The 72,089-nt window shown below is 46.5% G+C and overlaps 2 protein-coding genes across 2 annotated transcripts in view; both read right to left on the bottom strand.

Annotated features, from left to right (window-relative positions):
- Window positions 1–28,037: 28,037 nt before the first annotated feature.
- TBR1 (T-box brain transcription factor 1) lies at window positions 28,038–40,216 on the bottom strand. The gene is made up of 7 exons (XM_084804431.1): window positions 39,785–40,216; window positions 39,318–39,655; window positions 37,911–38,065; window positions 37,371–37,492; window positions 36,310–36,468; window positions 34,813–34,874; window positions 28,038–28,992 (listed from the first exon to the last, which is right to left on the bottom strand). Exons 1-7 carry the CDS (start codon window positions 40,214–40,216, stop codon window positions 28,038–28,040), a joined length of 2,223 nt encoding a protein of 740 aa, XP_084660557.1.
- Window positions 40,217–69,973: 29,757 nt separating this feature from the next.
- The window catches only part of PSMD14 (proteasome 26S subunit, non-ATPase 14), a 68,621-nt gene continuing 66,505 nt past the window's right edge, over window positions 69,974–72,089 (bottom strand). Inside the window, exon 12 of the mRNA XM_084811671.1 lies at window positions 69,974–71,737. Coding sequence (XP_084667797.1) covers window positions 71,639–71,737 — 99 coding nt within the window. The 3' untranslated portion in view covers window positions 69,974–71,638. The remainder of the gene's footprint in view (window positions 71,738–72,089) is intronic.

Raw genomic sequence — 72,089 nt, 5'->3', positions numbered from 1 at the left:
CTCAGAAAAGGCTGGTCCGCTATGGAATCCGCAGGTTGGATTCATAGAAATCCAAACTCATTTGAATCTGTTGCAGACTCTGACATTCCTACCTACATCACAATAAAGACAGATGGCATTAAATCCAATGTATTAATAGCACAATAACAATAGCATGAATTACTTCTGTGACAATGAGAGAACAGTGACATCCCTATTGAGGCCAACTATTGAGTTCCTGCAAGGTGTGAACCAGAAATGTTTAGTTTTGCAGTCTAGTCTCTTAGCCACTAAGCTGTATTAACTCATGTCAGCTATTATTAATAAGAATGATTAATTAATTAATTAATTAATTACAATACTTTTTGTTCAATTCCCATTTAAAGAAATTTAATTCAGGCATACAGATACAGTCCTGTGTAGGGATATCAGAGAAATCTGCAATGGAACCAAATGTGTTTGGATTTTCATGAATCTGACCCATGGATTCCACAGCGGACTGCCCCCTGCCCCCCACTGGATGGATTTTGCCAACTTGCAGACCAGTTTTCTAACTTCTCTGTATTTTGCACAGATTTCATTGTAGAAAAATACACAAAATAAAAAAAAACAGCCGAAAATGCACATTTCCCCCATAAGGTAAAGTGTGAAAATGTGCATTTTGGGGGGGATTTGTGCATTTTTGCACATGTAGAAATTGCACAACTGTGCATTTGTGCAAAAGCAAATTTGCACAAATTTAGAAACAAAAAATCCCATTCCGGCAATGGGCGGACAATGGAATGAAAGGTGCCCAACAATCCACCAAACACAGACAGAATGGATTTTACACCATTTGTACATCTCTAGTCCTGTGTGATGAGAAATTATTGAAGACTGATATTATCGCAGCACCGGAGTGGGAAACCTCCCACATAGAACAGAAGATCAGTATTTCCTCAAAGAAAGAAGCTAATGATCAGCCAAAATAAAGGGTTAATGAAGAGGCCTGAGTGGGCTGCTTGTGGCCGCTATGGCTGATCCCACTGTAAGCCCAAAGGAGAAGTTAAAAGGCTTCCTGATTAGACCAGGCAAGATAGGCAATTAGAATTGCTGAATGCTGCCAAGGCACCAAGCCAACAAAACTTACAACCCAACAAACTGAATGAAGTAGAATGAGGGGGGTGGAGTGGGGAATGGAAAGACTTTAATTAAAATAGCTGAGAGCTCAGAAGGAATGGGGAAAGTGCCAGATAACTGGGAGATAGTTAACTAAACGGAAGGGCCTGTTCTCTCATGACTGTGTGTGTGTGTGTAGAGGAAAAACAGCGTTACTTCCATTACTACTAATTGGAGTTACAGTAAACGTATGATTCCAGAAGGGGCGATTGGGGGGGGGGGATTGACCTGAGAGTTGAGCCCATTTAGAACTCAGTAATTGTATGAGGTGGCCATTTTAAGATGTAGAATGAACGAATGAACACTATTGGGAAACAAGGAACCCAAAATCCCCAGAGAAAATTGCCTTGAAAACATTTCGAACATTCATACCATTAATATTCACACTGCTGTTTCTTCAGCCATATTGCTTCATGTGAAGAATTTTTGCACGTCAACCTTCCTTGGTTTGTAGCTAGCACATACTTCTCCTTTCTTCCACTCTCTGAATATTCCAGATATCATAAACTTGACAATGAATTTTCAGGGCCACTATCAAAATGAAATTGGTTTGGTTCAGAATTGTGGCTTTTCTGAAAACACATTGGTACTTCAATTCTTCCTTGTGGAAAGAGAGACCCACAATTTGGTTTTTGATTCATGGTGTCTGGATCAATGGGAATTTGTTGTGTGAATTTTCTAAGTCTCTCACACTGACCCTCCATCTCACTAACTAATTAATGGATGACATCATGAGCCTGAAAAAAGTCATAGATGACACTGGTGAAACTTCCTGTTTTTTGTTTTCTTCATTTGTCTCTTTTAGTTTATGTCCAAAGATGAATTTACTCATGACCAATACATATACACCTCAGATGTTTCTCACTGGGGAAAACATCATGTATACCACTTGCTTAACATGGACAAGGTCCTTTTCAATCATTAAGATGCTAATCTGCACAAACAGCCTTGTCTTTGATTTAATTTTACAAGATTTTGTAATGCGAACATGGGAGTTTGATAGAAGACACTGGGGGGGGGGGTAAAGAAAAATTAAAGCAACAACAACTTGTGTGTATTTGTGCTGTTTTGTTTGTTTATTTTACAGTTTATAAAACTCGCAAAGATTAGCTCTATTGACAGAGACAAAAATGTCTTCAACTGCCCTGTGGAAAAGAAGAAGGAGCAAGGGAGACAGGAGCAGGCAAAGGGAACATCAGGGCCTGCTTCAGTTGGACTCCCCTCTGTCCCCTCAGGGCAAAATCACATCAACTAATATCAGCTGCCCATCAGATGCTTCCTCCTGCTCAAATGGAGCTGGCTGTGTTGTGCAATTTTATTTTTTGAGCATGTGGTTCTTGTTACATCTGTTGTGTTTTATAAAGATTGCCAGCCACTTTGAGGACTGTAGTTGAAAAGTGGGATATAAATCTACTAAACAAATAAATGATACATATTTTTCAAGATGATGTGCCAGTTGTTATATCCTGGAAGGAAAGATCAAGCTTGTTCAGGGGATAAGACATGGAGATCATTTATTACATGATCAGGGGAAAATGGTAAGAGACACACAAGATTATTTTTCTAATAATAATGGTACAGTTGATGATGTTAGTATTTTATGGGATTAATAATATAACATTATTTACTAATAAGAAACTAAAGGAAGAGAAAAATGTTTTGATCATAGAAAGAAGCAAATTAGAACCCCCATAGAAGCCTGAACTCTCATAAAATGTATATAAATAATTGAATGTACTATGAAAAATTAGACCAGATAGACAGGTATAGATATAGATATAAAAATCTTTATCTTACTTATATAAAAATATTTTGAAAGAGCTGAAAACCCTGATACATTTTAGGTAAAAAAACAGAAAAGGAATGTGTATTTTATTTTTATTATAGTTGGTTACATAGCTTAGGAGATGCTAGTTTATTAGACATATCTGGTGTTTTTGAATAAATTCCAAAGGGTAGAAAACAATCAAAAATTAACTGAGCACATTATATTTCAATAGATAATCAGTCAAGTCAAGAGGTTAAAGAGAGATAAGGCTCCTGGATTAGAGAGTCTTGTACTGGAATTCTATCAAATATTTGTACACATCCTAAGATCCCCTTTAGTGGAACCTTGCTGTTTCACACAGGAATGGATTCTTGACATCAAGCTGTTTTGATTTTAAGAACAGAAAAGATCCAAGTGGGGTGGAATAATGTAGACCATTTGTCCTCCTGAATATGGATGGTAAAATCTTGACTGTTATTTTGGCTTTGAGATGGGCAGGGCAATTCTATGCATGGTTACTTGGGGATAGGTCCCACCATGTTCCAAGGGATTTTCTTGTAGCCTTAAGCATATTATTTGGCAGATGTATTAATCCTGATCAAGATGGCTCTATAAAAGGACAGAAATGTGGCCCACAATGAGCAATTGACATAAATAATGCTGAGATCAATAAAATACCAACTTTGCTGCATCTTCTTCTTTGGATGCTACTAAAGGTTTTAATGGAGCTGAATGGACATATTTAATTAAAGCTATGGAGGCATATATAATTATTGCTTTGGATTCAGACATGGTTGTATATAGACTAAATCCACTGAAATATACTTTGGTCAGCTCCATGTGGACCTGCAGTCACTTTGGAGTCTACTCAGAGTACAGCCTTCAATGTATTGGCTTCCTTACTGTGGAACTCCTTGCTCGTTGATGTCAGGCAGGCCCTGACATTGCTTTGTTTTCAGTGCTTGCTGAAGACATTTTTATTTTTAAAAGCCTTCCCTGACTGATCAGCCAGGGTTTCACTGACATAATCAGATTTAAAATATTTTAATTCTGTATTTTGATTCTTTTCTTTTTCTTCTTATTGTTCACCACTTGGAAATCTTATTAGATATAAATCTTGTAAATAAAAGGAGGGAGCAATCCTATGGCCGCTAGATGGCCATAGGATATGGTGTTTTCCAGGAACCAACCTCAGAGCCCATGCTCTGAGGTCGATTCCCAGAGAAGCAACTTCCCCCCACTTCTGCGCAGCCTCAGAGGCAGCGCAGAACAGCCCCATCCTCCACGCTTGCAAGAGGAGCGCGGAGCAGCTGAAAAGGGACGGGGCTGTGGGCATTCTGGGGCAGGGAGGGTAGAAATTAGTCACAGACTCTCAGCCCAACCTACCTCACAGGGTTGTTGTTGTGAGGCTAAAATTGAAGGAGGATTATGTACGCCGCCTTGGGTTCCTTAAAGAGGAAAAAAGGTGGAATATAAATGTAATAAATAAATAAAGCCTGTATGACACATCTCTTGTGTCATACAGCAGCCTCCTTCCCTGCTCTGTGCTCCCTTGGCTAGGCAGCCGCAATCAGCTGTCTAGCCAAAAATGCAGGGCAGGAGGAGCATGGAGGGAATGATCCCCTTTGTGCTTCTCCTGCCCTGCTTTGGATAGGTGGTCACCTCTAAATTCAGAGGCGGACGCCTATCTTGATAGGATTGTGCCCTAAATAAATAAAATAAATCAATGGGATGTAAGCTAGTCATGACTAACTTAAGTCTCACTGATTTCAATGGGTCTACTCTATGTCTGACTAAGTCTGAATCTAATCTATCTATCTATCTATCTATCTATCTATCTATCTATCCATCCATCCATCAGCAGGAATATTTGCCAGCTGATAATCAACAGATCCTTTGGTGCTGATGCATGACATAAGTCAGGGATTCCTTGTGACTCCTTTATTGCTTGCTTTGGCCATAGAACCATGGGCCATTGCATTTAGATGCATTTAGGGTGCAATCCTATGGCTGCTAGTCAGCAGCTAGATGGACATAGGATAGGTCAGTTCCTGGTGGGACCCAAGCTCAGAGCCCGCGATCCGAGGTCAGTTCCCAGAGAACCGACCCCCACCCCCTCCCATGCCGCCTTGTAGGCAGCGTGGATTGGCCCCATGCTCCACACTTGTAAGAGCAGTGCAGAGCAGCAAAATCGGGGCATTCCACAGGGGGTGGGCAGGAAGGTCGGAAATGCTGGTACAACACATCCTATGTGTCATCTGGCCACCACTTCCTGCTCTCCAGGGTCCCGTGGCTATTCAGTCGAAATCAGCTGTCTAGCCACAAAAGCCGGGTGGGAGGATCCAGGAAGAGATCCGCTACTCACCACTCCTCCCACCCTGCACTGGATAGGTGGTCACCCCGGGGGTTGGATGCAACCATCAATCCATATAGGATTGCTCCCTCCAATTCTCAAATTAAGGGTATTCAGATAGGTGATAGCCAAATAAATGAGATTTCTATGTATGCGGCTGATTTTATGTTTTTCTTGGAACAAACAAGGATTCCATATTTGTCTCAGTTAACAGAAGACTATTTCTGGATACAAGGCTGGCCCCAGATATTTTCCTGCCTGAGGTGAAGGACAAGATGGCGCCCTCTCCCATTCCATGTACAAAAGCCAACTGGGCTGGCAAATGAAACTTTCTTTGACAGTGGCAATGGGACAATATCCTGTACCATACCTGAAGGCAGCAGGCTAGATTAGGGGGCACAGGGCAGGCCACGTGGCAGACAATTCTCTCCTCTAACACCTTGCTGCTGCCTCCCAGCATTTGCTGCCTGAGGGAACTGCCTCACTTTGCTTAATGGTAGAGCCAGCCCTTTCTGGATACAAAGAATTGGATCCAGCTTTTTTCCCCACACCAGCAAGAACCACCCAGAGAACAATAGTTATTGGGTGGATTAAAAATATAATTAATAAATACATTCCCTGAGTGGAGTTTAGAAGAATATTATACTATTTCAGTTACATGAGAGAGATGTAGCAACATGGGTCACCATCATTTGTGCAAGAATGGATATTTCTCCCCTTGGACTATTTTCTTCCATTTGTACCAATCCAATCCAGATGGTAGCTTTGGAAATTTCTCCAGTTGGGAATATCATAATATTTATAAATTTAGAGACATTGTGATGAATAGCAACTTTGTCACATGAGAGAATGTTGGGTTGAAAAATCACAGGGATGGATTTCATTTTAATATCCAGATAAGATATCTTGGTCTTACAAGAACTAGATCACCAAATAAATTTGAGATGCCTTTTGCTTTGCGGGGAGTTAAGTGTTAATAGACAAAGAACATTTTGTTAGCATATACTGTAATATTGAATTTTAATGTTAAAAAGAAATACTCTTTTAAAGATCTGTGAGAATGATTTAGAAATCTCAATCAGAGTTAAGACATGGGTGAAGATCTGTGGTTTTATTTTTTTTAAAAAAATCACATTGTGCTTCACCTTAAGGGGAGTGCAATATAAGCCCCTCCCATCCCATTCTGATGATGGAAGATGACCTATCAGTGGGAGAAATTAACTGGATACCACCCAAAATGATCTTAAATACTGATAGTTATTTTGCAAGTTTGAGGCCTGGTCTATTGATGATACAGCTAAATTACCTGAATGAGAATTATTAAGATACTCGCAGGCTGCTTTTGTTAAACCTTTTAGTAGCAGCTAGATTTGCACTAGCTCAGTTAGCAATTAAGGAGTCATTGATCCAGGTTTAGCAAGCAAATGAATCTAGATGAATTGGGAGGAAATTGACTCCATTAATTTCATTAATTTCATTAATTTCACATTGCAATATCCATTGTGATTATGTAAGTTTGGAAAGAAATATTTTCGTCTAATGCCCAATTGCAAATAGAACAAACACCGCACCCTAACTTATTAACATAGTTAGACTACAATGCTATCACTGCTATCAAGTTCCACAGTTGTGAATGTGATACAATTGCTGGTTTACTTCGGGATTTTTCTTAGGAGTTCAGTTCCAATGCTTGATAGACCTCATGCAGTTGTCTGCAGAAGCACATTAAAGTGTCAGGCAGTTCTATAAATGGGCACCTCCGGGGGGGAGGGTAGGCACACGGCTACCATGATTTGCACAGTAATGGCAGTTCGAAGAAGGGTTACTATTCCTGTGTGAAGCACATGTTTAGCCCTCACATGGAGAAACCAGTTCATATACTCATGTCCATGAAATCCTGGCTAGATTGCAAGTCTACATGCACTCCTGTGGGTGACCATGTGGAGGGCGCTGAGCATTTGAATTAGGCCTAAGATTGCACATGAAACAAGTTCGGTGGACTGGCTTTCCCTTAATTCCCAATGGATCAGGAAGTGTCTCATAGTAATTCTTTGCTGGATGAATCTTGCTAGTGGGGCATTCCCCATTAATCAAAATAGCCACATTATGGGATAGTAGAACCGAACATAGCAGCTCCATCGAAATATGGGCATGTTCTTTTGGCAAAAAGCAGGAACAGACAGCCAGAGACAACAGCAGGGATTCCTCCAGGATGAGAAACCTCCTCAAAGTAGATTAGGCTGATGGCTGGACGTTCCCCTCCCTGTCATAAAAGCATGTCATCCCTCCATGAAAATATTTATACAAGTGTACTACATAGTTCAGGTATGGGGAAACTGTGGTCCTCTAGATGTTTCTGTATTCCCATCATCCCTAACCATTGTCCATGATCACTGGGGCTGATGGAAGTTGGAGTCCCACAAATCTGGAGGCCAGAGGTTCCTCGTCCTTGATATTGTGGGTGGGTCTTGAATATTTATGTTTAGTATCATACTGCTTTGGGGGTAAAACTTTAAATTATTACATATACAGAAAGTGATGCTGAATCAGGAACAAATCCTGGTGGATTAACTCAAGATTCAGCACTCTTCCTCATAATAATGCTAGTGCGGTGTTCTCCATTAATCAGTATTTCCAAACTAGAAATAATGCCTTCATGGCTGACTTCATTAGGCTATGAAAGGACTAATATAATACAGAGCAACATCAGTTAAAGCCCACATTGGAAATGTGTTCTCTAACTTCATTTGCAAATCAACCAGATGGCAATCCGTGTGGAGGTGTACCCTATGCAGCTTAGCTTAGGTTGCCTTTTTCCAGAGTCGATTGACACCAGCTAGGGAAGGGTGAATATATATATATATATATATATATATATATATATATATATATATATATATATATATTTAAGTCAGATTCCTAGTTCATAACAATTATGAAAAATGCCTGCAATCTACTCTAGTGGGACTACTAAACTGAAAATGAAGGGCGTTGAGAAAGGGAGACAGACAGCTAAAGGGTCATAAATGCTGTTAAAGTACATAATGCAAGCAATCCACTTGAGGTTTGCTGTAACACATCCAATAATGAGTTTCCCATATTTAGACACAAATTCAAACTCCTTGGAAAAGGATGTGATAGAGTTATAGAACAGCATGCATGACTGTGTCTGCTGTTTTGTTTGTACCTAGGAATCCCCCCTTGATGGCCAAAAGAAACTTGATAGGAACATCTCTGAACTGCGATACATGGAAATGCTCTAAAACAGCAAACTGTTTTCATTATTAAAAAATTCTCAACACAGACAATCTATCCATCTTGAATGAAACTTGGGCTTAACTATACATTAATAACACTGGATAAATAAATCCTTCAATATCAGTCTCTCTCCCCCCCCCCGCCCCCCAATTCATGTTTCTAGATATTCTCCCCACACACGCACACACAAAAACCACCTACCAGTCGATACATAAGATAGGATACATATTGTCGAGGATAAGTTGTTAAAGTGAATTTGAAATGTGCTTCCCAAAATATCATTTACACATTTACCAGATGGTAAAATAAACATGTAAATTGTTATCAAGTATACACCGACTTTATCCTGCAATTTTTAGGCACTAGAGGGATGGTGTAAAAATTGCTGCATATTGTGTTACTTGTTCATTTAATAGTTTATTAGCATTTTAAAGTAAATATGTAGATTTTTCCCCCTTTAAAAAAGCGTTGAGTTTTTAAAAATAATTCTTAACAACTTAGCACTTTTCCCATTATACTGCAGTGCCAAGCCCCACAACATAAACATCAGGGACACAATTGGATTTGTGGATTGGATTGAGGTTATCAGGTCTGTTGGATTATGAAACATGGAGCATCCATTACATTTAGCAGGACAGGGATTTTGTAGAATAAGAACCACACATTCAGTGATAAAAGACATTTGATTGAAAGCACAACACATCAGAGTAAGGGTCAAATGGCTTGTACCAAATCAAGACAACAAAATGGACAATTTTAGCCTAAAATATTAAGGTTCCCAAGACTAAATCTAATGTTACCCCCTACACACACACATTCAGCAAATCAAAACCTCCAATCCTCAACCCTTACTATAGGGCAGCATTTCCCAGCCTCAGGTCCCCAGATTGTGTTAGCCTACAACTCCCATCATCCCCAGACAGCATGGCCGATGGTCAGGGATTATGGGAGTTGTTGTCCAACAACATCTGGGGACATGGGTTTGGTAAAGGCTTCCTGACAGGGGAAGACCAAGGCAAGGGGGTTCCTTCCTAGAATTTAAGAGGGTTGCTAATTGTCCTAGTCTCTTCCCTATCAGTGCCATGTAAAATCTGGGCCCCAGGTGGGGCAGTTTCAAACACTGATATGGCCATGACAATGGCTGCCACATTCCCAGTGGTGGGTTGGAGCTGAATCCTAGTACAAATGCCAGGTTTGGGGAAGACATGGCAGCAGTAGTGGTGGCGGCTGCTACAACAGCAGCTCTAGTGGGCTTCCCATCCTTGCATCGGATGGGTCATCTTGAGGCAAAGGCCACGGGCAGGTGAAAGCTCAAAATCAAGGAAGCAGTTAAAGACAAAGGGGCAAGGAGGGATGGCAGGGCAGGGCAAGCGAAGATGCATCATAGCCTGCAGGATCCGGGAAAGTTGGTCTCCGAGGAGACCTTTCCAGTGTGTTGTGCCTTTAGCCTTCTTGCACAAAGACTCCCACCACAGATGCCGGACTTTCTTCCTATGCATTTTCCTGCCATGCATCTTTGAGTCACTGGATGCAGGCAGAGGTGGAGCAAATTCACACAACTATTCTAGTGTGTTATATATGTAGGTCAGTCTTCCCCAGCTGGGCGCCCTCCAGATGTTTTGGACTTGAATGTCCAGCACCCTCAACCAGCATGGCCAAAGGTCAGGAATGCTGGGAACTAGCTGGCAGAGATGGCAAAACTTACTATTATAATTAAAGAAGGATCCACAACTACACTTATGTTAGATTGGAAACCTTTTATAGAATTTGTACAAGAACGAGAGAAAAATGATATCTGTGTATGCGGATTTTGAACTTTGAGATGGTTTTCTTTTTGTTGTTGTTGTTAAAATTAGGAGAGAAACGAGATAATGTCTGCGAAGTCAATGTACGATATACAGCTAAGATGAGAACTAGAGAATAATAGTAAGCATTTGTTGTGTAAGGGGAGCTGAAGGTAGATATCTTACCATCTTAAGAGATATTTTAGTGTATGCGTATTGTGTGCTTATGTTGTTGTTGTTGTTGTTTTGTTTAAATAAAATATTAAAGTAAAAAAAGGAATGCTGGGAACTGTAGTCCAATACATCTGGAAGGCACCCAGAGTTGGCGTCTATAGGCATACACCTACTGAGTGCCCACGCCGCAGCAGAGGGCCCAGCAAGAGCCTCCAGCCCTGCTCCTCCTCTTCACTGTTGCCACCTGTTTGTTCTCCCGCCTCTCACTCTGGCCCAGACAACAGTGGTGGTGTGAAGGAAAGAGGAGCAGCAGATGCTGCTGCCCACTTGCTCGTTGGCTCTCCGCCTGACAAGCCGGCAGGTGGTAGCAACGACGAGGAAAACGAGGAAGAGCAGCAGCAGGTGACAGTGCTGGTGTGAAGGGAGACTCACTGAGGGAGAGCATCCCACTGACAGTGTCGTGCCCAAAGGCCCTCCAAAACCTGAGGGCACCAGGGTGGGGAAGGCTGATGTAGGCCATTGTACTCATAGAAACACTTGCATTCGTGGTGATGGGATTGTGGGATTGCTTTGTAAATGGTGGGTCACTTCTTTGCTCAGCCTGCTTGAGTCATGATTGCAAAGCTGCAGCAAACCGAAGCGGTAGCTTAGTGTCCAGCTTCAGAGTTTGGCAAGCCAAGGCACAGTTTAATGGAACGTGTGTTCCATTATGGATGCAGGATCCAGCTATGCTCTCACTTGGTGAAAGAAGCACCAGAGAAACTTGCACATCGCTTCCGACCTGGTTGGCTGCCCACAGGAATGGGAAGCCTAACCTAGGCTCCCCTGTGGTGGCAAAGATGACTTTCGAAAGGGGCTCAGATCATGTGCTGCCACCGCCAGCCATCACCTCCTGCTGACCACATGCCTCTGGACCCAGGACAGAGAATGAGTAGTGTGGATCAGGGTGAAATAAGGTGAATGACAGCCTATGCTTGCACTAAAGCACATGGTCAACCCCAGAGTGTAATATCCCAGGCCCATTATTTTGTGATGATGTGCCCCATCTTCTTTTACATTCACTCTTGACAGAGCTCCAGTGGGGAGCTGAAGAGTGCTCGATCCTTCCTCACATAGAGCCCTCCTGAGTGATAACGTCTGCTACCTGCACTGCTCTTTCATTTTGACTACTGCAATGCTTGGAACCGGAGTTCATATGTGGATGAATTGGACAATCATTTACACACAGGGCTGCACAACCTTTTCAGCCCTGAGGGCTGCATCGGGCGTCTAGAGACTGTGCATGTGTGGACAGAGGCATGCATGCATGCATGCACATACACACCCATTCACAGTCTCATTCACACACTCAGATGCTCACTCATACTCATTCACATCCCCCCACACACATACACACACTGACACTCTTCCCTCATGCACAGGTATGTGTGTCACACATCATATCGTATGTTTACCGGTGGCATGTGGTGCCCACATCTGACCTCCAGGGCCAGCCCTTCCATGAAGCAGGGTGAAGCTGCCACTTCAGGCAGCAGAGCAGGAGGAGTCGCGAATGGCGTTGCTTCCAGAGGGGCCTGCCACTGCCTCCACTGGTTGCTCCAGAGAACCCTGCCAGCCTCCCAGCACAATCCAGAGGGCAGGTGGGCTCCCCCTAGAGCTGTGCTGGCCAGAGGAAGCAGCCAGCGTGGCTTTTCAGGGGACCTGCTAGGTCCAATGCCTGGCTCGGGGGGGGGGGGGTCCTTCTGCAGAGCCAGGCACTGTGGGAGGGAGTGTTCCAGGAGATCGCCTGTACTGGAGGAGGGGAATATGGTAGAGGCACACATATGGCCTCCCATCTCAGGCAGTGAGATGGCAGCCCTGCTTACATCAGATAGGAATTCACCAGTGTGCAAACCAGCCCCTTGATTGTCCCAACGAGTGAAGCTATCTCCTTCTATTTTCACTATTAGAGCCGTTCAGCTGCTTCCTTTCTCTGTCCCATCATTTCTTGCTGTGTCCTCTTCCATCGCCCCTTTCGCATGACATCTCTAAATTAGGATTTTATTATTCAGCCAATATACCGAGCAGATTTGTAACTTATTTTCTTTTTGAGATCGTCAGTGTGCCTTAGAAACAGATTGGGGAATGAATCTGCACTCCCTTTTTAGAAATCAGTTGAGAATGATCTTCCATAAGTGTTTTATTTTCCAGCCCGATAAATTGCTCCTCCACCCCATTATTTTTGTTCACAACTTCAAAATCCGGGTTCAGTGTGAATGATTTGGATGGGGCCATAGTTCAGTGACAGAGCACATGCTTTGCAAGGAAAAATAAAACAAAATAAAATAAGGGAGAAGTTGGTAGGATGCAGGAGCATGCCCCAAATGTGTATATTAAGGAACTATCTCAAGAATCTGATGGCAGTATTTATGCCGCAATATATTTCTGAGTCTTTATGGTGCCACAGGATTCTTGTTGTTGTTTTGACTATTCTATACAGCTACCACTTTGCAATTACAATAACATGAACATATCATACATTAGAGTGCGTAAAGTATTTTGCATACATTATCTTACCAATCCTTATTATGGCTGGAGAGGCCAATATTATGACCACCATTTGTAGGTGCAGGGGCCAAGACTAAGAGAAAATGGGCATCCTAAGGGCACCTATACAGATATAAAAAGATCGCAGTCTCCCACAACCTGAACTAGTCATGTTAAATTCAAAGCTACCATTGACTATTATATTCTATGGCCCCATCCCTGCACCTCTAGGTTAAAAGCCATATACCTCACATTCATTATGAGAGTGGCAACTAGTTCAATATAACAGCAATTCAATTCAGTACCAAAAGTGGCAATAAGGACTACATGGGGAGTATACCCCCTCGAAGTTCTGTAGTCATAGGGAATTCATTGCTGAGGTGTTCATGGCAGAATCAGGCGGCTTCATCCTCTGTGCTCACCCTCCTAATCATAGACCTGAGGGATGTGCTGCTTCCTTTGATTTCTAATTCACCCTTTCTTGTTCAGTCATTCAGTCGTGTCCGACTCTTCGTGACCCCATGGACCATAGCACGCCAGGCCTTCCTGTCCTGCGCTCTCTCCCAGAGTGTGCTCAAGTCCATATTCATTGCATCAGTGATGCTATCTAGCCATCTCATCCTCTGCCGTCCCCTTCTCCTTTTGCCTTCAGTCTTTCCCAGCATCAGGGTCTTTTCCAGAGAGTTTTCTCTTCGCATTAGGTGGCCAAAATATTTGAGCTTCAGCTTCAGGATCTGTCCTTCCAATGAGCACTCAGGGTTGATTTCCTTTAGGACTGACTGATTTGACCTCCTTGCAGTCCAGGGGACTCGTAAGACTCTTCTCCAGCACCACAGTTCGAAAGCATCAATTCTTCGTCGCTCAGCCTTCCTTATAGTCCAGCTCTCACAGCCATACGTTACTACTGGGAAAACCATAGCTTTGATTAGACGGACCCTACTGCCCCCCATAACAGTGTGAGGACCAGCTACCAGGGAAAGAGCCCCTTGCCATCTCTGGAATGCTCTTTGCAAGGAGATCTCCCTGGTGTCTTCACTGTACTCCTTCAGAGGCCAGGGTAAGGCCTTCCTTTTTCAGCAGGCATTTCATCTTTAATCTGGTGCTCTGATTATTAACTTCACTGCTGGGTCTTTAATATTTTAATGAATATTAATATTTTCATGAGTTGTATTTATTGTGTCCATTGCTATTTTATTTTTTTGGCTTTTTAAAAAAATAATGTGAGCTACCGAGGGCATTTGCCAGTTGGGCAGTATATAAAATAAATAAATAAATAAATAACCTTCAGATTCAGAGCATCATATGCCACAGGACTCACAAAATTAGAAGACACCCAAAAACCTCACAAAACAGCTATGTTTTCTTTATTAATGAGCTAAAAATGTTGATGCATTTAAATGTCGTATGATTAACACTGAATGGGACAGCTAATACCACCTTTACTGGTTAATATACAGCCTTTTTATCAGCACTGCATCCAGAATAGTCTAAATGGCAACAACCATTCAAGGCTGAAATGCAGCTCATGGTTAGTCATGCATAAATCCAAGTGAGATCAATGTTACTTACACACATGTAATTAATAGCAAATTGTTCCCTAAGAAATTAAATTAAGACATTAACATGAAGAGCACAGCACCTTCCACCAGGAGTGTTAATGAGAATGTAACGGAGAAGAGAAAACCTGAGCCAAAAGTTGGTGAACATGTGTTTGTTAATACAAGCTACAAGCTGGAATATACCAGTTCAAATCTCACCTCAGCCATTAACTCATTAGGTGGCCTTCGGCAAACCATTATTCTCTCAGCCGTCCCATCTGCAAAATGGGTATAATAATACAGATCATGGCTATCAGTATGTGTCTGCAGAGTCTTGACCCAGTAGGGAAGTATCTGTAAATCCTAGGTGTTATTTCTTGGTTGCAATACTGTGAAAGTTCAGTGTATCCAATTTTTCTATCAGACTCGAATACACCCGACTTTGTTGGTTCTGTCAACAGATTTTTAGAAGTACATACTAAGATAAGCCACCATTCTTAGTTTTATTTCTCCCCCCCCCCCGCCCCATGTGTTTTGCTAATATGTGGATTGCTTGCATCTACGATAGGTCTGAAATGAACGTTTTGGCCTATGCTAGGCATTCTTAGAATGTTGCCTCACCCTGCAGAGTATTACTTTACCCCCATAATACTGACAATTGGGAGCATCTCTCCCTTCCTCATCAGTAGGACAAAGCCTGTATCTTCTTCTCCCCCTGCCCCCTTTTCATTTCAGAACCTGAACTGTGTGGGGGGATGGTCACAGACATCCCCAATCCCACCTTCTGGTTGTGCCTGTCCTATGGAGATTCATTCTTTCTTACATTTCTAAACCGCACATTAGCCAAAGCTCTCTCAGTGATTCACAAAAATGAAAACCCTAAAATACAGCAGCTAAAGGCACAATCCTCTGTATGTTTAGGCAGAAAAAAATGTCCTACAACCCCCAGCATTCCCCAGCCAGCTGCCTGGAGGAATGCTGGGAGCTATAAGGCTTTTTTTCTGTCTGAACATGCAGAGGATGGTCCCCTTAGACTACAATCCTGTACACACTTACCTGAGAGTAAGCCCCATTAAACTCAATAGGACTTACTTCCGAGTAGACATGTGAACTGCACTGTAAACTAACAAAATGGAGGCAGTGTTTACACTTTGGCGTGCAAACTCTTGGTTCAAAACCGAGGATACTATCAGCGCAGGCCTATGCCTACCTATGAGAAGTATGCCCCACTGAGTTCCATGGGAATTACTCCCAGATTAGTGTGTATAGAATTGCAGCCTAAATGTCCCAGTAATTCACGTTTTGATGTTTTCGAGATTGCAGTTGAGATATTGAAAGACTTAAAGACTAAGAACTTAAAACGAAGTAGTTCATATATCTAAGCGTAGTCCACCAGCCGTTGGAGCAGGACAGGGACAGTAGGGCGTTAAAGTTCAGGCCCACACATGCATGAACATCTCTTTGTTGCGCAGCACTTGATCACGGGTAAGGGAATGTGTAAACGGCCTGCCGCCACTGAAAAGATTTGTGGCATGAACGTTCTATTCGTGGCCATTAATCTGCGATGACGCCTTCTCACGTGCAAGTCATCCCTTGATGCTCCAGTCGACTACCCTGCATGTGTGAACCGTCTCCCAGGCTTTGCCGGGCGGGGAAGAACTTTGTCCCTCTATATCAAATGCTCATGATCAGCGTGGCGTTATTTCGCACAGCCTGAAATGTCGACGCCTGTGTTTGCAGGCACATCAAACCACGTGCTCACGGGAAAGACCGTCCTTAAGACTTACATTTCCGCAAGCCACGAGCCTTGCAATGAAAGGGCGACTGACGACGGAAGACGCATCCATTTGCTCTTGGGCTGGTTCCTATCGCATACTTAACGCCGTCATTAAATCCGCGGGTATTTTACCGAGTTCCTATAAAAGCAGCCAGACCCTATGCCGATTTTCATAGACGCACGTCCCACGGCGTTCAATGGGACAGTCACTGCAGCACCGGTCGTATGCGAACACCTCCATGGGATTCTCTTGCTCGGGGAATGGTTAGGATGAGCGTGACACAGCTAACACCCCGATGATCGCAGCACATTTACACTTTAGTCCAAATCCGGAACGCTGCAGTTCTATCCACACTCACCTGGGAGTATATCCCATTCAACTCAATGCAGCTTTTAGGTAGCCATGGATAGGATTGCGTTGGAAGGCTATAATCCCAGCCCCACGTACTTCGGAGAAAGCCCTGTGAAATGCAGTAGGCTTTATTTCCGAGTAATCCACAGGTTTCGGGCCAGAGCACCTATCCTATGCTGAGGACTAAGTCCCATTGAGTTTAATGGGGTTTAATCCAAGGGAGAGAGTATAGGATTTTTCAGTCTGACAGTGCAATCCTATGCATATCTACTCAGAAGTAAATTCTATTGCGTTCAATGGGACTTACTGCCAGGCAAGTGCATATAGGGTTGTAACCCAAATCTCCTTTATTTCAGTGGGAATGAATTCCGAATAAGAACGCTTGGGCCTACAGCAGAAGCTGAAGTTTAAAGCCCTCCGATTGCAATAAAACGGACTTTTTAATTCCCAGGATGGAGCAGGCGCTTGACCGCGTGTTCTGTGCCCGGATTCACCTGCTGATGAACTCCCTAGATCATTTTAAACGAGCGTCGTTTTCTAAATAAAAACGAGGCCGTTTGTGTATTACGCAAGATCACAGGAATCCGCTCCAGCAGCGATTTCAATTTCCGTACTCCGAACGTTCAAGTGGAGCCCAACCTAATTCAAAGAAACCGGCCAGAGCTCTTTGAGTAACTTACTATTGAACTCTATGTACTTGATACCAATACTGCGCTAGGCGCTGACTCGAGAGGAGACGAGAAGCCCCCGAAAATTGGCGGAGAGGGGTGGGGATGTTCTAAGGTTGCGATCCCATATGTACACTTACTTGGGAGTAAGCTTTCCTCAGAGTAAAATGTATAGGATCAGGCTGCATGAAGCAGCAGCAATAACAACAACAACAACAACAACAACAACAAGAATTAGGAGGAGGAGGAATTTGGGTAAGGCGCTAAGCTAGAAGGGCATCACTTCGCCTGGCGACAAGACGCTGGTAATTTCCGATAGCTGAAGGTGAGAGGTCGGATAATCACTCGACAGGGTTGCCTGTAGTATGACCACTCACCTTACTATTGCCTTTGGTCACACAGGTTGTAAAACGTGGCTAATCCTTCAAAAACCTGCCCATCCGGTTTGACCAGAGGGCGAGGCGACAGCTAGGCAAAAAAAAAAAATGAGTGCATACAGCAGCCTTCCCCAACCTGGCGCCCTCCAGATGTTTTGGGCTGCAACTCCCAGCATTCCTGACCATTAGCTGTGATGGCTGGGGCTCACGGGAGTTGACGGCCAAAACTGCTGGTGGGCACCGGGTTGGGGAAGGCACATCAATAGACAAGGACTGCCTTCAACGTTCTCTCTCGAACCACCGCCCCAGCCCTTATGCTTTTGTGTCCAGATGCTTTGCTAGGAAGGCGCAGGAGGGAAGCGCTTCGTCTTAAGTACAAGGAAGGAGGCACGAATCAGTAAGAGGAGTTCGCCCCCAAGGACACGCTCGCTCTTCCCCAGATAGCTAGCATCTGCTCTAGAGATTCCGGGAGAAGTCACATAAAATAGAAAAGGGGGGAAAAGAGCAAGAGAACAGAATTCGGTGTGAAGCACATTATATTTGGCAAGATTGATGACTGGGTGGCAACGCGCGGGGAGGGGGCAGGACAAACGGGGCCGACTTTTGACGCTGCTAAGATGATCGCTCCCCACCCCCCAGCAGACACACCTGTGATTCCTTGTAACTAGCAGTCACTACCACTTCATCGGTGTATGTCAATGGCCTGTCAAACAGAGCATTTCTCCTCTTCACCGACACGCCAACGTTCAAACGCAGATCACCTCGCAAACATTTCCATCGGTGATTCAAAAGCCTTCCAAAAATACGCCGGGCCTCCTCCTCTACGCACAAGTGCTGGGGTGTGTAAGCCTTAGAGGTGCAAGAACGTTATTCACGTGAAACGAAAGCCGGTCCATACCTACGCGGCTGTTCGTTTTCCGCCAGGGGCCTTGTCAATTTCAGGGGGTGTGGTCCGATTGAGTTTATTTTAATCCTATAGGGGACTGAGACTACGGCGGCAGTTGAGTAAACAATCAAATGGAACCGAGGGTGACTGATTTCAGGATGAAGAACCCCTGCCCCGCCATTCTTAGACTAAAGTTATGATCCTGTAGTCTTACCCGGGAGTAGGTAGACATGGATAGGATTGCACCATCGAGGAACAAATCAAACTACAAGCAAAACTAATACAAAGCATTTCTAGTTTGGAAATTCCAGACCCAGGTTTGGCTTTATATTAACTAAACATTAGGTCAGAAGAACATTCAAGATCTGCATGGGCTAAGTCTAGGAATAAGTACATTTTTAAAGTTCTATACTAAGGTTACAATCCTGTGCACACTTATTTGGGAGCAAGTCCTATTAAAACCAGTGAGATTTACTTCGGAGCAAACATCCCCAAGACGGCCGCGAACCACTTAGGCTGCAATCCTATACCCTTTTACTCCCATTGATCGACGTGAGACTTACTTCCGAGTAAACATATACAGGATCACACTGCTAGTCAACTTCAATTAAATCCAGTAGTTACCCGGAGAGAATAGGTGTGCATCAACAGTAGAGAAAATAGGCATTGAACCAACAGCTCTTGGCTATTGTCAATATACAGTTTCGTACACTTATACAATTAAGGTCACATCTAACCGACAAGGCAAATGGAAGTCTACAAACTCTCCTAGCCCTGCAGCTGTGGGTAACTCATTTACTTACCAAGCAATTCTTTCTAGTATGAGGATGTCTTTTCCAGTCACTTCCCACAAATGGTCATGCTCTTTTTCTGAAAACCCAAACACTGCTTAACTTATTGTTGATTTTACAGGCAGAAAACCCGATCTAAGGTGCTGTTTAATCAGAGGTTGGCTAGAAGAGGACTGTCTCCAGAGGATTTATTACATAATCAATCAAGCTACTTTTTGTCTGGCACAGATACTTGACAGACCGAGAGATTGTTACTTGATGGGATGGTGGCCCGCCCCCCTGAGTTTGTATCGCTTAATTCTTGCCCAGGTCCTGCTACTAAGACAAGATCTTTGGTCTTCAAGTGTAAAGGGGTACTTTACATTGCCCATAAATCAGAACATAGGAAGAGCGAGCAGATCGACAACGTTCAGAATCATCATCAGAACACGGTGAGGACGCAGACGGCCCTGGCCACTGGAGACTTTTTTTCCCCTCCAGGCCTTGGAGATCTGGTGCTGCGCTCTGGTCGCCTGGCCAAACGCCCCTTTCTACCCGCGTGGCAACGAAACTAAATGTTATCAATCTCCCCTCCAGAGCGAGGCGTTAGAATCAACCTCCGAAGGTCTGCTGGAGCTTGATAAGGAGCTGCAAAATAAAAAGGGGGAAATGGCTTCTAAACTGTAGTGAGCGAGGGGAGAGAGAGCGATTTCTTGACCCTTTGGAGGGTGGAGCAAAGGCACACCAGCCCTCAGTCCCTTCGGGCTGTATGATGCGCGTTGGTTCTCACTCTGCGCTGTCCCAGGTGCTGATCTCTTTCCAAAGGGAGACGCAAATTTTCCCGAAGCACGTGGATACGCCGTTAGGGCCGGGGCCCGAATTCTCTCCAGAGAATCTGTCATTCGTACACGATTTGAGCGAGTGAATTCTGCTGTTGGTACTATATGGCTTCTGAGGTGCTTTCTAACTCAATAGTGCTATGATTTACAAGCCCCCATCCCACCCAACAGTGAATTAAAATGCACATACACACATTCTCCCAGAAGTGAATTAGAAAAAAACTAAATCGAGGAAAAAGGCCAGGCCATCTTCATCTTCATCATCATCAACACACACACACACACACACACACAGCATCTTCACCTGTCTGTCCTAGTTCCCTACTGGAGGCAGGCCACTTTACAGGATAGGTCTCCCCCACCCCAGCTCTTTTGGAGAAAGCAACGTTTAGTGTGAGGAAACTATTGGCTGTGCAGATCTTTCTGTGCAGAAGTGAAATGACATCTCCTTCAACCGCATCGAAGCTGCTTTTGACAAAGGCTCCCCTAGCCATTTTTGAGCAGCTGTAAAGCAGACAATGGTCTCTTTTCTGTTCTTGTTGCTTCCTAATTTGAACCCAAACTTAGAAAAAGTTGAACAGAGTCTTTTGCTCCAAAGACTTTTCAGGCGCTGCTCTTTGTGAAGAGTGTTGAGCTCCTTTCAAAGAAAGCCCAGTTAAGTGAAATTTGATCTGGACTGAAGTACATAGATAAGGAAGAGGGGTGTGTGTGTGTGTGGGGGGGGGAAGCAGTACAAGTCATTGCACCTGTCTTCAGACTGACGCTCACTTTATCTTAAAAAAAAAACAAAACCCAAGCAGCAAGGGTTGTATCTAATGATAGTCTAACTTAAGTCCTAACTATTTCACTGGGTCTACTTTATGTAGAACTAACATTGGATATAACCTTAAGTCTTCGCCAAAATTGATTTTCCTAAGCTATGTAACCATTTATTGTAACATTTATGAATTCATAAACATCACCGTTTACTCTGAACAAAAACAATATTTTAAAGATAAGACTAAAGATTGGTGAGGGGATGTGAAACATATATTGTTTCTGATCTGCCTCCCTTTAACAATGGATTTCATTTAGGTGTTACTGTCCACACAGCACATGGTGCCACATGGACAGATTTGCTACAATAGGTTAACATCTCACAACAAAAACCCAGCTCCTCTTAATAGAACACGACTGACTTGAGTGGGAATATCTGTTGCATGAATAAGTGCAGGGTTTCGTTTGGGTTTAAAACCAAACTATTCAGAGTCCCAAAGCCTCCTCCTCCTCCCTTATGCCAGAGTGTTGGTTGGGGGCAGGATATCTCCTACAAAGAGATCAATGGTCTAATCTCAGTGTGACTGAGTCTGATCTAACCCAGTGTGTCTGACTTGAATCTGGATTCCAATACCTGCTGGAGCAGGGAATGATTAAAAGTCTCTTTCTTTTATGCTTCCTTTCCCATTTGTAAAACAGGAATAAAAATCTCCTACTTCACAGGGCAGCCTGGAGGACATACACAATAAAGTCTGGTTTTGCACATTAACAGTGTGATCCTACTCAGAAGTACTATTATATTCACTACTGCGTACTCCCTGGTAAGTGTGCATAGGATTGCAGCCTACCAACCAGATGCTATGCAAGTTCCTATTACATCCAATGGGTTTTAATCTCAAGCAATGTGCATAAGGTTGCGGCCTAAGGATGTTGTGGGAACATATATTGCAAACTAACCTTCTCCAGCCTGGTGTTCTCCAGATGTGTTGGACTGCAACTCCCATCATTCCCAGACACCATGTCCAATGGCAGTCCAAAACATTTGGAGGGCACCAGGCTGGGAAAAGGCTGCTGTAAACAGGCCCTTATTCCTTAGTCACTGGACAAGGTAACTTAAATGATTCTCTCCATTTGAGTATCAATAACATATTTAAAACCACTGCTAAATATAATACGGCACAGCCATAGAGTTTCCAGGTAGTTCACAAATTTATGACAGGGCGGTAATTTCTGGACTATAGACAATACTTTTCTGAAATAACCTAAATGATTTAGAATACTTGGTCACTGACAAATAGTATAACACATAAACGACAACAAAATATCCGTTGATATGCCCATAACAGTAGGTGAAATAACATACAGCAATTCTTGACAAGCAAAATAATAGTCCGTGTAGAGCCGCCTAGTGGCCGGTTGTAGCATTACTCGAAACCTTCCGACCGCTAGAGTTTCGGATCGCTCTGTAGTCCTTTTATATTTTTTCATGGTCCTCTGTTTCCTCAAACTTAAGATCTGCTTTATGTAAGACCATGGCTACTGGGAATCTTAAGTGGCCTAAGCCTGGGAAAGAGTAGGGGTTCCATACTGAGCAGCAGTAGCTATCTCGCCACCTGGGAAGATGTTGAGGATTTTTTGCAACCTGCAATGGTGGAAGATTCATTCCGCCTATCATGGAAAGGGTTTGCAGATGCTTTCCGGGTGTCGCTCAGAAATCTACATAGAAATAAATCGGCATCACTTTGCCTTCGTTCTCAGAGCATCCACTGATCGAGATTTGAGCCGGACGGCCATGCATCTAGTATGATAGGTAGAGGAACAGAAGTCCATTCTCAAATGAATTCAGCTGTTTCCAAACAGTGGGATAGGAGGGGAAACCGTGACAGACAATTAACTAGCCACATTCACTGTCTTTACAACACGGTCTCTTACAAACACCCTTTCCACCGGTGTAATCTACATTCCACTGAAGTAAATGGCATCCGAGTTCAATGGCTCTGAACTATAAACTTACACATTCTCTCTCCCCTCCTCCCCAACCCAGGTATATGAGAATCCTAATTTTCCCCTAGAAGTAACTGACATCCAGATGCATCGGCCTATCGCCCTTTTCCTAGTGCAGGCGAGATACCTGTGCAGGGCAGGAAATCAAGCTATTTGTCCAAGTGGCAATAGAAAACTCGGAATGCAGAGGTGAGAAAAAATAAAAACAACTTTTTAGCCTTTTCAAAATACATCATGGGCGGGGGGGAGAGACAAGAAGTAGCTTACATAGGACAGAGAAGATTAAAGTCCTCCACTCCATTTGATTAGGAATCCACACCCGCCCCGTTGCTTACACTATCCTTAGCTTGCTAAAATCTCCTAAAAGGCCAAAGCGCTGCGTTCAAAGACTGTCTGAACGTTTTGCCAGTTTTTATTATGCTTGTTGTACACAGACAATACAAACGGGCGAAAAACCAAAACATTTTTCCCCCCAGTGGTTCGCAAGTTGTAGAAATAATTATTCAGGTGCACAGACATAACAGGAACAAATATTTTGTTTTGTTTTGTTTTTCTTAAAAAATCACGACAATCATTTACAGAAGAGCCAAAAAATATACACACGATCAGACCCTGAAACGCTGGAATCTACTTAATAGTTTTGCCTGATGCATATTTTACGGTTCTTTCCTCCCCACCCCCACTATTTTTTTTTAAAGGGTTGATCATATAGATTTCCTACACAAAATTCGAAGACTCGCTACTCTACATCAACGAGGGGTTGAGGGGGAGGACTCCATCGAGTATCAAATGCTCGATTTAACAGGAAAAAAAATAGAAAGGAAAGGAAATTACTCTTAACTGGCACCGCCTAATAGTCTATTCCCCAGGAAGGCTGTTTTGGGGTGCTTACTTATCCTTTATAAAGATTTTTTAAAAATCCAAACGAAATGCAATTTTAAAAATCGTACAGTTCACGAAGTCATCTTCACTGGACTACACTATGGGTACCAACAAGTCAGTCGTCTATTATCGGTTGTAGTTTGTTCATTACAAAGATTTACAGCAATAGAAATCATTTAAGTGGAGTGAGGAGGGGATGGAGGTTGCGGGCGGGGGGGGGGGGGAGATGGCGAAGAAACCGAATGGCAGCTGCACGTGAACCTGTAATGGACTGGGGGGGGGGGGGCGGACAGGTAGGGAGAGAAGATCATTAGTCGGTGCGTGTAAATATAGAGTTCTAATGGTCAATGTGCTCGTTTGCAAAGAATTCATTTACTTACGAACCGCCTCCTTAAATTGCAGGCATTTAGTTCGGATTTAACTCAACCTGCCTTTTCTTGAAGGACTGCTCTCAGTGGACGGCATTGTTGAGTGATCTATTTCCTATTTATAAAGCGTTGCCTAAATCATCCGGGCAACCTAATGAAGGTACTACATAAAGTCTTAGGGCACGATCCAGCCAAAAGTAAAGTCCTTTAAGGCTGTAATCCTGTGCACACTTACCTGGGAGTAAGTCCCGCTGAATTCAAGAGGACTTACTTCTGAGTAGAAAAGGAAAGAATTGCAGTGTAAGTCCCAGCGATTTAACTGACAGAGTTAAGCACATGGTTAACCGGAAACTACATGCTTAATTTTCCCATTGGAACCAACTGGGTTTTAAAAGTGCTTCATTTACAGCCCCTTCCAGTCCATCTCTACTCAGTAGCAGACCTACCAATTTCAATTAAGTTTAAGCCCATGGGATAAGGGGCCTTAGGGGCACAGCCTTAGGGGCGGAATCGTTCTCCTGGTCTTCCCCGCCCCCCAACATCCCCTGGTCCTAAATATGGACAGCGGGCAAAATTTTGGAAGTGAGGCACACAAGTCCCATTGCATTTGGTGATGGGAACCAGAGCGCAATCCTAAACATACTTACTATCAAGTTACGAATGCCTTGCGTTGAGACGGGACTCGCTATCCAGTTAATGATGTTAGGATTGGGGTGCCAACCCCCCGGATTTATTAAATTTGGAAACACCTAACATCATTTCAAGATTGCACTCGGTAGGTGAAAGGTTGATTAATTTAATTATTTATCCGATTGTCCCTCCTGGGCCATCTGTATACACAGCGCTTTACAAACTGCGATCTCGTGCAAAACGTCTTCTGAAACGAATGGGCCTTAGTTTCGAGTAAATGCGTGTAAGATCCGGATGCAGCTCCAGCACCACAAAATGGACAGGATGCAGTCACAGTTAAGGACTATCCAGTCAAGTCCGCTCCATGTTTACTCGGAAGAAAGTCTAGCTGAAATCAATGGGACTTACTCCCGAGTAAGTGCGCATGGGATTGTAAATGTAAAGTCCCACTGATTTCAGTAGGCGATCTCAGATAAACTGAGATTTAGCCTGCCATCCCTATTCACACACAAGGAAGTAAATCCTGTTGATCCCAGTGGGGCTTACGTCGAAGTGAACATGTCTAGGACCGAGGTGTAACCTTGACTGGATCGTCCTCAGAGTTCTTATGTATCTTCCACTATAAAGTCCTACAGATAAGGTGGAGCTGCACATACCTTCCCAGCTGAGAAGTTGCAGTGATTTAGGCACCTTTACTTGAATGGAAACGCCACTAAAACGGTAAGACAAGCAAAATCACACACTTGAAACACCTATTCATTTCATTGGAAACTAAGTACTTCCCCCTCGCTCACACTGAGATCAATAGGACGTGACAAGTATTTAACTTCGGTAGGATCCTGTCCAGAGTGATCAATTTCTAAATAAATCTGAAATTGAATTGACAAGCCATAAACCCATAAACCCCCTAAAGCGAAGATCAGTGTGACTTACAGGGTTGTAGCCTTGGTTAGTGTAACTTAAGTCCCATCCATTTTGATGGGTGTACTCTAAGTAGGATTAGGATAGGATACAACCCACCTTCCGGTTTTACGCAAATTTAATTAGAAAAGTCCTTTTACTTTCAGTGAAGCTTACTTCTACAGAAATGTATGTATTAAGATATTAACGGAATTTGTTGATCTCTTTATATAGGAACTTTAATCTGTTGACAGACCTAACTTTATTGGTTTTATTATTGTAGATTTAGTTTATCCCTTCTGTTACAGCCATGTTGGGAAAGAAGCAAATATCTTTAACAAAAGAAATACATACATAAACTTTATCTGAGTATTAAATACAGATGTGAATATGGATATTTATGTAAGGCTGAAAGGGGGTCAAAAAGTGAACGTTTTACAGCTAGATCTTACACATATCTACTTAGGAATGAGCCCCATTGATTTCAGTGAGGCTGAGTCCCAGGCAAGTGAGTACAGGACTGCAGCTTTCGATATCTGAAATATTGTTTAGCGAAGCCATCGCACTCTTCCATCTCCATCCTCTAGAAAGTTCTGAAGTCTTTTTATTTGTTATTTTAAAATTGGCGAATCCTCCTTCCATAGGGAATATTAGTCCTAAGGGAAAGGAAAATTAGAAAACTGTCCATTCGCCACCTACCTTACTTTCTTCCAAATTGGGGGGGGAGGGGGGGGAGGCAGACCGACAGAGTGTATTTAGTTTGTGAGTTGTCACCCATTGGCAATCCGATCTTAAACCACGTTTACTTGGAGGTAACACCCATTAAGGGCACAATCCTTTCCATGTTTCCAAAGAAAACTGTCCTACAACTCCCAGTATTCCCCAGCATGGCTGGGGAATGCTGGGAGTTGCAGGACTTTTTCTCTGTCGTAACATGTATAGGATTGCATCCTAAATTCCATGGCACCTCGTAAGTATGGTTAGGACTGTAGTCTTCAACAAAATGGACAGCCACTGGGGGTTGGGGAGACACTCCGGGAATCCAAAACAAGTCTGCTTTGAAATTAATGCCACACAAAATATCGAATCGTTTGGCCAGCCTCGTGCTCACATTCATCAATGCGGAATAATTTCGACCTTTGGGTTCCATTTCCAAAACATTAACTGCCCGATCCTACCTATCAGTGTAATCCTATACATGTCTACCCAGAAGACCCATTGAATTCCATCAGGCTTACTCCCAATGGGGTATACACTGTATGGCTACAGTCCCATTCACACGTACCCAGGAGTAAGCCTCAATGTGGGACTTGCTTCCAAATAAACACCCATAGGCTTTTGCCGCAAATATGTTAACTCAGACCGAGGAGTCCTAGTGAACTTAATGGGACTTCCAAGTAGACGTGTGCATAGGATGGATGTTTTAAGATGGTCTTAAAGAAGATTAGAATTCCTACTTGCCCTACAGGAATGCATTTAAGGGAGTGGGGAATCCCTGTGAGTGCGAGGACCAGTTCACACAGGATGCCAAAAGCGGGGTAAGGGGTAACTAATCTGCATTAAGGAAGTTCCAATATTCCGTCTACACGCGTTAGGATCTGGGAGCGACAAAATAAGTGTCCTAAGCTTCAGCTGCTTAGGCCCAGTGGGGGCTGGTGGTTCCGATTTCGGGTGGGCTGTGAATTCATTCTGGGTTTCCATCAGAACCAGCCGGAACTCTAAAGGAACTATCCAAGGTGCTGAACCTAGTTTGGGGATGTGGTTCAGCACCCTGGATAGCCCCTTTAGAGTTCCGGCTGGTTCTGAAGGAAACCCAGAATGGATTCTCAGCCCCACTGAAATCGGAACCACCAGCTTCCACTGCGTAAGTCAGGGGAGAAGCAATTAAATCGGAAATGCTTACCATTGTAGGAGTGGGGGCCAAGGAAAGAGAGATGGATTGAGAGATGGGGAGAGAGAGATGAAGAAAGGGATGACATGGTTTTCGCCATTCATTTTGGGTGCAGACAGCTCCATCCACCGTGGATCTGGTGGAGCTAAAGTGGGTTTAGAACGGCTATACAACTTATGTGCGTGTGCGTGAGAGAGAGAGAGAGAGGAGAGACTGCGCGTGCGCGGGTGGATGGCGGGACGGGAGAGAGAGAGAGAGAGAGAGAGGCGCCCAAGCGACCCTGCCGAGAAGCGCTCAGCCTCTGGCGCGGCGCAAGGCGAGGGCTACTTCGGAAGGGGCCGGCGGGAGGAGACGGGGCAGGGCGCGGCCCCGGGGCCCCCGCCCCCGCGGACGGCCCCTCTAGCTGTGCGAGTAGAAGCCGTAGTAGCCGATGTCCTTGGCGCAGGTCTTGTCGCAGTCCCTGGGCGCCAGGGCGGGCTCGCTCTTGAGCGGCGACGAGCTCTCGGACGCCGGGGTGCCCGCCGGGGAGAGCCGCCTGCGCTTGGCCTGCTCGTAAATCCCAGAGTCGGTGGAGTCGATGGACTTGATGGACGAGGGCGTCTCGATCCAGCTGGAGTCGGACAAGTCCTTGGGCGGCTTGGAGTCCTCGGGGGGCTGCCCGGCGGCGGGCGGCGGCGGCGGCGGCGGCGCCACCAGCGGGGAGCGCTCGGGCGGCGCCAGGCTGTCGGGCTCCTCGCCGCCGCCGGCCCCGACGGGCAAGTAGGGGTTGCCCGCGGCGCGGGCGCCGCCGCCGCCGCCGCCGCCGGGCCAGCACGACAAGGACTTGGCGCAGTACTGGGGCGGGCTGCGCGCGCCCCAGCCCGACGGGTCCGGGTAGTAGCCGAGCGGGCGGGCGGTGCAGCCGGCCGCCTGCAGGGGGAGCGCTTTGACGCCGGCGGCCGCGTACGAGAGCAGGGTGGCGGCGTTCCCCGCCAGGTCTCCCGCGGGGTCGTAGGCCGAGGCGGCGGCGGCGAAGTCCAGCCGGTTGTTGGCGGGCGTGACGAACCAGCGCTGCGGCGAAGGCGCGCCGGGCTCCTCGGCCTGCTGCGGGGAGAGCAGCCCGTTGGGGTGCGGCACGCCTCGCTCGGGCACCGGCCCGCCCGGCCCCACGCCGGCTCCGCCGCCCGCCCCCGGGTGGTGGTGGTGGTGGTGGTGGAAGCCGCGGGACTTGGCGTAGTTGCTGACGAACTGGTCCTGCAGGAAGGAGCCCGCGGCGGCGGCGGCCATGGCGTAGCGGGCGCCCGGCACGATCTGCGAGCGGGGCGAGTCGTTGGGCGACGGGGTCAAGCGGTCCATGTCGCAGCCCGTGTAGATCCTGCGCGGGGAGGGGAAACAAGGAGAGAGGAAGGGATGTGGCTTGGCTGGCTGGGCGAGCAGACGCGGCGGGGCAGTCGCCTCCCCTTCCCCTCGCCCCCCCCCCCAAGCGCAGGAGCGGGGCGCCAGCGGGGATGAGGTCCCGGCCTCATATCCCCACGCAGGCAGAAAGCTCTCTGGGTTTCCTGAGGACAGTCATGACGTCTCAACCCAACCTACCTCACGGGGTTGTTGTGAGGATGAAAGAGGAGGGTGGGGCCATGAATGCTGCCATGAACTCTTTGGATAAGCACCATCTTCGCGAGGATTCAACCTGCCATTTAAACCGCGTAGACCCATTTCTAGGGCCTCAAGCAGACGTGGGCAACTTGTGGTTCTCCAGATATGTTGGCCTACAACTGCCATGATCCGTCACCATTGGCTATGCTGGTTAGGGCTGATGGGAGTTGTAGGCCAAAACATCTGGGTGGGGGCACAAGTTGCCCACCCGTAGTTTAGGCTAAGCGCGCTCAAGTAATCCAGGAAAGAGTGTGCTGAGCTCCTTCCCTTTTTTAGTACTTGGTGATCTTCCATAACCAGACCACCATCTCCCCCTGCTGCAGACACGCACACACAGTGGCATGATGGGGAAGTTGACAGAAGAACCTGGTTTCCAACCAAGGCAGGCTTGTGCTAAGGTGGCCACTTTACTCCCCCTTTAACACCCGGATGACAGTCAACCTCTCTCCCCCAGCAGTAATGGGGACAAAGATAATTTCTGCTACTCCGGCATCTTTTAAAGGTGTAGGAGCTTGGAGAGGGCGGGGAAGGTGCCAACTCGACTTGAGCCTGGGACCCTCTAAATTCTGCTGCATTTCCTTTAATCGCGTCCTTTTATAACCATCGAGTCAGTTCCCCCCCCCCTTCAAAAAAAGAAAAAAAAACTTTTTATAAATGATTATTTGGAGACGCTGTTGTTGCAAATTCACAGCCATTAACCAAAAGACTGGAGCTAGGCAAATAGGGACTATCAGTAAGGGAGAATAAGAATCTAGAAAGGTCTTCAGGACAGGACCGTAGTTTAGTCAAGGGCATCTCTAGACCCCGTACAGGCGAAACCCCTTGAAGAGAGGGTTGCGTCGGCAAAACCAGCGCACACGCCCTCGGGAATCGAACAGACAGAAAGCGTCCAGCGGCAGGGAGGGGCTACGCGAGAAGAAGAAACTGGGGCGACGTGCGCCCATCAAAGGGTGGGTTGGTAACCAGTACTAGTTGGGCCAGAAACCGACCTAGATTCTCTGCAGGTACAGGAAATTACAGTAAAAAGGGGAGGGGGACCAACAACCCAAGCTCACAGCCTCTGAATTGCTGTTCCGGAGGTTTAACCAGAATCCAGGAAATGGGAGATTGAACAATTATAACGCCCCTGGAATCTAGATTCTGGAACCCCAGTCCGAAAAGGCTACATCCTAAACACGGGTACTGGAGGAGCAAGCCCCATTGAGCTCAATTGGACCTTCTATTGAATAAGCATGTTTAGGATTTCAGTGTGCATCTGAGGGAGAGATGAGCCCAGAAAGAGGGTCAATGGAGGCGGCAGGCACCAGAACAAATTCAATACGGACTAGCGAAGTGTAGTGGCGACGTGACTCTTATTTTGAGGGCCCCTGCTTGTTCTAGAAAGATCACCCCAATTCTTTTATTCCAAGCGGCCCCAAGTTTCAAAACTTATCATTGGAAAGCAACGGGTAACTTATCATTGCAAAGCATCACACTTTTTCAGAGCGCAAGAAATGTCCCTTGCTTCAGACTCCGCTGCTTCACAACGTCCCCGTCGTTTTCAATTTTTTGAACAACACTGGGCAGTCAAATAGGGGGAGCGGGAGAAATCCGGGGGATTTATTCTGCAGAGAGAGACTAGCACAGAACAAGTCTACGTTTCTGCCCGGTGGATCTAGGAAGTAGGATAGACCAAGAGACCTTTAAAAGTCTCGGGGACCCAGAAAGTAATCTAGCACCTCCCACGAAAAGGCTGTGTTCCTGACCCCTTAAATCAAGGCAGCCCCTGGACAGCGAGAAGCCTAGAGCTTCAGACAAGGCAGCGCACCTGGAGATCCAGAGAGGAAGAGGATCGCTGCCTGGCTTGGAGCCCAGAATCCAATCAACTGAGTCCTCGTCTGCTTGAAAACTAACCCAGACAAGGAAACACTGGATTATGTCAGGTTCACTAAAGCATACGTACGATTTCTGATTTAAAAGGCTTCCTTTTCAAAGGCACGAGAGAGAGAGAGAGAGAGAGAGAAACTAGACTGGCATTTTCCCTGGGCAGGATGCGTGTTGCTCATTAACCGCCCCCGCCCGCACCCCCACCCCCACCCCCTTGACCATGTGGCAAGGTTAGGACGGGGCGCATATTTTATTTTGAACAGGGCAGCCCACCCGTCCTCCACGAATACGTCTGACAATAGAGCAAACTGACGCAGGCCTAAATACACTCCCCAGGTAACTCCGGGGCCATTTGTTGCAAACAGCGGGCGAGGCAGCCTCTGAACCATTCCCCCGAACAGGCTCCTTAACGAGCGCCGGTGGCCGCGCGAGAGGCGGCACTCAATTGAAATCGCCCCGATCATCAAGTGCCTATTGAGGGCATCTGAGGGGGCAGGCAAATGATCACACCCTTTTTGGTCTGGATTAATCAATCCGGACGAGCTACCAGGCCCTTTCTTTTCTTCTCTCACCCTCGCGAATAATTGACGAAACGGCGCGTTGCGGGCGGCGCGGTGGAAACAGGATCCATAACTGGGGTCGTAGTAGGGGAGCCAGCGAAGCGGATCCCGCTTGTTGCTCAGCCCGTGTTTGTTCTGTGCATGCCACGATGCGGCCGCGGTAATGGGTGGCAAAGGCTCGCACTGATTAGTTCTGTTAACATGCCCCTTTTTCTCTCTCCTCCGGATGACCTTGCCGAGCTTGTTCTTGCGATCAGGGCTGTTTACATTGCACGTTGATTTAAATCGTCACTTTCAAAATCAACCACGCATTGGAAGCCGGGGGCGGGGTGTTGAAGAAAAGGACGATTCACCGTTTTTCCCCATCACCCCGACTGAGCGTGCAAAGGGGTGGCTGAAGCGAGTTAAGGAATCGGGAATCCCCTGCGGAAAATAATTGCGCGCTTGGGGCGGGGGAGGGAAAACCTTTCATGGCAGACAACCCCCTCCCCCGCGCAGGTAAGTCTCCGTGTAGACATTCCGGGACAGATTCGTGCTTTCGGTAACCTCCTGGTCCGCCCCAAAACAGAGGAACCAACCTAGTCTTCAAACACATTCCAAGACGCAGTAGGTGTTTCTCTGGACTAGGCCCGAATTTACCAAGCTGGGTATGCACTGCTCTAAAAGTGCGATGGAGACCACGATCTAAAGCAGGCGCCTTCTTGATGTGTTGGACTACAGCTCCCATCACCCCAGCCAGTCGGGGGTGATAGGAGTTGTAGTCGGAGGCATGTGGAGGGCACCTCAGAAGGTGGCTTGGAAAGAGTCAACTTCGTGGGCTTCATTGAAGGAGGAAGCATCCCTTCCTGTGCTTCGGCCCACATTTCTCCTCCCAGATATCTTTAATTTCAGGCGGGGCAGGGGATCCAAGAGACGCCTTCGCTGGGTGACTCCTTTTCCCTTCGCAAAGGCCACGCGCTGCCAGGACAGTCTGCATAATTTTTCTAGAGCTCTGGACACCTCGGGGCTGCCAGGTGACTATTCTACATTAACCTGCCATCCTTTGTACACTTTATCTGGGAGGAAGTCCCACTGAATACGGTGGGAATTACTTCCGAGTAAAAACACGCGTGGGATCGCGCTGCACGCCCTCTGGAGTCCTCCGGGGTTCCCACATCAGCACCAGAGGGCCTGAACTCGATAGGAACGTCTCTCCTTTCCCACGAGGTCTGCGACTCTTTCAACTGCAGCCGCTCTCGGAATACCGCCCCTCTTACAGCGTCAGAGCGATAAGAGCTGCATGTGTCTATTCTCGACGGGGTGGGGGTGGGGAGAGGGGCGCCCAGCTATCCCAGGTCTTATCCTCAGGCTAAGGGAGTATAACAAATAGAAGAGAGGCAGGTTTTTTCTCAGACGGATTCAGCTGTTGGAAGCCTAGAGTTTGAATCAGGGCTCTGGGAAGTCCACCACAGCTTTGCGTAAAGTCTAAAGCACAGCTTACAATTTGAGGCAAAACAGGAGATAGTTGGGCGTGCCAGGAATAAAGAAACGCAAAAGATACTTTACATGGCCGACGTTTGTTCCTCCGGGAACAGGCACGCTCTGAAGTTACTCAGAATTCTTCAGGGGCTGGTGAAGAGTTCTGGGTAACTCAAAAACCTGTGCAGCGCTTAACTTTGGTCGATTTTTTGGTTTTGGTTTTAATCACGTTTGTAACACCTGGTTTTCAAACCTCATATAGTGTTTGGGATGGGGGACGACTAGAAAGTTCTGACTAGATATAATTCTGATTCTAGCTAGTCAATTGGACCTCCCCCTCCCCCGCTTTTGTCAGAATTATTACTTCAGTGTTGAAAAAAATGGTGGAACTCAGCACTTATCCTTCAAAGGACAGTCCGCTATCAGCCGAAACTGTTCATGGTCAGGATTTCAGACAGCAAAACCCGAGGCACAGCACAGACTGTGGTTTTAAAGCAAGGGTGGGGAACCCGTGGCCGTCCGGATATTGTTGGACTACAACTGCCAGCATCCCCGACCATCGACCATGCTGGCTTGTGTTGATGGGAGTCGGAGTCCCAACAACATCTGGAAGGCCATAGTTCTCTCTCTCCCCCCCCCCCGTTTTAAAGCTAGGACGGAAACAACTTCTCAGCGCGACCTTAGGCATGTTTACTCTGAAGTAAGTCCCATTCCAATACTTGTGCCCTAGAAAATGGGCTTAGGATAACGTGCAGCCGCAATCGCCCGTTGCGGACAGCAGCACCAGCAGCATATTTAGGGCTGGTGTGGTGCAGAGTAGAGAACTGGGAATTGGGGAGACCTGCACTCCCATCACTGCTCAGCCCTGAAGAACTCGCTGGGTTGATCTCCTTATCTAACCTACCTCACAGGGTTGTTGTGACTAGAAAATAGGATTGACTCTCGTGTCCCCTCCTTGGAGGAAGGGCGAGATACAAAGGTGATATAGATATAGATACTCCAGATACTCGAAGTATATAGATAGTAGGTACTAGATATAGATACGAGATACTCTGGTGTACAGATAGATACTTTTCTCCTACCCAGAGCATTCGGGATCGTGTCAAGAGCTCTTCCCCGCCCCCCACCGTAGCAAACTGCCTTCTCTTCCAGAAGCCTATGAATAGGCACGGGGCGCCCTACCCGGACGAACCCACAGAACTGAAGTCACGCTTCCAAAAGCACAACTGTCATGACTGGGAACCGGGGAAGCTCGGGAGGTGAAAGGCCCCCCTACCCGTCTCCCCTTTCCTCGCGCACTACAACACGGGATGGAGGGCCAACGCGCGCGCGTGTGAGAGTGAGGATTCCCTGCCCGGAGCCTGCGTCCACGAGCTTCTCGGCCAGCCTCGGCCAGCCCCTGTTTTAGGGCTGCGCAAGCCGGGTCCCGCCCAAGGCCGGGAGCTGATCAGAAGGGCACGTCCCAGTTATATAACCCCCACACCAAGGGGAGAGGGGACCTGGGGACAGATTTCAGGAGCTCAGCATCCATTCCTCTTGGGAATGAAACGTGCTTCAGTGAGACGTGCTTTTCCAGGGAGCTGCCAGTGCTATCCCGATTGTCGCTAACATTTCTAGATGCCATTAGAGAATAAAAGACTCAAGTCGGTTTGACTTACGTGTCATAGTTGTCTCGGAAGCCTTTTGCAAAGGGATTGTGATCTATCTTCAGCTGTGTGATCTGGGGAGGGGAGGGGAGGGAAGAGTCAAACGCCCGTCCTGGAACAGCGCTTTCTACATTCTGTGCAATGCCCTACGCATTCCATGGCCTCGATGGGGCGGAAGTATTTTAACCTAACCCTCAAATGCGGTTATTCGCAACGCAGCGTCTAAACGCATCACCTTTCCATTTGCACATTATTCCGCATGGCAGCAGCACCTCCCAAACCTCCTCTCCAAGCCACAGAACAAAGCCTCGATCCCACGCAGACTTACTCAGGCCCAAGTCCCCTGGAACTCAGCGGGACTCACTTCCGAGCAACTCTGCACAGGATCGGTCTGCGAGGAGGGAGGGGGAGGAAGATGTTTCACAGGCTTTGCCATGCCAGGCGCCAGACCTTCACAGAGCAGGCTGTGCTCATCTTAAATACTGAGATGAAAACGACAGCAGAAAGGCCATTCAAATCGAATTGGTAGACAGTCATTCTGAGGGTCCACACTTACTTGGGAGTAAATTTCCCCCGTCCGTTTCTGAGCAGACATGGACAGGATTGCCCTGTTCAGATTCGGAATCAGGCGAACAGCGCCATCCTATCCATGTCTACTCAGACTCATGTTCCGTTGAACTGAATAGGTCTTTCTCCCAGGTAAGTGTGCGTAGGACTGCAGCCTTAAACACTGACATCCACAGCAGAGTGATTCAGAAACAACAAGGCAAGACCCACCGATTTACTTATGCAGCTGGACAAAACTGAAGGAGGTCCATGTGCACGTGTGTGCGCGCGCCCGCGCTAAAACAGACATGACTTTAAATGTGCCTGCGTGTCTAGCAACTCTGTCTTCTTTTTACTTTTACTCCAGAGTAGGCGCAGGGCTCCGATCCGGGTCTGAAACCCCCCACGACCTCCCACGCTAGGATCCCGATCCGGAACGGGGCCCTGCTCTTACTCTAGAGTAAAAAAAGAAAGCGAAAGAAAAGCTGCTAGAAACACGTTTAGGGTCCTGTCTGTTTTGGCCCAGTGTGTACAGTCACATACGCACGACTTCAAATGTTCGAAGCAGACTGACTCCCCCAAGAAACGGAGCGGTACAACTGTGCCCGCTGAAAGGGCTGTTCTCGCGCCCGAGGTCACCGAAAGAGACACGAGAAATGGGTCTCGACTCCCTCGGAACATCTCCTTCTCCTCCCAGCTTTCGAATCAGGGGAAGGACTGTCTTTCCAAATCCAGATCTCGGGAGAGAGGATCAAGCCGGTCGCTCCAGCGCCATTCCCGAAGACGGTTTCCGGGGCTAGGAATGAATTTTGGAGCCGGCTCAGAGGACACCCCCACCCACCGCCGCCACGTCGTTCTCCGAAACGCGGCGGACTTCCCTCCCCCCCGCCCCGCCCGCCGCGGGCCTCGGCGCGTCCCTCGAAGTCCCGAATCGGGGCCCAGGCGAGTGCACGAGCTCTTTACATCGGTGTTCTGGTAGGCGGTGACCGCGATGAACTGCGTCTCCGGGAACGTGAAGGTCTGCACCCGGCCGGGCTGGCTGGTGTCCTCCGTGCCGTCCTCGTTCACCTCCACCACGTGCAACCGGGGCTGGTATTTGTGGAGGGACTGCAGCACCACCATCTGAGGGCGGAGGAGAGGGCGAGAAAGAGTCGGCGGAGGAAAGGGAAGACCAGCGGGGCGGGCGGGGCGGGCGCTCTCTCTGCCCGGGGAGAAGAGGGGGGGGGGGGGAGGCTGGCGGCTCCGGTTTCGATGGGGCTGAAAATCCGCTCCGGGTTTCAGGCAGACCTCTAAAGGAGCTATCCAAGGTGCTGAACCCAGTTTGAGCGCTTCGGATAGCTCCTTTAGGGTTCTGGCTGATTCTGACTGAAACCCAGAATGGAATCACTGCCCCACCGAAATCAGCACCGCCAGCCGCCCCTGGCAGAGGCAAAAGAAGAGGGGGGCCTTCTGACCGACCTTGGCAACCGGCGCCGGAGGGACAAGCGCGGACCCGCTCACCCCCTACCCTACCCCCGCCCTCAAGCCTAGTAATTCAGCGCACCTTCGGAGATAAATCGCCCCCCCCCCCGCGCGCAAATCTCCTCTTTGTTCTCCCTATTCCTGCCGCTATTTTGCAACTCTACTTGGTCCACACCCGAAATTTATTTTAATTTTGGGATTTTAAAAAAAATGTATTCTTTAAAAAAACAACAAGTGGATAGATGCCTCCTTTCGATTTTGTCCTATATATATTTAAAAGAAGGGAATGAAAGCAATGAAATCAGATTCCCTTCGTTTCTGTTATAAAGCGGGAGAGGAGGGCAAATGGCCTGGCGACACAACCCTTTAGCGGGTCTGTCGGATTTGGCTCCTCGGGGGGTTTGCATTCAGAAGCGAAGCAATACAGGCTTTGGGGCTGCCCGATCCACCGGCAGCGCCGTCTCCTCGAAGCTCAGGGGGGCTCTGTAAACAGACCTAGTCCCAACCCCCAGCCGCGAATCGGCTGGAGCGAGAAACGCGCGCGCTCTCGGGCGCCGGCTGACCTGCCCGTTGTTGTTGGAGGCGCCTTTATTGTTGGTCAGTTTCAGTTTCCCGAAGGAGATTTCCTGGCGCATCCAGTGGGCTCCTGTATTGGGCGAGTCGGGGTGCATGTAGACTCGGTTCCCTGAAGGCAAGACACGCACAGTGTCACACATACACACCACACGTTAGCAAACAAACAAACAAAAAAAAAACATTTGGAAAGAAGGAAAGAAGTCCCCGTGAAACAACTTCCCAGGGCCAGGAGCGGCGACGGTTTCCCCATCCTGCGTTTATTTATTTATTACAATCCAACTGGGGAAGGATTAAAAGAAAGGGGGTGGGGGAGAGAAGCGGAAAAATGGAGCGCCCTTCACTCTGCCCTTCCTCGCCAGCCCTTCCAGTTTTCCCCCTCCTTTTGTGAAGCTCCCTCGGTCTGAGCCAGTCCGCCAAGGCTCCAATTAAGCCTTCTCACCTAAGTGAAGTGTGTGTGTTGTTTGCGCGCGCGCGTGTGCATGAGCGGGGGGGGGGGAGCTGAACGTGTTAATTGGGCTCGGGCTTGCCTTGTACGTTGGTGTCCGCTTTGCCGCAAGGAACCCATTTGCCTCCTTGAAATCTCCAGTGGTTAGGATCGGCCAGGATGACATCCACAAAAATATTGTAGTGAGCCGTGGGATCCAGACCAGAAATATTGAAACTTAAGAAAGGGAACATTCGCCTGTTTGGAGAAAAAAGAAGGAAAGAAAGAAAGAAAGAAGTTTCGTAAAAAGAGTAAAATAGGAATAATACAAACAAAAGCAAACACCCCTAGGATATCCCTGTCTATACACCTCTCACTCAGATCTTGTGCTTCACTTTCAGTGGGTCGTTATTCTCCTGCCGAGGAACGTGTCAAATCGGAACGGTACGCCGGATAGGCGACCTCGGTCGCCGCGTTTTGTTCTCCGCCGGATCGAGCTCAGGACAAACCGGTCCGGCTTGGTGCTTACTTACAAGGAGGCTGAGGATGCTTCCCTTCAAATTAGTCGATCCGATGGGAACTGGTTCCGAGGGCTGGGGCGACCGGGCACTCAGATAACCGCAATGGCTTGAAATAAGCCACCTTGGTGGTTCCAAATCCAATTAACCCGAAAGCAAGTCTCCGTGGTTTCAATGAAACTTACTTTCAGGTCCTTTGCTTTGGGGGATCCGCAGGGCGATGCTGCAGATCAAGGAGGCGCTCGCCTGCAAAATGTCATCCCCACGATAATAAACCCGCGGGCACAGGGCTCTAATGTCGCTCCCTGCCAGCACAAGGGTCGCCCGAGGAAGCGATGTTAGGAACGCGGATGGAGCGCGTTGGACTCTAGGAAGCGCGGTAGAAATTCTCAAGGCTCGCAAAATCACCCTAAAGCTCCTACTACTAATAGTTATTTCTAATATTAATATTAATAATAGGTCAGAATTAGGAAAGAAAACATCGTAATAATTAGGGAGAGAAAATAATTAAGGTCTGTATGTTCGCTTGTTTTTAAAAAGCATACAAAAACAAGAACGAGGTTATTTCGCAAGCACCCAAAAGACCAAAAAAGAAAAAAGGAGAACACTTTTTTCTGCCTCTGGAATATTTTTTTTTAAAAAAAGAGCAGCCACCGGCGCGAACTCCTCGACTGGTTCCTGGTTTTCGAGTGGTCCAAAACCAAACCAAACAAAAGGAAGAAGAAAAAAGTAGAATAAGGAGGAGGGGGAGGGGGGAGTTTTGAGCAGATCAGTTAGAAGAAAATCTTGTCCGGAGGCGACGATCTTCCCGCGGCCAGGGCGAGCCGCCTCGAGCCGGAGTTCGCGGGGCTGTTCCTCCTTCCGCCGGTCTTGCCACCCCCCCCCCCGCCGCCGCCGCCGCCCGATCCTCCCGCCTCTGAGTTGCGCCTGGCTGGCATCCTTTTGTTCCTCGCTCCCCGCCGGGCGCCGCCGCCGCCGCCGCCGCCGCTTACCTGCCTTGCTTGGTTATGATCATCTCGGTCTGGTGGCGGTGAAACTTCAGCCAGAGCGGCCTGTTGCATAGGTAGACCTGCGCCTTGCCCGGGACGAGCCCGGCTTGGGCGGACGGGAACTGGTAGAAGGGCGAGCCCTGGTAGGAATGGCCGTACTGCTGCGGGTAAGGGTAGCCGGCGGCCGGGTAGCCCTGCGGCGCCGAGCTGGAGAGCAGGCTGTTGTAGGCTCCGTTGGCGATGGCCGGGTGGTGCGCCATGTAGCGGCCGGGGCTGGCGATGGAGAAGGCGGCCGCGTGGTTGTGCTGGCCCGGGTAGGGGAACATGGTGGCGGCGGCGGCGGCCGGGGGAGCCGCGGCGGCGGCCGGGGGAGGCTGGCCGGAGGAGGCTGCTGCCGCCGCGGGCGACGAGAGCAGGTAGCGATCCGCCGCGGCCGCTGCCGCCGCCGCCGCCGCTGCTGCTGCCGCTGCCGCAGCCGCAGCCGCTCCATCGAAGGTGGGACGGAGCTGCTCCCGGCCGCCGCCGCCGTCCAAGACGACGGGCGAGAGTTTGGCGCGCTGCTGCTGCTGCTGCTGCTGCTGCTGCTGCTGGGCGTCCCCTGGCGGGTCTTTGGAGTCAGGGAAATTGTCTGCCTCGGCCTGATTCGTCATCCCCCCCCTGGCGAGCTTTTTCAGAGGTGAGCTCCTCTCCAGGTTGTCAGCGCTCGCCGAGAGGAGGGCGGCGGCGGCGGCGGCGGCGGGGTGGTGGTGGTGGTGGTGATGTTCGTGCAAGGCGAGCTCGGAGCCGCCCGCGGCAGGCGGGTAAGTGGCGCCGCCGCCGCCGCCGCCGCCGCCGGCGCTCACATGGAGGAATTTCTTGGAGAGCATCATCGACGGAGGCGACAGACAATGCTCCAGCTGCATCGCTCCGGCCCCAGCCTGCGCCTTGCCCGAAGCAGACCGGCGGGCGGCTCTTTTGGGGGGCGGGGGGGTGGGGCGGGGGGAGGCTTGGTGTGGGGGCTTTCTTTGCAATTTATTTTTTCTCCCTCTTTCCTGACGGCCACCGGCCCGTCATCCCGGGACCCCTCGTCGGCGAGGTATCCAAAGCAGCTTCTCCCACCACCTAAGGCTGGTCCCAAACTGAAGCCACGATTCCCTCCCCCCCCCCCCCGCCACCCTCCCTAGGAGAAGAGATTGGCCAATTGACACCGTGCAGCAATCAGCAAAGCCACACTTTTGATCTCCCTGCTTGCGGAGCGAATGAAACGGCTCCTGCCATTGGTTAACCGCTGACAGTAATTTAATTAGATAGACATTAATTAGGATAATCACCTGGCTCCCGGTCGCGATGATCGAGGCAAATGGATGGAGGAAGATTTTATATATATATATATATATATATATATATAAAATATTGGGGGAAATAGAGAAAAAGACATGGGGTGGTGGTGGGAGGGATTGTTTTGAGTTTGCCAGGCGGGCTTATTCCTGTGTGCGACCTTTGGGGGAGAGAAAAAGAAATTGAGGAGACCTACAGAGCAGATCGCTCACTTTCCCTCTCTCTCGGTGACTGCTTGTGGTCCAGGAAATCAGAGAGAGAATTTAGTCACCGGGATCAGTTCTCTCTCTCTCGCACACCCCGGCCAAGCAGGCCCCTTCGCCAGTCAGCAGTCTGGGCAATTACGTACGTACCCCTCAGTGTTCTACCTCGGGCTTTCCCAGCCCAGAGGTAACAAGAGTATTTTACCTCGAAGTTCCAAGGCGCCTACACGATCTCAGCCTAGTGTAAAATATATTTAGAGGAGATTCGCCACAAGTAACCGGCACGATGCCCCACCTCTTACTTAAGGTGAAGCGGTCAGACTGGCGACACGACCCCAGAGTTAACACGCATTTACTACGGGGCGTATAATGTCAGCCGCAGAAGACGATGCGTGTGGATTTCAGAACCTCTGTGCCACCTTCCTTCCCGACCAGAGTGTTGTTAATAAAAAAGAAATGCTCTTCTGTGTTATTCCCCCTGCCCAAAACAAACACCGACTACCAGCATCTCTAAAAGTAACGGCATCACTCAGTGTGTGTGTGTGTGTGTGTGTGTAGGAAGAACCGTCTCTTTCTCCATCCATGGACACCCAAGGTATTCTTTCATTTCAGTTTTGAAATAATCATAAGCCCAAGTGCAGTGATGTATTTTGCCTTGATGTTTACAGGTTCTTTGGTAAATAAATATTTTATCTGCGCGCAGGCATGTGGGGGAGATTATCAGAGAAAACCAGCGTACAAGACTTCCATCCAGTCAGAGAGCAAGATTCTCTCTCTCTCTCTCTCTCTTTCTCTCCCCCCCCCTTTCCTCATGCTTGTGTTCCTTCCGTGTTTTGAATATTTCTCTCTCACACACACGGAGATCTCTTCTGTGATAAGAAGGAGGTTGTCACAAGTAATTACCTGGATTTCGTAGGAATAAATTAACATGCTGCTAAGAATCAGAGAAAAGAGGTAGCAGGGCCGAGGTTTCTAAAACACACCTTTTTAAAAGATGGATTTTTGAAAAAGCCAGGCATAGTTTGAAAACCCTTCAAAGGCCCATTGGTGTCAATAGAAGAGCGTTGACTTCATACGGCCGGGCCGGGTTATTATTCATTGGGACTCAAGAGTAGGGCGGACCTATTTTCCTCAACCTGGTGCCCTCCAGATGTTTTGGACCACAATTCCCAGCGTTCCTAACCACTGGCCATGCTGGCCAGGGCTGATGGGAGTTGAAGTCCAAAACATCTGAAGGGCACCAGGCGGGGAGGGGGAAGGGGGGGAGTACCTGGTAAATTTGCTTAGGATTCTTTCCAGCTTGAATGTTACTTTAATTTGGCTGGATCGTGTCCGGGGACTTTAATTACATGGAAAATGTAGAAAACATTAAAAACAATAAAATTAAAACGATAAGAATATGTCACCAAGACGAAGGAAGAGCTGCCAAGGTGATCGAATCACACCCCTTAGACAGGGTGCGAAGGAGTAAATTCCTTCTGTAGCACAACATTTTTACTCGGTTTACGCTGTGGACACAAAGACAGCCCCTGATTGGCCCGCATTTCCACTAATCACAGGGCTGCAGTTTGGGCAGGATGAAGATTGTACCATAAGTGGTCATCTTCCTCTATTACAATCTTAAAAGCTGGAACCGATCGCAGGCAGAGCAAAGTTTAACGCTATGCCTTTTCTCAGAAACATCTTTTTCTGTACTGGGTTTTTTTGTGTGTGTCTTCTTTTTGTAACATCCAGTTGGAGAAAGACTACTATGTAGCTGGAAGGCAGGCATGCCACATTGTGAACTTTAGTTAATTCCAGAAAACATATGCATTATTAGACTGGCCTTCTGAATTGCAAAGGGCTTCTTCAAGTTTGATTATATCCCCCCCCACGCCAAACCTAAGCCCACACACACACACACACACACACAGCATTTCTAATACACACATTCCTTTGCAGAGAAAAACCTGGAAGGACAGTCATTAAAATACATCATTCCAATTATTATAGAAACCATGGAGATCAAGATTCATGTGTGTGTGTGTATGTGTGTGTTTTAACATTCCTATCTTATCTTACTCTATACGCAATATAATTCTACATCATGAGAACTAGTCTCCTTCTGTGCCACAATCATAGTTAAAATCACTTTGATGGCGGGGGATGCGGGGACTCCTTCAGCAGAAGGCTCCGTAAGGAAAGCTTCTGAAAAATTGGAGCATCCAGTCTCTTGTAGTGCTCTCATTAAGAAAGAGTAGCTGTGGCCTCATAGACCGTAAAGGTCAGTCTCTACTTAAGAAAATTAACGGGCACAAATCAGACACACACAAAAGTAGTAACATTCACAGATCACCGAGGGAGCATTTCAGTTTCCCAAGGCATTCTGTTGTAGCCAGTTACATTGCCATATTGCAACAACAACAAAAGTTTCAACGGGGAAAATCCACCATGAAGCTGCGAAGTTGGAATTAATTAATAAATTCCCTGAGGGTTGTCCTGTTAGTCTGTTTCAGCAAAAGCTTATGCCACAATATATTTGTTAGTCTTTAAGGTGGCACAAGCAAGACTCTTAGTTATTAGCAAATTTCATATCATGGAACTCACTCCGACAGTGACTGGCAGTGGTTATCTCACCACAGGAAGTATTTCATCCCACTTTGTTGGATTATTATTTTTTTTAACTGTAAAGTGGGTTGCTCCTGTTCTAATTGGAACATTTGCAATGCACTCTGTATCATAGCAAGACATACTCTCTCCTGCCTTTGGCCTTTTGGTTCTAGTAAGCCTGTTTTTCTTCTCTTTGCTCCTCTCATGTACTACTAGCTTAAGCATCACATACTTAGCCTTCAACTGGTGTGTTGCTACTCACAACTGTTTTATCACCTGGGTCATGTCAGCAGTGCCACAATAATTGTTTAGGGAGGAGGAGAAAGATGGGCAGAGAAAGAAGAAAGAAGAGAGATCTAGCTGAATATATATATACTTGTAGTAATGGTAAGAAAATAAAGTGGGTTTTTTGGGGAGGGGATAAATAAGCTTTCATATTAATGGCAAGGTCCTGGGACTAATAACATTGAAAACCACTGCCTTGCATCTACAAATTCTGTGATCCTAGGGCTGCATTCTTAAGACCAGAGTTAACAATGATAAGTTATCCCTTAGTGCAGGTGGACAGAAAGTAGATCTCCAGATGTTTTGGACTTCAACTCCCAGGATTCCTGACCATTGGCTATGTTGGTGGGGGCTTCTGGGAGTTGAGGTGCAAAACATTTGGAGATCTACCTTCTGTCCACCCCTGCATCAATGCACACCATCATGTTTACTCCTGATTCCCTATTCCCAGTCATTAGCATAGAGAATAGAGATGTTTACTCTCTCTCTCTCTCTCTCTCTGACAGTTAGGGAATAGAAGACAGGTTGCCATTTGGGAACACAGAAAAAGTGCATGTTTGAATTAAAGGCTTAAACTAGTTTAGCTGCCATTCCCTCTTAATTGTTAATAAATTATTAATTATTAATATCTTTACAGGGAATTGTAATTCTCTGGGGGTTAGAGGGATCAGGATTTCTACTTTGTGACTAGGCCTTCCCCTTTTTGTCTTTTCTGAAAGCCAGCATCCTTGCAGAAGTTCCCTAGACCCAATTATTCATAGATCATGAGCAGTGATATTAAACCACATTAAAACAAAGATCAAAAAAGCAAGTGCAGTGAGCCAGCATGGCCTGTAATGGCTTAGCAAGAAAAAAACACACACCCTCAGATCCAGAGAAAGTCTTGAAGGAAGAAAGAGGAAAAGGAAGAGAAGGGAAGATTATGTATGTGTACATGTGGGTATGTGTGTGTGTGTGAGAGAGAGGGGTGGTGGTGGTCGTGATGATACTGAGAGAGAAAAAAAATAGATGTGTGAGAAAAAGAGGGCAGCAGTGAGAAAGAAAAGGGTTGTCCACAGCCACTTTGGGTTCTGGTCTTGCCCACTGCCATCTTTGCTCACACCCACTGCAGGCTCCAGTCCCATCCACCACCACTCTGATGGAATGCGGCCCTCAGCAGAACAAAGGTCCTCCACCCCTGGGATAGAGGTTGGGCAACCTCACCCTAACCTTCTTAATTGGAGACTGATGGAATCTAATAGATATCTGAATGCTCTTGGGGATTTTCCAGTGGAGAGAGCTGGTGATCCAGCTGAGGCCCTAGCCTCAGTGTGGAGCAGTGAGATGCGGAGGGCCATCTACATGATTGCACCTGAGTGCCCTCTCTGGCACTGTGAAGCCCGTTCTGCTCCCTGGTATACTCGGGAGCTGCGGTCAGTGAAACAGGCTGGATGTCGGCTGGAGAACAAACGGTGCAAGACTCGAAGTGAAGACAACCGAGCACGCTCTAGAGTGCATAATCATGCCTATTGCATGGCAGTGTGGGCAGCAAAGAAGGCTTATTTTGCTACCTCCATTGCGTCCTCAAGTAGCCGTCCAGCAGAGCTCTTCCGGGTGGTCCAGTGGTTGTTAACATCTTCCCCAGTAAATGGGGCCCTGGCCCCATCGAGGACCCACTGTGACCTCTTTGCATCGCACTTTGAGGACAAAATCGCTTGTCTCCACAGTTACCTTGATGCTGTTGTTAGTGCAGTACCAGTCGGGGTGTCTAATGCCACCACCTGCCTGATTTTGTGGGATCAGTTCCAGTTGCTACAGCCTGATGATGTGGACAAGATGCTTGCAATAATGCAACCAACCACGTGCCCTCTTGATCCCTGTCCCTCCTGGCTAATAAAAGCTAGCTGAAGGGGTATGACTGGGTGGGTCCAGGGAGTGATAAATGCTTCCCTATGGGAAGGGGTGGTCCCTGCTGTCCTTAAGGAGGCAGTAGTGCAGCCACTCCTGAAGAAGCCCACCCTGGACCCAACGGTATTAGACAACTACCGCCCAGTCGCAAATACCCCTTTTCTAGGGAAGGTACTTGAGAGGGTTGTGATGAACCAATTGCAGACACTCGTGGAGGATACTGGTTATCTAGACCCATTTCAGTCTGGGTTTTGTTCTGGTTACGGGACTGAATCAGCCTTGGTGACCCTGATGGATGACCTTCATCGAGAGAGGGACAGGGGGAATGCAACCCTATTGATTCTGCTCGATCTCTCATCGGCTTTTGATACCATTGACCATGATATCCTCCTGGATCAACTCTGTGGGATGGGTATTGGAGGCACTGTGCTACAGTGGTTCCGGTCCTACCTACAGGGCTGATTTCAGACAGTAACATTGGGTGACTATTCCTCAGCCCCTTGGCAATTGAGCTATGGGGTGCCGCAGGGTACCATCCTGTCCCCAATGTTTTTTAACATCTATATGAAGCTGCTGGGAGTGGTCATTAGGGGATTCGGAGCTAAATGCCATCAGCATGCTGATGACACGCAGCTCTATCTCCCTGTGACATCTGAATCAGGAGAGGCTGTGCAAGTCCTGAATCAGTGCCTAGACTCAGTAATGGGCTGGATGAGGGCCAATAAACTGAAGCTGAATCCTGGCAAGACGGAAGCCCTGTGGGTGAGTGGTTCCCGGGTCTGGGAGATAGGCTCATTGCCTGTTCTGGATGGGGTTGCACTCCCTCTGAAAGATCAGGTCCATAGCCTGGGGGTACTCCTAGATCCATCATTGTCGCTGGAGGCCCAATTGGCCGTGGCAGCTTCGAGTGCCTTTTACCAGCTTTGGCTGGTTCGCCAGCTACAGCCTCTCCTGGACAGGGATAGCTTGACCACGGTGGTACAGGCATTAGTAACCTCAAGACTGGATTACTGCAATGCGCTCTATGTGAGGCTGCCCTTAAGGCTGGTCCGGAAGCTAGAGCTAGTGCAGAATGCAGCAGCTCGGCTGGTGTCAGGAGCTGCCCCTTTTCAGCATGTAACTCCTTTGCTGAGGGAACTGCACTGGCTGTCTATTCGCTACTGGGCCAGGTTTAAAGTATTAGTACTAGTGTACAAAGCCCTAAACAACTTGGGACCAGGATACCTGAGAGAGCGCCTCCTTCCTTACCAACCTGCCCGGTCACTGAGGTCATCAGAGGACATGTTCCTGGTGGTTCCACATGGACCTATGGCCATGAGTCCACTAGGAGAAGAACCTTCAGTGTGGTGGCCCCCTTCCTGTGGAATTCCCTACCTTTAGAGGTCAGGCAGGTGCCAACATTGTGTTCTTTCCAGCACCTCCTGAAGACGTTCTTTCAAGAGGCCTTCCTTGCATGACCAGCCATGGTTTGTTGAACTCCACTTCTTTGGGATTTGCCTTTTTTAAAAAAATGTTTTAACTTTTTAAACTCTTTTAACCATTGTTTATTCTTATCATGTTGTTCACCGCTCCGCAATCTTCTGATGAGGAGCGGTATATAAATATTGTAAATAAATAAAATAAATTGTGAGGATAATAGGAGACAGGACTATCTACACTGACCTGAGGTCCTTGGAGGAAGATATCACTAAAAAAGAAAAACGAGTCAGACCAAGAGAATTGGCTGTCCCAGCATTCCATTTTGTATTATCCCCATCCCTGGTCTTTCACCAAAAAGGTCATTAGAGTGGTGTGAAGAGGCCTGGCCCTCATAAACTCCAGGCTAGACTTGGGGCTACATAATTTCAGTGGTGCAAGCTGGAACCATGTCTGACTTCCCAAAGGGAGTCACCGGCTGGGAGAGTGAGAGAACACAGAAAGAAAGCATATGTTCCAATACAGCCAAATGTCCCTCACATGTACTTTACTTTGCAGAATTTACACAGAAGTAGACCTGCAACATAGCACCCTCCCCTGACATTGGTGTCTACTGTCACCTGCATAATGTCCCCAAATTTCAGCCTCTTACCATTTACCATGTACTTTCTGAAAACAAAAACACACCTGGGCATAAAATGTCCCGAGAATCTATTGAGTCTTTATTTTCCCAAACCAAGTTATGTTTGGGGGGTATAACATGTCTCCATGGGTTTTTTCAAAGAACACTGGTGTAGGGAAGCAAGGCCAAGGTACCCTGTGTGTCTGTAGGTTGACAGAAACCATGGGATTTCATTGGTGAACTTTTACCTCAGAGACAGATTTGTCATGGGGCTAGAAAAATATCTGACATTAGTTTTTAGTAATAATAAAGTTTTACCTAAAGTTTTAGCCTGAAGTTTATGATACTTTTCTAATACATTGAGTTTAAAACATCTTTAAAACATCATTCAGAAACATTGTTGTTCATGGGGCATTTTGCCACCCTCAGAGACATTGGGAAATGTGCATCATTTTCAAGGCATTCTCCCTGATCCATGGGGAAACTGACTTCAAGACTGTCCTGGACCACGAAGCATTCCATTGCTCAGGGCTAATTGTAATATTTCCCCTTCATGGATCACTGCCTTGTTGTGGCAAAGGGGCTTGCTTAACGCAGTGAAGCCATAAGCTATGCCGTGCAGGGCTACCCAAGACGGACATGGTGGACACGGTCATGGTAGAGAGTTCTGACAAAATGTGGTTGACTAGAGAAGGAAATGGCAACCCACTCCAGTATTCTTGCCAAGAAAACTCCATGGAACATATCACAAGGCTAAAAGATATGATGCCGGAAGATGAGCCCCTCAGATCGGAAGGTGTCCAATATACTACTGGGGAAGAGCGGAGGGAATTTCCAAGTAGCGCCAGAAAGAGTGAAGCGGCTGGGCCAAAGCCGAAAGGATACTCAGCTGTGGATGTGTCTGGTGGTGAAAAGGAAGTCCGATGCTGTAAAGAACAATATTGTTTAGGAACCTGGAATGTAAGATCAATGAATCAAGGTAAGCTGGAGGTGGTCAAACATGAGATGGCAAGATTGAACATCGACATCTTGGGAATCAGCGGACAAGCATGGGTGAATTTAATTCAGGTGACCATCACATCTACTACTGTGGGCAAGAATCCCTTAGAAGAAATGGAGTAGCACCCATAGTCAACAGAAGGGTGGGAAAAGCAGTACTGGGGTACAATCTCAAAAACGATAGCATGATCTCAGTACGAATCCAAGGCAAACCATTCAACATCACAGTAATTCAAGTCTATGCCCCAAACACTGAGGCCAAAGAAGCTGAGGTTGATCAGTTCTATGAAGACCTACAACACCTTCTAGAACTAACATCAAAAAAAAAAGATGTCCTGTTCATCATAGGGGATTGGAATGCTAAAGTAGGAAGTCAAGAAATAACCGGGATAACAGGCAAGCATGGCCTTGGTGTGCAAAATGAAGCAGGACAAAGGCTAACAGAGTTTTGCCAAGAGAACACACTGATCATAGCAAACACTCTTTTCCAACAGCACAAGAGGCGACTCTACACATGGACATCGCCACATGGTCAATATTGAAATCAGATTGATTATGTCCTTTGCAGCCAAAGATGGAGAAGCTCTATACAGTCAGTAAAAACAAGACCTGGAGCTGACTGTGGCTCAGATCATGAGCTGCTTCTTGCAAAATTTCGGTTTAAATTGAAGAATGTAGGGAAAACCACTAAACCGTTCAGGTATGACCTCAATCATATCCCTGATGAATATACAGTGGAGGTGAGGAATAGATTTCAGGGATTAGACCTGATAGACAGAGTGCCTGAGGAACTATGGACGGAGGTCCGTAACATTGTTCAGGAGGCAGCAACTCAATCCATCCCAAAGAAAAAGAAATGCAAGAAAGCCAAGCGGCTGTCTGATGAGGCTTTACAAGTAGCTGAGGAAAGAAGGGAAGTGAAAAGCAAGGGAGAAAGGAGGAGATATATCCAACTGAATGCAGAGTTTCAGAGAACAGCAAGGAGAGACAAGAAGGCCTTCTTAAATGAACAATGCAAAGAAATCGAGGAAAACAATGGAATAGGAAAAACTAGAGATCTTTTCAAGAAAATTGGAGCTCTCAAGGGAACATTTTGTGCAAAGACGGGCATGATAAAGGGCAAAGAAGGCAGGGACCTAACAGAAGCAGATGAGATTAAGAAGAGGTGGAAAGAATACACAGAAGAACTATACAGGAAAGATCTGAATGTCCCTGATAGCCATGATAGTGCGGTCACTGAACTTCAGCCGGACATCCTAGACAGTGAAATCAAGTGGGCCGTAGGAAGCATTACTAACAACAAAGCTAGCAGAGATGACAGTATTCCAGCTGAGCTATTTAAAATCCTAAAAGGTGATGCTGTTAAAATGCTGCACTCAATATGCCAACAAATTTGGAACACTCAACAGTGGCCACAAGACTGGAAAAGGTCAGTTTACATTCCAATTCCAAAGAAGGGCAATGCCAAGGAGTGTTCAAACTACCGTACAATTGTGCTCATTTCACATGCCAGCAAGGTGATGCTCAAAATCCTACAAGCTAGGCTTCAGCAGCATGTGAACTGAGAACTACTGGAAGTAAAAGCTGGGTTTCGAAGAGGCAGAGGAACTAGAGATCAAATCGCCAACATTCGCTGGATCATGGAGAAAGCAAGAGAATTCCAGAAAAATGTCTATTTCTGCTTCATTGACTACGCTAAAGCTTTTGATTGTGTGGATCGCAACAAACTCTGGCAAATTCTTAAAGAGATGGGAGTACCAGACCACCTTACCTGTCTCCTGAGAAACCTGTATGAGGGCCAAGAAGCAACAGTAAGAACCGGACATGGAACAACCGATTGGTTCCAAATTGGGAAAGGAGTACGACAAGGCTGCATATTGTCGCCCTGCTTATTTAACTTATATGCAGACTACATCATGAGAAATGCCAGGTTGGATGAATCACAGGTCAGAATTAAGATTGCCGGGAGAATTATCAACAACCTCAGATATGCAGACGATACCACCCTAATGGCAGAAAGTGAAGAGGATCTAAAGAGCCTCTTGTTGAGGGTGAAAATGGAGAGTGCAAAAGCTGGTTTGAAACTCAACATTAAAAAAATGAAGATCATGGCATCTGGCCCCATCACTTCCTGGCATATGGAAGGGGAAGAAATGGAAGCAGTGACAGATTTCACTTTCTTGGGCTCCAAGATCACCACAGACGGTGACTGTAGCCATGACATTAAAAGATGCTTGCTCCTTGGGAGGAAGCTATGGCAAACCTAGACAGCAGAGTAAGAAGCAGAGACATCACCTTGCCAACAAAGATTCATATAATCAGAGCTATGGTTTTCCCAGTAGCAACATATGGCTGTGAGAGCTGGACTATAAGGAAGGCTGAGCGCCGAAGAATTGATGCTTTCGAACTGTGGTGCTGGAGAAGACTCTTACGAGTCCCCTGGACTGCAAGGAGGTCAGATCAGTCAATCCTAAAGGAAATCAACCCTGAGTGCTCATTGGAAGGACAGATCCTGAAGCTGAAGCTCAAATATTTTGGCTACCTAATGCGAAGAGCAAACTCCCTGGAAAAGACCCCGATGCTGGGAAAGATTGAAGGCAAAAGGAGAAGGGGACGGCAGAGGATGAGATGGCTAGATAGCATCACCGATGCAATGAATATAAATTTGAGCACACTCCGGGAGAGAGTGGAGGACAGGAAGGCCTGGCGTGCTGTGGTCCATGGGGTCACAAAGAGTCAGACACGACTTAATGACTGAACAACAACAACAACAACAACAATTGTAATATTTAGATCACTTTCCCATTCAATTTTTGTTCCCCCTGATTGTCCAATGGCCAGATCATTGAGTAGTTCATAGAGTCATGCAGCTAAGCCTTTTATTTTGGAGACAGACTGAGTCACTAACATTGCAAAGCCATTTAAACGATGAGCCACCTGTGCTTTTTCAGCAAGGTTAGATGTGAAATGTAACACCTATGAATCTGAAACTGTGATACTGCACTTTATTGTGATTGTATTGTAGACGTAGTTGTTCCCTCATTTTTAGCTGTAACCCATTAAACTAGGGGTGCTGAGCTTCAGGTCTGCAGGACAAACCCGGCCCGTCTGGGGTCTCATGCCTCCTTCCTCTGGCCCCACACCCTTTCCCCCAACTGCTGATCGTTTAGTGGTTTCCCGGCTTTGGAACATTTTTTCCCCAGTCTAAAAGATTTTAATGTCTCTGGCAGTAAGAGCTTTAAGCTACAATAGGGTTGGATTTTCTGTATTTTTGGCTTTGCCTTTGTCTCCACCCATCACTAGAATGTGGCCCCTGAGAGCTTCTCCAAAATGGAATTCAGCCCTCTGGCTGAAAGAGGTTCAACACCCCTGCATGAATAGGTCCCACAGCTTGGAAAGCAAGACCACCTCTACCTATTTTGGCACCCTAGGCAAAGTAGTATTCTGGCACCCCACAGGAAGACATGCTGCCATCCTGTCTTATTTCTTGCCCACCCTGGTAGTAGCTGCTGCCACCACTGCCCTCCTCCACCTCCTCCACCTCTTCCACCTCCACCTAGATGTGCCTCCACCACCAGCCAGGTGCTTCCTACCTACCTACCTCCTGGCAGCTCTGCCTCCTTCTCTTCTTCCTCCTCCTCTTTCCATTCTCTATCCCCCTTGGCCACCACCATCCTCTATCCCCCCTGGCTGACACTGCCCGACTACCTTGCTCACCATTAGGGGTCCTTCCTAGTGAGGCATTCTGGGTGAGGTGGCTCTGGAGTCTGCTTGTGCCATGGCAGCACAGGCAATCTCCAAGGCTACATCACCCACAATGCCTCACTATGAGGAAGGACCCCTTGCACAAGGCATTTGGGCTCCCAGGTGTTGGCTCCTGCCAGCTGATGGCAGCTAGCTGCAGTAAATCACTGGCTGATAACAGGGCTGTAAACCTCCTGTCCAAGGCTGGGAAACAAAAAAGCAGCTTGTAGCAAGGGTTGTTTTACCCAGGCAGTGAGTCCAAAGCGTCGAGGCAAAGAGAAGTCCATTATCCAATCCAGGGTCCAAAACACACCAGGAAACACAAGAAGGAACACAAGCACGGCAGTACACAAGGGCTGAGGCTGAGAACCAGCGTGTAACATGACGTTGTTTCTTCAGTGGCCTTGCCCCAGCCTGCCAACCCCTTTTAACAGCCACGACTTGAGGCAGCTGTATCTAGTCAGTCCTCCTGCCTCTGAGACCCTCTCTGTCTTAAACCGACAGAGGCTCACCTACACTGCTCCTGGACATGCAGCTGCCTTCGTTCTGCAGGGGTCAGTGCATTTCGCCCTCTGAATCCTCTGGGGAGACTGCAGCTGGGCCTGGAACCTCCACAGGGGGTGAGGGGGCTCAGGCTCCTTCTGTGCTGGTCCCTTCCCCTGGGTCTGGAGCCTGCTCTTCCCCTTCATCCTCAGAGGCATGACACCAGGTGGGCTCCTTGAAGAGCTTCACCAGTTGCTTTTCTGCTATGGAATTTGCCACAGCAAGGAAGCAACCAAGGGGCTTTCCAAAAATCCTACCCCATCCCATGCCTAGCTCTGAGGGATTCTCAGTGTTATGCATTGGATGGGTGGCATTTTGGAGAGCTGTGCCAGGCACTCTCCAATAGGAATGCTTTGCTATGTGGAAGAACCCCTCACACAAGGCATTTGGGGTGCCAAGTGGGCTCCTTGAAGATGCCCACCAGTCATTTTTCCACTAGAGAATTTGCTGCAGCAAGGAAGCAGCCCATGGGGCTTCCCAGAAAGCCTACCCCATTCCATGCCTAGCTCTGAGGGGTTCTCAGATTTAGACATTAGGTGGATGGCTGTTCAGAGAGCTGTGCCTGGCACTCTCCGACAGGACAGCACTCAGCTCAGCTATCTAGAGCACTGGGCAGGCCAATGCCTCACTCTGAAAACCCGTCAGAGCTAAGCATTGGCCTGCCACTGGGTTCTCCCAACAGTGGAGGGGTATGCAGCTGCAGCTCCTGGCACTGGCTAGGAGAGCCTGGAGTGCCACTGCTGGCCACTGCTATCATCATCTTCAGGAGGTTGTTTGCCATCCCCAGAATTTGGCACCAGGTCAGTTGACCTGTTTGCCCCCCCTGCCCCCCCCCCATGGCCCTGCTGTAAAGACCTTTATACTCACCCAGTCTTTGAACTGCTTGAGTTTGTCTTTGCTATAAAATAAAGGGTGGCAAAGGAAAGTCATCTTGGTAGTGGATGACTTGTCATATTTATCTATGTTTTTGATTGATCATTATGGATTATGTGTATAAACTATTTAAGATGGAAAGTTTCAAAGCATCTTTGTTGGTTAGGTATCCACAACCCGGCTCCCCCCACCCCTTTGGCTTTCCTTAAAAAGAGTACTTTTATTGACCGTAAGGTTTTTTGACCCTAAGGTGTTTGTTTTTTTTAATTGACTCTAAGGTTTTTTTTTATTGACCCTAAGGTTTTTTGTTATCAGGAATAAAGTTCATGAACAGGGCTTGCCAGCTTGCAAATACTTTCTCTTAAAAAAAAAAATCCATTTTGGCCAAAGTTCATTCGTTCTTTCTTTCTTTCTTTCTTTCTTTCTTACTGCTGTTACCTTTTCCAGCCTTGTTAGCTTCAATGTAGACCAACTTTCTCCAGCCTGGTGCCCTCCAGTTGTTTTGGACTATATTTCCCAGCATTCCTGATAATTGGCCATGCTGGCTGGGGCTGATGAGAGTTGAAGACCAAAACGTCTGAGTGGCACCACACTGGGGAAGGCTGATTTAAACCACAGGTTGAATTTTTGCTTGATTTGTTTAAATGTAGAGCAGTAAGGTAATTGTATAATTTGTTTCAAGTATGCCAGGATATGGATTCCTAGATATTTTAGTACCTTAGGGCAGCTGGGTATTCCTGTTTCAGACCCCAAATATATTGTCTTTATAGTTGATTTTCATGCCACCTAGTGCCCCAAACTCCTTTACCACTTGCATAGCTCTTCCTAAACTTATGGTGGGGTAGGATAATGTAAGTTTTATATTGTCTGCAACAAATTGATTATATTTACCTGGAAATTTACTCTAATGCCCTGAATGTCTTAAGGAGTGTCTAAGCATATTGGCAAGTGGCTCTATCAAAAAAGCAAAGAGGGGGCAACCCTGCATATTTCATCTGTTAAGCTGAAATAGGCTTGAATCCATCTTGATTACCTGACTGTAAATCTGGAACAAGCAATTAATAAACTTTTCACCATTGACTAGGGATGTCAGAGAATTCTGCGACGGATCACGGTGAGGCCGAATGCCAGTGCATTCGGCCCCCCGAAAACTGTTGCGGAACGAAGCCCCTGCCCCCCCAGCCCATGAAAGGCGTGTGGGACAAAGTGCCCGCCGCCCCCACCCCATGAAAGGCGCACGAAACGGAGCACTTACCTGCTCCCGTCCACGCTGCTGTGCGAATGGCAGCCGTCCTGCGGCCGCCATTCCCTTCCTCCTTCTTCAGCTGTGATAGGCTACGTAAATACTTACATAGCCTATCACGGCTAACGCAGGGACGCCATTTGCGTCCCTGCGGAGGCCATGATAGGCTACGTAAGTATTTACGTAGCCTATCACAGCAGGGGGGGGGGGAACCCCAGCGTACGCAAATGGCGGTAGCCGCCATTTGCATACACTAGGTTCCCCCCCCCCCCGCCATGATAGGCTACGTAAATATTTACGTAGCCTATCACGGCAAGGGGGAAAAAAACCCAGCCTACGCAAATAGCGGTGGCTACCGCCATTTGCGTACACTGGGGTTTTCCCCCTGCTGTGATAGGCTATATAAATATTTGTGTAGCCCATCACGGCTCACTAAAGGGACGCAAATGACAGCGGCTACAACAGCCACCATTTGCGTCCCTGCAGGGCTGCCCAGTGGCCAGATGTCCGGCTGTGGGCAGCCGGAGCTGGCTGGCGGCTCCGCAGCTTGGCTGCGGAGTGGAGCCGGCCAGCCAGGATTCCAGGGGGAGGGAAGGTGCGCCTCCCCCCACCTGCGAAACCCAGCGGAGCCAGGTAAGCGGGGTTTCGTACACCCCTACCGTTGACATCTATTTACTAAACTCAAAGACAAATCTCCATTCAAGCTTATCAAAAGCTTTGGAGGCATTCAGAGATGTTTTAATATAAAGTCATTTGTATTCGTGCTGACTTGAAGCCATTGTTTTGACAGAGTCTGAGATGGATGGGGCTAGTGCACCATCTAGTCATGTTATGGATACCTTTCTGCTTGTGCAAACTGAGCATGTGGACAAACTCCATGGAGGACTGAGACCTACTACATGCTCTTTAGATCCTTGTCTATCCTGGCTTGTGAAATCTGCCAGGGTTGGGCTGGGTTCCTGGACCTCAGAGGTGGTTAATGCCTCCTTGTGGGATAGTGAGGTCCCTGTAGCTTTGAAAGAGACAGTGGTGAGGCCCTTTCTGAAGAAACCAAATATATACTCTGTGGTTTCTGATAACTACCACCCTGTGTCAATTTTGACATCCTTGAGCAAGGTGCTGGAGCGTGTGGTGGTCTCACACCTCCAAGCAGTGTTGGACGATACTGCTGATTTAGATCCATTCCAATCAGGTTTCAGACCTGGTTATGGGATGGAAATAGACTTGGTTGCCATGGTTGATAACATACATTGGGTAATGGATGAGGGGAATGCAGCAGTGTTGGTTCTTCTAGATCTCTCAGTGGCTTTTGATACCACTGATCATGGTATCCTTCTGGATCATTTCTCTGGATTGGGCTTAGGAGGCATGATTTTAATGTCATCCCTGGAGGAGGAGTTTCAGAATGTGGTGTTGGGGGACTTTTGCTCCACCCCATAGTCATTAGCCTGTAGGATGCTACAAGGTTCTATCCTGTCCCCCATGCTTTTTAACATTTACATGAAACCACTGGGGGAAGTCATCAAGAGGTTTGGGCTGAAGTGTCATCAGTATGTGAATGATACTCAACTCTACCTCTCATTTCTACACATTCCAGGGAGGCTGTCAAACTCATGAACCAATGTCTGCAGGCTGTTTTGGGGTGAATGAGGGTAAACAAGCTGAAACTTAATTTAGACAAGGTGGACATAGTGTGGGTTAGGAAACCAACTACTTTGGATGGAGGTTTACAATAGGTCTTAGATGGGGTTGCACTCTACCTGAAGGGCAAAGTGTATAGTCTGGGAGTCCTCCTGGATTCTCTGCTAAGTGGGGAAGCCCAAGTGGCTTTAATGTCCAGGAGTGCATTTTACCAGCTTAGACTGGTACACCAGCTACTGCCTATCTGGAGAGCAAGGACCTTGCCTCAGTTATCCATGCACTAGTGACATCCAGGCTGGATTACTATAATGAACTGTTCTTGGGGCTGTCTTTGAAGATAGTCCAGAAACTTCAGCTGGTGCATAAGGTGGGAGTCTTCTTTGTAAAAGAGTATTTTACAGCGCTAAATAAAATATTACTTCCAACAAGTGTTAGCAAGTTGCTCAGTTTTAGAGTGAACCAAAGAGACCCCACCTTGGCAGGAGAACAATAGCATCATCATTAGTATTATGCTTACATCTAGGTTGCAATGCTCTACAAAGTTAATTCCCCCAAAATCAATGTGTGCATTTTGAATGTTTGTAATCAATAAATGTGCCAGGTGGTTTTCCTCCCTACAACTGGAGTGTGTGTAGATTCTTGGGTGGAGTCTCTTCTTAACCATAGATGTTCTATGACCAATTTCTAAAGGTCCTTTTGGCTTAGTGAATGCATGTCTGTGAGAACGTGGGCAAGGGTATGCCCATGTCTGCACAAAAGGGAGCACATTTGGTAACAGGCTCTTGGTGGAGAATGCGGGCAGATATGTGTATATTTGTATACACGTTTGCTTAGAAAACCTAAGACCTGCGGTGGCTTAGTGGTTAAGACGCTGAACTGCAGACCGGAAGGTCGGCAGGACAGCAGTTCGAGACTCGAGTGCCGTGTGACGGAGTGAGTTCCCGTCTTCAGTCCCAGCTCCTGTCAACCTAGCAGTTCGAAAGCAAGAAATTGTGAGTAGATAAATAAGTACTGCTTCGGCGGGAAAGGTAACAGCGTTCCGTGCACCTCGGTGTTCAGTCATGCCGGCCACATGACCACGGAAGCGTCTTCGGACAGCGCTGGCTCTTCGGCTTAGAAACGGGGATGAGCACCGCACCCTAGAGTCGGACACGACTGGTTGGGGACACCTTTACCTTTTACTTTGCTTAGAAAAAGTCTTGGAAAATACGGTTACAACAAGATCCAAGTGTGAATGTTTTTTCTGTGTCTGGTATATTGACACATACATGGCCAGAAATGGGAAGGAAATATTGGATGCAGAATGTTTTGCTTAGCTTAAATGGTTGCTAGAAGTTTTCTGCTAAGAACTGCTTTTTGAAATTGAGAAGTTAATGTGTTGAAGAAAGGCTAGAACTGCTATTGCTTGAATAAGCATCATCCTTTTGAAAGTCAGAAGGGTAGTGCAGTTTTGAGAGTGTGTGTTTTGAGAGTTTGTGTTTTGGACTTTTTTTTTAATTCCTGAAAGTGTTGTTTTAACCCTCCCCTTTAAGTATCCTGAGGAGTACCCCAAACTGTGCTGGGTAACCCTTGGACATAGACACAGATCTAAGTAGTGTGCAGTCCCCCATAGGTTTCCCTATCCCTGATAAGGCTGTTTAGCTTCCCCCTCATGGTAATCAGTTGTTTCCCAAAGACATGGAGCTACACAAAATACAACACTCCACTTTTCCTTCTTGCCAGGCAGAGGCAAGAGCCCTATAGAGTTTGTAAGGTTTGGAACTGCCCCTGGGCACAGGATCCATATTCCACCTTTTATGGTACTTTGGGTTTGCCCCTGAACACAGGACAAGCAACCCTGTCTACTATTAAGCCCAAACCTTCAGTGTTGCCTTAGTGCTGGGATGAGCACACACATAAGAGAACACTTTTTGTGGAGATCCTGTCACCATATAGAACTCAACTTCAGAGCAATTTTGGGACCAGTGTATAAGAAAGACACACAGTTTAAAAACTTTTGCAAACATCAGTTTTAGCCCTAGAAGAATACCTACCGGGAGCACTTGGACAAACTAAAAGCAGTTTAAAGCAAGCACAAAACAGGTAAAGAAAATGGAAGCTAGCAAAGATTCTTTCCAACCCACCCGGGCATCTGATAGATTAGTTGTAGGATTAGTGGGGGTTTCCACTCTAGTCCTAATCATTTGGAGAATATACACATCCGTTAAAAGATGAGTACCAGAAGTAAGCAGTGTGACAAGTAGGAAGGAGGACCCCACCTGGGTTTCTCTAACAGAATCCATGTGTAGCCATGAAAAAGCAAAATCTGCCTAAGATTGAGTGGTAAACAAAGGAAACTGCCCTTGGAGACTAGAGTGTTTTAAACCTCCAATCTGGTCAAAACTATGTGTGAAGCATTTTTAGTGTAGTGTACCAAATAAAAGCCAGGTAGTAGCAACTCAGAGGCTGCTGCTGCATGGGAGTTGTGCTCAGGCTTCTCATTCTGAGCCATGATCTAAATAAGACATTTTATGTGGAGGCACAGGCAATAGAACTCCCTGAAGCCTATGTAGGCAGAAAAATATTGGCCATCCTTCCAGGGGTGGTGCAAACACTTCAGGTGAATACAGTTGCAGTTCGGAATTATGACAAGGGAGAAGTCCTTCTCAGTGGCGCTCCCCACCCGCTAATTATGGAATGACCTCCCTAGGGAAGCCTGCCTGGTGCCAACATTGTTATCCTTTTGTTGCCAGGTCAAGACCTTCTACTCTTAAGCATTTGGCAGCATATGATAAGGTTTTCAATCAGGTCATGGAATTTCTTATTGTAGATTGCTAAAATTGTTTCAATATATATATGTATGCATGTGTATGTGTGTGCAGTCTGTTTACATGTTTGTATGTAAACGTTTTTAATATTATGTACAATATTGTATTTTTTAAAGTTTGTAATTTTTGTAAACCACTTAGAGAGCTTTGATTATTGGGCTGTATAGAAATGTAATAAATGAAATGAAAATGAATGAAATAATGTAGCTCCATTCAAGTCAGCACTGTACTCAGGACTGAATGGACAGACTAAACTTGCACTGGGTAGAGTAGACCTGGTCAACACACAACTCCTTCCTATTACCTTAGCCTTCCCTTCAACCTGCTTCTTCCAATCTGCACCTAGACGTTCAACCTGCTCTTCTATCCCCTTTCTTTTTCTACTTCCATGTGTGTTAGGGACTCCATATCACCTACCACCCTCCTTCTTGTACTGTCATCCCAGACTACTCCTTCCCTTTGCAGAACAAACTGTTCATCTATGTCCACAGCCTTGTTTTGGGTTACAAAACTGGCCTTGCCAGGAACATTGCTAATTTCCCCATAAAGAGTATAATTCTCATGTAAGGTTTGCAGGTTCATCACCGGTATAGAATGTAGCAGCTAGAATTCTAGTGGGAACTAGGTGCTCAGATAATATTGCACCTATTATGTATTGGTACCTGCCAGACTCCCTGCCCTCCTGATTGTATTTTATTTTTAAAGTTTTAAAAATTATTATATTTTAACTGGGTGGCTGGCATGCTGCAAAGCAAAGTGCTGACCTCCAACACCATCTTTATTTGAATTCAGAAGAGTGTTTTTGTGTTTTGGAGCTCAGACCCCACCTCTGCCTTTTACTTAGGTTATTGGGAAATTAGAGTTTTGTAACTGGCTGTGCCCATGATGGTGGCCATTTTATGAATGGATAAGATCCCTCCCCTGCCCCATGACATCCATTTTATGAGAGTATCCATGACACTCCCTCAAAATTCCAAATGGGCCTACCAACCTAAAAGGTTTGGGGACCCTTGTGCCTACTCTCTGGCCTATCAGCAAGAGCCATTAGGCTGGTGGGTAGCAGGGTAGGTTGTCTCAGTAGTGGCCACACCTCTTTGTAACTTCCTCCCTAGTGAGAGACTTATGGCTTCATCACAGCTGTGCCTTTTGTTAAAAAACAACAAAACCCTAAAGACTCATTTATTCCAGTCTGCATTTGCTTGAATTGTTCTGCACTTGAACCCCCCCCCCCCATATCTTTAGCTGCTGCTGCCGGTTTTACAATGGAATTGTATTTTCATGTGTTTTAGAATCTTGTAAGCCACCTTGTGAGGGCAGGATGCCCTGAAAGATGAGTTTCAAAAACTTTAAAACAAGCAAGCTTCACTGAGTCCAATGGAACTTATTTCCTCATAAGAGCATTTAGGATTGCAGTCTTGGTCCCATGGCTTTCCGTGGAACTTAGGCACACCTAACTTTCACTGGGTTGTGCACAAAGTCCATGAAATCTGTTGCAGAACAAATTGTAACTGAGCAAAAGAGATAGCACCTGACACTACACATGTCAATGCAGCATTGAAATCAGAACTCTTTAAAAAGAGAAAAATATTTGGTCATAATCCAGCCAAATTAAAGCATTTAAAAGAGCTTTCTTCTATGGCAGATGTAAGCATATATGTAACTTTCTCCCATTGAAAAAAATGTGAATTGAAAAAATGTGAATGAAAAGTGCTTAACATTTGCTGCATCGTGCCCTTCTTATTAGAAGTATTTATCTGAACACTGTTGGAAACAGGATGCTAGGGTAGATGTACCCTGTTGTCTAATCCAGGAGAAAATCTTATTATGCTCCTGCATCCCAGTCCTGAGAGGGGTGAATGTGCAGGGGCTGCTGCACTTATTCAGACTTCAGTTTCCTAGATGGAGGGCACTGGAGACTTGTGATGTCTCTTTTCTAAAGGTTTATTTACACTGAGCTCAGGATGAAGGCCTACAACAGAACTCCAAGCAAATCTTGCTTCCTCTCAGCTGCCCAGCAGATCTTCTGCCAGACAAAAGCCGCTCTCCCTTTGTCTAAGGGGATCTCTGCACCTCAAATTTATTGCGCGTTCAGGGTTGCTCACTCACTGAATTTTTTTAAAAAAAAAATAACATTTTTTTTTATTTTTTTTTACTAACTTTTTTTCATTTATTTGTCTTGTAACACACACTTCCACACCAGTGGGACTCTGCTTTTAACCTCTACTGAGTAGAGGAGCAGGCACAGGCTAGTCTAGAACAATCACAAAGCTAGACACAAAAAGGGAAAAGAGGCAATGGAAGGACAAGACTCTCCAGTGGTGGTGACCTGCAAGGTGTGTGCAATGTTTGTTTTCTTGCCTGAGAACAACATGGCCTACACCTGCAACAAGTGCAAGTTGATCACGCTGCTGGAGGAAAAAGTAAGTGGACTGGAGCGGCGACTGTCAACCCTCCGGGGAATAAGAGAACACGAAGAGTTCTTGGACAGAATGGGGGAACTACAGCAGCAAAGGGCAGACCAGAAGCTTGAAGAGCAACAGCAAGATGAGGCAGTGGGAAATGCTGAGGTGAGGAAAAACGGAGTCGAGGATACTCCTTGGAAAACGGTGACAGTTAGGAGAAGAAGAACTAGACGCCACTCTGCACCAGTGGAAGCGGTGGAGCTGTGGAACCGATTCCAGGTACTTGCAGATGAGACTGGAGGACAGCCTGCAGAGGAAGAATCACAGGGGAACCTGCATGAGAGTGAGCAAGAGGCTAAAGGTCAGTCAAACAGAGGCGATGAAACCCAGGCCTACAAGAAGAAGAAGAGAAGAGTGGTAGTAGTGGGAGACTCCTTGCTGCGTGGGATCGAGACCCAAGTATGTCGCGAAGACCCGTGGACTCGCCAGGTATGTTGTCTCCCGGGAGGACAGATTAGAGACGTGACTGAAAGGTTGCCTGCACTCATAAAGCCCACTGACAGGTATCCCTTTCTTCTCATCCATGTGGGAACAAATGATACCGCCAAGCGGAGCTACGAAGAGATCACGTCAGACTTTGAAGCTTTGGGAAAGAAACTCAAGAACTTTGGGGCCCAGATAGTTTTCTCATCCATCCTTCCAGTAGTTAGAAGAGGGATAGAAAGGGAACGAAAAATACTCCGGGTGAATGACTGGCTACAAAGGTGGTGCCGACGAGAGAGATTTGGATTCTGGGACCACGGGCTATACTTCCTGGAAGATGGGCTGTTGGCTAGGGATGGGTTGCACCTCACAAAGGCTGGGAAGAATGTGTTTGGCCACAGCATGAAGAACTTCATCAGGAGGGCTTTAAACTGAATCCTACGGGGAAGGGAGATGTAATGTTGGGGGTAACAATGGACGTAGGCGCATGCACTGCAATGGAGAGAACAGCTCTGATAGCGCCCAATAATAGTCTTCAGACACAGGTAGGAAGAAAGCCAGACTATGAAGCACATGGTCTTCGATGTCTATATACTAATGCCCAGAGTATGGGAAACAAACAGAACGAACTTGAACTCTTAATACAGGAGGGAAATTATGACTTGATAGGTATAACTGAGACTTGGTGGGATGACTCTCATGACTGGAATACAGCAGTTGAAGGATATAACTTGTTCAAAAAGAACAGGAGGAACAGAAAGGGAGGCGGGGTTGCACTGTATGTGAAAAATACATATCTCTGCACAGAAATACAGGAGGAGGAGCTTGGTAGCCCCATCGAGAGCATCTGGGTTGAAATAAATGGAGCAAAGAATAAAAGGAACCTGGTGGTCGGAGTCTACTACCGGCCACCCAATCAAGGAGAAGACAAGGATGAAACTTTTGAAAAGCAAATAGCCAATGTTTTAAGGAAGCATGATGTAGTAGTAATGGGGGACTTCAATTTCCCCGATATTTGTTGGGAGACAAATTCTGCAAAACATGGCCCCTCCAGGAAATTCCTGACTTGTGTGGCGGATAACTTCCTCCTACAGAAAGTAGAGGAAGGAACTAGAGGATCGGCTATCCTTGACTTGATCCTAACCAACAGAGATGACTTAGTGGATAAAGTAGCAGTTACAGGAACTCTGGGGGAAAGCGACCATGTTGTACTTGAGTTCTTGGTTCTAAGGGAAGCAAAAGCCGAGTGTACTCAAACGCGTACCCTGGATTTTAGGAAAGCTGATTTTAATAAACTCAGAACAATGATCAGTAAGGTCCCATGGCAAGCAATGCTAGCGAGAAAAGGAGTCCAAGATGGGTGGGAACTTTTAAAAAAGGAAATTCTCAAGGCACAATCACAAACAATTCCAACAAGAAGAAAAGGTGGAAGACAACAGAAGAAGCCAATGTGGCTTCACAAAAAGCTTAGGGATGACCTGAAAACAAAAAAGGACACATATAGGAAGTGGAAAGAAGGCCAAGTAACAAAGGAAGAGTACAGGCAGGTAGCACAGAATTGCAGGGATGGCGTCAGGAAGGCTAAAGCGGAGAACGAGGTGAGGTTAGCGAGGGATGCTAAAAACAACAAAAAGGCTTTCTTCAGCTACGTGCATAGTAAAAGGCAGAGGAAAGAAATGGTTGTTCAGCTATTAAATAAGGATGGCAAAATGATAACAGAGGACAAAGAAAAGGCAGAGGTGCTCAATTCCTACTTTGGCTCAGTCTTCTCCCAAAAGAGGGTCTATGACCCCCCTGGCAAATCCTGAAGGGGCAGGATTGCAGCTTGAGATCGACAGGCATATGGTCAAGGAACACCTCATTACTTTGAATGAGTTCAAATCTCCAGGGCCAGATGAACTGCATCCTAGAGTCATAAAGGAACTGGCAGAAGAACTCTCAGAACCGCTGTCTATTCTCTTTGAGAAATCATGGAGGACCGGGGAAGTGCCAGATGACTGGAGGAGGGCTAACGTTGTCCCTATCTTCAAAAAGGGTAAAAAGGAGGAACCTGGGAACTACAGACCAGTCAGTCTGACATCAATCCCTGGGAAAATTCTGGAGCAGATGATAAAGCAATCCATCTGGAAGCACCTTGACAACAATGCTGTGATTACTCGAAGCCAACATGGATTTGTCAAAAACAAGTCCTGCCAGACAAATCTGATCTCATTTTTTGATCAAGTCACCTCCCTTGTAGACCGTGGGAATGCTGTAGACATCATATACCTCGACTTCAGCAAAGCTTTCGACAAAGTGCCCCATGATATCCTGATGAGCAAACTAGCTCGAAGTGGGCTAGATGAAACAACGATCCAGTGGATCCACAGTTGGCTACAGAATCGGACTCAAAGAGTGCTTATCAATGGGACCTTCTCAAGCTGGGGAGAGGTAACGAGTGGGGTACCGCAGGGCTCAGTCCTGGGCCCAGTGCTCTTCAATATTTTTATTAATGACTTGGAGGAGGAGGTGCAGGGAATGCTGATCAAATTTGCAGATGACACAAAATTGGGAGGGATAGCTAATACTTTGGAAGACAGAAACAAAATTCAAAGTGATCTGGATAGACTGGAGTGCTGGGCAGAAAACAACAGAATGGCATTTAATAGGGACAAATGCCAAGTTCTGCACCTAGGAAAAACAAACCAAATGCACAGTTACAAGATGGGGGATACGTGGCTCAACCACACTACGAGCGAGAAGGATCTTGGAATTGTCGTCGATCACAAGCTGAATATGAGCCAACAATGTGATGTGGCTGCAAAAAAGGCAAATGCTATTTTGGGCTGCATTCATAGAAGCATCGCTTCCAAATCCCGGGAAGTACTAGTTCCCCTCTACTCAGCACTGGTTAGGCCTCATCTGGAGTACTGTGTCCAGTTCTGGGCACCACACTTTAAGAAGGATGCAGACAAACTGGAGAGGGTTCAAAGGAGGGCAACAAAGATGATCAGGGGACTGGAAACAAAGCCCTATGAAGAGAGACTGAAAGAACTGGGCATGTTTAGCCTTGAGAAGAGAAGACTGAGGGGAGATATGATAGCACTCTTCAAGTACTTGAAAGGTTGTCACAGAGAAGAAGGCCAGGATCTCTTCTTGATCATCCCAGAGTGCAGGACACGGAATAATGGGCTCAAGTTACAGGAAGCCAGATTCCGACTGAACATCAGGAAAAACTTCCTGAGTGTCAGAGCAATACGGCAATGGAACCAATTACCTGGGGAGGTGGTGGGCTCTCCCACACTGGAGGCCTTCAAGACGAGGCTGGACAGCCATTTGTCAGGGATGCTCTGACTTGGATTCCTGCACTGAGCAGGGGGTTGGACTCGATGGCCTTGTAGGCCCCTTCCAACCCTACTATTCTATGATTCTATGATTCTATGATTCTATGAATTATGTGAGTCCATTACATGACATCATCGTTGTCCAGTAATTAGTCCACTATTTCCCCCCACTTATCCCGTGTTTTCCTCCAACGGAAAAAATGGGGTGTTTTTCCAGATATGCGCAAATGGAGCACCATGTCCTCCCTGTGAATTTCTCCCCAAGCGTGAATGAAGCCCTGAGTGTGGTTGTTGGGGGCGTGGTCATGATGTCGAAGGTGGTGATGAAGGTCTGATGGGCGTTCAGCCTTCCCGTTCCTGCATCATTTTGGCTCCTCGCCATTTTCAGCCTGCCTGTTCAAAACAGAGCGGCAGAATGGTAGAGCGGCAGCAAGGGGAGGTGGCAGAGCAGAGGAGCAGCAGATGGGCTAAGGGGCAGGGACTGGCCAAAAGCATGGAAGAGGGAGGCGGGCCCAGGGAGATCGGTGGGGGGGGCTGTCCGCATGTCAGTCCCCATCCACCAGTAATGTGCAGGGGCGGGAAAGGGGCAGGACCCCGGGAACAAGTATCACTGAACCTGGAGCGTGTGTAATGCCTCTTCACGGAAACATAACGCTATAGGAATAGCCATCTACTGAGAAGGAAGAGCATGTAATCAGTTGTGATGCTGCATTTAAGAAGTGGAAAGCCCTGTTTTAAATGCAGGATTTTAGGCTGGTGCAGAAATCCCCTAAGATTCAGCCTTCCCCCAGATTCATTTCCTTCTACCTCCCTCAGGCCCTGTAGGACAAAGGTTACTAGTTCAAGAGTCAGGGTTGTTGGGGGGAAATCCTCAGTCACTTTATACCCAACAGTACTAAATCATAAGGCACCCATGGAGGTAATTCAGACTGCCCCCAAACACATAACACTGTTATCCCCGATGAGGGCAAGGAAGATCTACTGACCCCATCTTTGCAGTGTTGAATGTTCCTTGTGGGCATTCAAAAACATTTTGCTAAATAGGCAAGACAAAAAAGAAAAGGGTAATGTACTGGGTGGTTAGTACCTTTGCTCTTTAGCTGCAGGTAGAGCTCATGTTTTTGAGGCTCTTCTCAGGGCCAACATCAACAGTTGGGCACCTTCTGAGAAGCCACTGATAAGTGCCCCCTTGCCCTGCTCCTCTTCACTATTGCATCCTGCTTGTTTGCCCGCTTGCTCTGGCCCAGACAATGGTGGTGGTGGTGGTGGGATGGAGGCGCTTGCTCAGCAGCTCTCTGGCAAGCAAGCCCATGACAGTAACAAGGAAGAGGAGAATCAGCAGTATCTGACGACAGTGCTGGTGAGAAGGTAGACTCTCGGAGGGAGAGGGGACCATGGCGTGCATCTCACCCAAGGGTCCTCCCAAACCTGGAGCCTCCACTGTTTCTTCTGTCGATGTTGTGTCTTACAGATCATTTGTTTTTACTTTTACTTTTGCTCCATGGAAAACAATTTTATACCTGTGTCTTGCTGTTGAATACTTGCTACAAATATTTGTAAATTTGATACATAAGGGGGGACTTTTTAAATTATGCCATGTTTTCGTATGTTTACTTTTTGCAGGGGCTGGCTTCTAGCTGATAGCAATAGAGGAGAATTAAACTATAATACCCCACAGATTATTTGAAGCAGTCCTTTGTTCCCATTGTTGTCTCTCTCTCTCTCTCTCTCTCTCTCTCTCTCTCTCTCATACACACACACACTTTTTTTTTTTTACAACAGTGATTTGGGGAGGGAGCCATTAGTATGAGGAAGTCTAGAGATGGCACAGAAATGGAGGACTCTAGCCTTTCGAAAGCATCTGTGATAGTGCATGGTCTGCAGTTCAATCACAGCAAGACCAAACATTCCAGAAGGCATACCCAAATCTTTGGATAGATCCCCTTAAGGCACTCTTTGAACCACCTGTGCGTGGAGATGTGAGCTGTCCAGAGATGCAAATGTGCTAAGGGCTGGGGAAGGATCACAAGATTTGAAGGCTGTCCACCCCTGTGGCACTCCTGTTTGCAGCTCAAGGTATGATTGGTTCGAGCCTTGCTGGTGTGTGTGAGGGCGCGTGCGTGCATGCATTAGAGGGCATCCCCACATCAGGTAGGGATGTCGGAGAATTTCTCCACAAATCTCCGGGAGCCCGAATGCCAACGCATTCGGCCCCCCGAAATTGGTGGAGAAACGGTCCGCCACCCCCCCGGGATGGGACTTACCTTCGGCAAATGACCCCGGCAGCGGCGGCTCCCGGTCTTCCGACTGGCTGCCGCCGCCATTTCCAAGTGTAAAAAAAACAACAACAAATGTGATAGGCTATGTAAAGATTTACGTAGCCTATCACGGCTAGATTTTCAAAAAACACCGTGATAGGCTACGTAAATGTTTACATAGCCTATCATGGCTGACTTCGGGGGGAAAAAAGCGCGTACGCAAATGGCGGCGCCCATGGGCGCCGCCATTTGCGTTCCTTATTTGGGCACAGGTAGTCTACGTAAACATTTACGTAGACTACGGCGAAAACAAGGGCAACGCTATTTGCATTGCCCTTTTTTTCGCCGTAGTCTACATAAATGTCTACGTAGACTACCCGTGCCCAAATAAGGAACGCAAATGGCGGCGCCCATGGGCGCCGCCATTTGCGTACGCGTTTCCCCCCCCCCAAAGTCAGCCGTGATAGGCTATGTAAACATTTACGTAGCCTATCATGGCTGACTGCAGGGACGCAAACGGCGGCGGCTATGGCCGCCGCCATTTGCGACCCGGCAGGGGAAGAGGATTCGTGGCCGGGACGGGGCGCCTCCCCCCTGGCCAGAATTTTGGCAGGGAGGGACGGGGCGCCTCCCCCCCACCGCGAAGCAAGCTGCGGGACCAGGTAAGTGACTTTCATCCATCCCTAACATCAGGGGCTCAGGGATATCATGGGCAAAACAACATTGAAAAGAGCAGGAGCATGTCTGGAGACTAAAAACAAATAGTGAGGAATGGGGTGCTGCTCTCCTCAGGTATATATCACCAACATGTGGCCATTTGGTTTTAGCATTTTAGCCTTATTTTAATATTTTGTAGGTGATATTATTGGCAAGATTACCTGGCATACACTATTGATCATTTTATTGTTTTACTTTTGCTCCATGGAAAACAATTTTATATTTGTTTTCTACACTTACCCACATTTTTCCTGTCAGAAAAATATCCTAAGATATCCATTTCTAGCAGTGTGTAGGAAACAGGTGACAACACTGAATGTTAAAAGAAGATTCCAGTATTCATTTGCTTTGTTAGTACTCTGTCCAAAGTGGTTAGAAAATCACAACCTGGAAAATTGAAGTGGCGACTTGACAGTGAGGTTAGGAACTAGAACAAGGCCTGCTTGCACTGGGCATATAAAATGGGGTGTTATACCCAAGCTGTGCAATGAATTTGTGCAAGTGGATATTAGTAGAGATGTAGTGAATTTTTTCATAAAGAGATTTGCAGTACAAAAGATCACATATTTGACTAAAAAACTTTAACCTACTTCTTTTCTCCCAAAGTGTACCATTGCCTGGAAAAATTTATTGTGCGTCTCAGAAGTAAATGGGGGCTATGGTTGTGGACTATAGCTACTGACTTAGAGCAGCCCACAGCTGCAAAGGGAAAGCAAAATACTATCAAGATTTGTGCCCCAAGGTACCTACACAACTAGGCTGTGCCTACAGGATTTGAACACTGACAGCTTCCCTCTCCCCTCTATACCATAGCCAAATCCTGGACAACTGGACAGAAGCAACAGCCCTTCTCTACCCTGCAGGTCACAATTATATAACCAAGCCACATTTACACAGAGGTAACCCAAGTTCTCCAACCTGCATAAATTACAAATGTTTACTTATTTTGCATAATTTATTCTATTCTAGTAGACAAGGGGTAAAAGGTCTCACTCCCTGATAACTAAAAATCCTGCTCAGTCCTCATCTAAGTTCTGATTTTTCTTTAGCAGTAGATAAAAGATTCTACTTGGAAAAATATGATTTTCTATTAGATGTAATCTGCTACTTTATTTTGTTGATATGTACGCAACACACGGACAGCATAGTGAAATTAGCAAGCTATGTAAATAGTAGCTGTTAGAATCTTGTATGCTAGATATTGGAAAAGCTCAAATTTAACATAGTGGATATTAAAGATGTGGAAATTTCCTGTAACGGCAAAACTTATAAACTATATAAGAATGAAAGAAAACAGACAAATAGGATCAATAGTAACTGGTCTCCCTTTATTCACTTCTGTAAACATAACCTCTTGTTTACAGATTCAAAATTTTGTTTTGATAGAAGTTTCTCTTGAATGAGTCTTGATGGTTCCCTTTCTTTTATGGTTTAAATGTATAAATAAATGTTGATTCCTTCTTAAGTTCTATTATTCTAAATGTTTATTTTTCTTGTGGTTTTTAAATTTATTTTACCAATAAACACAATTTAACCTAAAATAATTTCTGTGAAGATATGTTTGTGATTTGCTATCACAGTACACACTTGTAACTGTATTTACAGAATATGCTGACAAAGAATATTTTTTATCTTATTACAGTTTATTTCTAATAGGTTTATTACTTTTAAGATTGTGTACCCTAAATTTTTTTAATTGCCTTTTGAGATTGTACTAGGCATTGCCCACATGCTTTGAAGGCTCTTTGCAGCCAGCCATAAGAGCAAGGAAGTTTGGGAAGAAAAAAGGGAAAATGGAAGTTCTTGAAATACAGAATTCTGTGCTTGAAAGAGCAGTTGTGGAATACACAGAACCTTCTTCATAGCTTACAGCACTATACCTGGAAGCTTGAGCCAGTTTCATGATTAGCTTTACCAGGTTGTCACATGCATTTTAGCAAATGCATTTGTTCACAGAGCATTTGAGTTTGAGATATTTCTTTCCTAGCTTGCTCCTTCAGGCACTCATTCCATAAATGTGTTTTGGTTGAACTCCAGTAGGAACCCCCTGCTCTTTGTCTAAAATGATTATTCAGATTCAATGGGCCTCCATATCAAAGTAATGCCAGCTATCATCAGTTTCAACTCTCAAGGTTTCTGACTGATACATTGCAGAGGCTATTCATTAAGCCTAAGCCAGACAATCCAACTAATCTTCAATATTGTGTATCTTGTTCCCATTTCCTCTTGTACAGATGCTTGCAGTGATTTCCTATTTTGGCAAACAGACATGATCAGTGGTTAACAGCTTCAGAAAAGGCTCAAGCCCGCTGACCTGAAAAGCTCTAATGCCAGAGGAGATAGAAACAAACCATGTACTCAGTGCTGAGAATTGCTTTGCACATGCTTAGGAGCGTTCTAGTAGTACTTGTATTTCAAGGATGAGTCAAGTTGTTAAAAAAAAAAGATTCTGGCCCTCAGTCCTGACCCATATAAAAAACCCCCAATGAGAGTGTGTTAATATTTTGTATGCATAGAACAGGTCTTTGCAAAAATAACATCCTTGCTACAGGTCTCTGTTTCATCAGCTTATTGAAATATATTTCTCTGCTTGTTGATCTTTCTACAGAATTGTCAACAACAGAAAGACCCTCCCCCAATTCAAGAACATCACCAACAGAACACTAAGTAGGTTAACAGTTTTTTTAAAAAATGACATAGCAATAATCAGTGTATATGTACTGCCAATTATCTTCAAAATATTAAAATGAAAACACATTTCTAACTCAGTTCTTGAATTGCTCTGGAATCTGCAGAGGCCCTGACATTAAAAAGTCTCCTAGGTAATTGCACAACAGAGATGAAGAGGTGTTAGAGTGATGCTCTTAGACTGCAAATGATGCCAGATGTCTTTGACATCCAAATATATCTTAGTCTCAGTGCTTTATACAATGGATGATTATAGACAGGAAACAGCATTTATGAGTAAGTCATTATTTGAACACAACAGTATCCAACATTGCTGCTAAACATTGGACAATGTTGCAAGTCATCAGCACATCCACGTGTTCTTCTAAATGACGTTTGGGGTCCTAAAATATAAAGCAGAAAGGTTATTTATAGACATTACTGGAACATCAAATTTGCAAAGGTTCTGAGTTTCTATTTGATGGCAGAACTGATGCTGTCAATAAGCAATTAAATCCTGAGGTTCTCCTAAGTAAGCTATTTGATACAGTTCCTAATAAATTTTTTAGTGAAATCATTAGCTGTTACACTGATTGAGATTGCATAGTGTTTCTATTTGGCTGAATAGTGTCTCAGTTACTGATACAATGTGGCATTTTGAACAAATGCAGACCCTAACCAGGCAGACATACTTCACTTTTCACCAATATCCCAAGTTCAGTGGGGAGTTCTTGTGGCTGTGATGGGCACATGAAG

Source organism: Heloderma suspectum, chromosome 1 (genome assembly GCF_057233095.1).
Source record: "Heloderma suspectum isolate Gila_16-S chromosome 1, 16-S_ref, whole genome shotgun sequence".
Taxonomy (NCBI): domain Eukaryota; kingdom Metazoa; phylum Chordata; class Lepidosauria; order Squamata; family Helodermatidae; genus Heloderma; species Heloderma suspectum.
This window is presented reverse-complemented; position numbering and strand designations above follow the sequence as displayed.

Bases quoted from the DNA above. Each gene is read 5' to 3' on its own strand.
- TBR1 (XM_084804431.1), bottom strand. From the start codon at position 40,216: ATGCAGCTGGAGCATTGTCTGTCGCCTCCGTCGATGATGCTCTCCAAG. The intron at 37,493-37,910 runs GCAAGCCCGAGC...TCTTGCCTTCAG, and splicing joins AGCGGACACCAACGTACAAG to GGAACCGAGTCTACATGCAC. The intron at 36,469-37,370 runs GTCAGCCGGCGC...CTCCGCCCTCAG, and splicing joins CCTCCAACAACAACGGGCAG to ATGGTGGTGCTGCAGTCCCT.